The sequence below is a fragment of the Thermobia domestica genome, chromosome 15, assembly GCF_964235325.1.
Source record: "Thermobia domestica chromosome 15, izTheDome1.hap1.1, whole genome shotgun sequence".
In the NCBI taxonomy this organism is placed as follows: domain Eukaryota; kingdom Metazoa; phylum Arthropoda; class Insecta; order Zygentoma; family Lepismatidae; genus Thermobia; species Thermobia domestica.
In genome coordinates this window covers 82,771,574-82,843,662 of record NC_137468.1, presented here as the reverse complement: position 1 = coordinate 82,843,662, position 72,089 = coordinate 82,771,574, and the positions used below count along the sequence as shown (strand labels likewise).

The following is a 72,089-nucleotide window of genomic DNA, read 5'->3' as shown; positions in this document are numbered from 1 at the left end:
GTACCATGCCAACCATCTTTTCGCTGCCACTCAATTAAAATATAGATTCGATTACTACTACTACTACTGCTGGGACCATGTTTTGCAGAGATTCTATTTGGATCGATGCAGTTTACGGTGATGTACAGGCCAACCATCTTTCTGTTCCTACTCAATTAAAAACAGATGATTCGATTACTACTACTACTACTGCTGGGACCATGTTATGTGGAGATTCTTTTTCGATTGATCCAGTTTACGGTGATGTAGCAGGTCAAACATCTTGCTGCTGGGACCATGTCATGTGGAGATTCTATTTGAATCGATCCATTTTCGATGATGTACCAGGCCAAGCCTCTTCCTGCTCCTACTCAATTAAGAAACAGATGATTCGATTACAACTACTACTACTGCTTGGAACATGTTGTGTGGACATTCTTTTGGATCGATCCAGTTTACTGTGATGTACCAGGCCAACCATCTTTCTGCTCCTACTCAATTAAAAAACAGATGATTCGATTACTACTACTACTACTGCTGGGACCAAGTTATGTGGAGATTCTATTTCGATTGATTCAGTTTACGGTGATGTACCAGGTCAACCATCTTGCTGCTGGGACCATGTCATGTGGAGATTCTATTTGAATCGATTGAATTTACAATGATGTACCAGGCCAAGCATCTTTCTGCTCCTACCCAATTAAGAAGCAGATGATTCGATTACAACTACTACTACTGCTGGGACCATGTTATGTGGAGATTCTCTTTGGATCGACCCAGTTTAGGGTAATGTACCAGGCAAACCACCATTCTGCTGGCACCACGTTATGTGGAGATTCTCTTTTTATCTATTCAGTTTACGGTGATGTACCAGGCCAACCATCTCTCTGCTGGGATCATGTTATGTGGAGATTCTATTTGGATCGATCCAGATTACTGTGATGTACCATGCCAACCTTTTTTCTGCTCCTACTTAATACAATACAGATGATTCGATTACTACTACTACTATTGCCTGGACCATGTTATGTGGAGATTTTATTTCGATCAATCCAGTTTACGGTGATGTACCGGGCCAACCATCCTTCTGGTGGGACCGTGTTATGTGGAGATTATCTTTGGATCGATCCAGTATACGGTGATGTACAAGGTCAACCATCTTTCTGCTGGGATCATGTTATGTAGAGATTTTATTTGGATCAATCCAGTTTACGTTGATGTACCAGGCCTACTATCTCTCTGCTCCTACTCAATTGAAAAACAAATGATTCGATTACTACTACTAGCACTGCTGGGACCATGTTATCTGGAGATTCTATTCGTATAAGTGCAGTTTACGGTGATGTACCAGGCCAACCATCTTTCTGCTGGGACCATGTTAAGTGGAGTTTCTATTTCGATTGATCCTGTTTATGGTGATTTACCAGGCCAACCATCTTTTTGCTGCTACTCAATTAAAAAACAAATTCGATTACTACTACTATTTGTGGTTTGACCATGTTATGTGGAGATTCTATTTCCATTGAAGGAGCTTACGGTAATGTACGAGACCAACCACCTTTCTGCTTCTATTCAATTAGAAAAGAGATGAATTGATTACTACTACTATTATTGCTGCGAACCATGTTATGTGGAGATTCTATATCGATTGATCCAGTTTACGGTGATGTACCAGACAAAATGTCTTTCTGCTGGGACCATGTAATGTGGAGATTATCTTTGTATGGAAGACTTTGCGGTGATGTACCAGGCAAACCATTGTTCTGCTTCTACTGAATTACAAAACAGAATATTGAATTACTACTACAGCTACTACCGGGACTATGTTATGTGCAGATTCTCTTTGGATCGATCCAGCTTACGGTGATGTACCAGGCCAACCATCTTTCTGTTGGGACCATGTTATGTGGAGATTCTATTTGGATCTATCCTGTTTAAGCTGATGTACCAGGCCGACTATCTTTCTGCTCCTACTCAATCAAAAAAATAGATGATTCGATTACTACTACTACTGCTGCTTGGACCATGCTATCTGGAGATTCTTTCGGATCGATCCAGTTTACGGTGATGTACCAGGCCAAAAATCTTTCTGCTCCTACTCAATTAAAAAACAGATGTTTCGATTACTACTACTACTAATGCTGGGACCATGTTACGTGGAGATTCTCTTTCAATTGATTAAGGTTACGGTGATGTACCAGGCCAACCATCTCTGTGCTAATACTCAATTAAAAAACAGATGATTCGATTACAACTATTGCTACTGCTGGGATCATGTTGTGTCGAGATTCTTTTTGAATCGATTCAGTTTACGGTGATGTAGGAGGCTCACCATCTTTTTGCTGGGACCATGTTATGTGGAGATTCTATTTCGATTGATCCAGTTTATGGTGATTTACCAGGCCAACCATCTTTTTGCTGCTACTCAATTAAAAAACAGATTCGATTACTACTACTACTTGTGCTTTGACCATGTTATGTGGAGATTCTATTTCCATTGAAGGAGCTTACGGTAATGTACGAGACCAACCACCTTTCTGCTTCTATTCAATTGGAAAATGGATGAATTGATTACTACTACTATTACTGCTGCGAACCATGTTATGTGGAGATTCTATATCGATTGATCCAGTTTACGGTGATGTACCAGGTCAAATGTCTTTCTGCTGGGACTATGTAATGTGGATATTATCTTTGTATGGAAGACTTTGCGGTGATGTACCAGGCAAACCATTGCTCTGCTTCTACTGAATTACAAAACAGAATATTGAATTACTACTACTACTACTACCGGGACTATGTTATGTGCAGATTCTCTTTGGATCGATCCAGTTTACGGTGATGTACCAAGCCAACCATCTTTCTGCTGTTACTATGTTATGTGGAGATTCTATTTGGATCGATCCAGATTACGGTGATGTACCAGGCCGACTATCTTTCTGCTCCTACTAAGTAAAAAGCAGATGATTCGAATACTACTACTACTACTGCCGTGACAATGTTATGTGGAGATTCTATTTTGATTGATCCAGTTTACGGTGATGTACCAGGCCAACCATCTTTCTGCTGTTACCATGTAATGTGGAGGCTCTGTTTGGATCGATCCAGTTTACGGTGATGTACCAGGCCAATCATCTTTCTGCTTCTACTCAATTGAAAAACAGGTGATTGGAGTACGACTACTACTACTGCTGGGACCATGTTATGTGGAGATTCTCTTTGGATCGATCCAGTTTACGGTGATGTACCAATCGAACCATCTTTCTGCTGTTACCATGTTATGTGGAGATACTATTTGGATCGATCCAGATTACGGTGATGGACCAGGCCGACTATCTTTCTGCTCCTACTCAATTAAAAAATAGATGATTCGAAGACTACTACTACTACTGTTTAGACTATATAATTGTGGAAATTCTTTTGGATCGATCCAGTTTACAGTGATGTACCAGGCCAATCATCTTTCTGCTCCTACTCAATTAAAAAACAGATGATTCGAGTACGACTACTACTACTGCTGGGACCATGTTATGTGGAGATTCTCTTTGGATCGATCCAGTTTACTGTGATGTACCAAGCCAACCAAGTTTGTGCTGGGACTATGTTATGTAAAGATTGTATTTCGATTGAATGAGTAATGTACCAGGCCAACCATCTTTATGCTCCTACTCAAGTAAAAAACATGATTCGAATACTACTACTACTACTGCCGTGACCATGTTATGTAGAAAATCTATTTCGATTGATCCAGTTTACGGTGATGTACCAGGCCAAGAGTCCTTCTGCTGGGACCATGTTATCTGGAGAGTCTGTTCTATAAATGCAGTTTACGGTGATGTACCAGGCCAACCATCTTTCTGCTGGGACCATGTTATGTGGAGTTTCTATTTCCAATGATCCAGTTTATGGTGATTTACCAGGCCAACCATCTTTTTGCTGCTACTCAATTAAAAAACAGATTCGATTACTACTACTACTTGTGCTTTGACCATGTTATGTGGAGATTCTATATCGATTGATCCAGTTTACGGTGATGTACCAGGTCAAATGTCTTTCCGCTGGGACCATGTAATGTGGAGATTATCTTTGGATGGAACACTTTGCGGTGATGTACCAGGCAAACCATCGTTCTGCTTCTACTGAATTACAAAACAGAATATTTAATTACTACTACTACTACTAACGGGACTATGTTATGTGCAGATTTTCTTTGGATCGATCCAGTTTACGGTGATGTACCAGGCCAACCATCTTTCTGCTGGGACCATGTTATGTGGAGATTCTATTTGGATCGATCCTGTTTAAGCTGATGTACCAGGCCGACTATCTTTTTGCTCCTACTCAATTAAAAAATAGATGATTCGATTCCTATTACTGCTGCTGCTTGGACCATGCTATCTGGGGATTCTTTCAGATCGATCCAGTTTACGGTGATGTACCAGGCCAAAAATCTTTCTGCTCCTACTCAATTAAAAAATAGATGATTCGATTACTACTACTACTAATGCTGGGACCATGTTATGTGGAGATTCTCTTTCAATTGATTAAGGTTACGGTGATGTACCAGGCCAACCATCTCTGTGCTCCTACTCAATTAAAAAACAGATGATTCGATTACAACTATTGCTACTGCTGGGACCATGTTATGTCGAGATTCTTTTAGGATCGATCCAGTTTACGGTGATGTAAGAGGCTCACCATCTTTCTGCTGGGACCATGTTATGTGGAGATTCTATTTGGATCGATCGAGTTTACGGTGATGTACCAGGCCAACCATCATTCTGCTCCTACTCAATTAAAAAACATGATTCGATTACTACTACTACTACTGCTGGGACCATGTTGTCTAGAGGTTCTATTTGGACCGATCCAGTTTTCGGTGATGTACCAGGCCAACCAACTTTCTGCTCCTACTCAATTAAAAAACAAATGTTTCGATTACCAGGCCAACCATCTTTGTGCTCCTACTCTATTAAAAACAGATGATTCGATTACTGATACTACTACTGCTGGGACGATAATATGCGGAAAGTCTATTTGGGTCGATGCAGTTTACGGTGGTGTACCAGGCCAACCATCTTTCTGTTCCTACTGACTTACAAAACAGATGATTCGATTACTACTACTACTACTGCTGGGACCATGTTATGTGGAGATTCTATATCGATTGATCCAGTTTACGGTCATGTACCAGGCCAACTATCTTTTTGCTGTTACCATGTAATGTGGAGTCTCTCTTTGGATCGATTCAGTTTACGGTAATGTACAAGACCAACTATGTTTGTGCTCCTACTCAATTAAAAAACAAATGATTCGATTACTACTACTACTACTGCTGGGACCATGGTATCTGGAAATTCTACTTGAATCGGTACAGTTTGCGGTGATGTACCAGGGCAATCATTTTTCTGTTAATACTCAATTGAAAAACAGATGATTGGAGTACCACTACTACTACTGCTGGGACCATGTTATGTGGAGACTCTCTTTGGATCGATCCAGTTTACGGTGATGTACCAAGCCAACCATCTTTCTGCTGTTACTATGTTATGTGGAGATTCTATTTGGATCGATCCAGATTACGGTGATGTACCAGGCCGACTATCTTTCTGCTCCTACTAAGTAAAAAGCAGATGATTCGAATACTACTACTACTACTGCCGTGACAATGTTATGTGGAGATTCTATTTTGATTGATCCAGTTTACGGTGATGTACCAGGCCAACCATCTTTCTGCTGTTACCATGTAATGTGGAGGCTCTGTTTGGATCGATCCAGTTTACGGTGATGTACCAGGCCAATCATCTTTCTGCTTCTACTCAATTGAAAAACAGGTGATTGGAGTACGACTACTACTACTGCTGGGACCATGTTATGTGGAAATTCTCTTTGGATCGATCCAGTTTACGGTGATGTACGAATCGAACCATCTTTCTGCTGTTACCATGTTATGTGGAGATACTATTTGGATCGATCAAGATTACGGTGATGGACCAGGCCGACTATCTTTCTGCTCCTACTCAATTAAAAAATAGATGATTCGATGACTACTACTATTACTGTTTGGACTATATAATTGTGGAAATTCTTTTGGATCGATCCAGTTTACAGTGATGTACCAGGCCAATCATCTTTCTGCTCCTACTCAATTAAAAAACAGATGATTCGAGTACGACTACTACTACTGCTGGGACCATGTTATGTGGAGATTCTCTTTGGATCGATCCAGTTTACTGTGATGTACCAAGACAACCAAGTTTGTGCTGGGACTATGTTATGTAAAGATTCTATTTCGATTGAATGAGTAATGTACCAGGCCAACAATCTTTCTGCTCCTACTCAAGTAAAAAACATGATTCGAATACTACTACTACTACTGCCGTGACCATGTTATGTGGAAAATCTATTTCGATTGATCCAGTTTACCGTGATGTACCAGGCCAACCATCTTTCTGCTCTTACCATGTGATGTGGAGGCTCTCTTTGGAACAATCCAGTTTACGGTGATGTACCAGGCCAATCATCTTTCTGCTCCTACTCAATTGAAAAACACATGATTTTAGTACGATTACTACTACTGCTGGGACCATGTTATGTGGAGATTCTCTTTGGATCGATCCAGTTTACGGTGATGTACCAAGCCAACCATCTTTCTGCTGGGACCATGTTATGTGGAGATTCAATTTGGATCAATCCAATTTACGCTGATGTACGAGGCAGACTATCTTTCTGCTCCTACTCAATGAAAAAATAGGTGATTCAGTGACTACTGCTACTACTGATTGTACCATGTTATTGTCGAGATTCTTTTGGATCGATCGAGTTTACGTTGATGTACCAGGCCAACTATCTCTCTGTCCTACTCAATTGAAAAACAAATGATTCGATTACTACTACTACTACTGCTGGGACCATATTATCTGGAGATTCTATTTGGATCAATGCTGTTTACGTGATGTACCAGGCCAACCATCTTTCCGCTGCCACTCAATTAAAATTTAGATTCGTTTACTACTACTACTACTGCTGGGGCCATGTTATGCAGAGATTCTATCTGGATCGATGCAGTTTACGGTGATGTACCAGGCCAACCATCTTTCTGTTCCTACTCAATTAAAAACAGATAATTCGATTACTACTCCTACCACTGCTGCTGGGACCATGTTATACGGAGATTCTCCTTGGACAGATCCAGTATACGGTGATGTACCAGGCCAACAATCTTTCTACTGGGACCATGTTATGTGGAGATTCTATTTGGATCGATGCAGTTTACGGTGATGTAACACGCCACCCATCTTTCTCCTCCTACTCAATTAAAAACAGGAGATTCGATTACTACTACTACTACTGCTGGGACCATGTTATGTGGAGATTCTTTTTCGATTGATCCAGTTTACGGTGATGTACCAGGTCATCCATCTTGCTGCAGGGACCATGTCACGTGGAGACTCTATTTGAATCGATCCATTTTACGATGATGTACCAGGCCAAGCCTCATTCTGCTTCTACTCAATTAAGAAACAGATGATTCGATTACAACTACTACTACTGCTTGGAACATGTTATGTGAACATTCTTTTGGATCGATCCAGTTTACTGTGATGTACCAGGCCAACCATCTTTCTGCTCCTACTCAATTAAAAAACAGATGATTCGATTACTACTACTACTACTGCTGGGACCATGTTATGTGAAGATTCTATTTCGATTGATTCATTTTACGGTGATGTACCAGGTCAACCATCTTGCTGCTGGGACCATGTCATGTGGAGATTCTATTTGAATCGATTCATTTTACGATGATGTACCAGGCCAAGCATCTTTCTGCTCCTACCCAATTAAGAAACAGATGATTCGATTACAACTACTACTACTGCTGGGACCATGTTATGTGGAGATTCTTTTTGGATCGACCAAGTTTAGGGTAATGTACCAGGCCAACCACCATTCTGCTGGCACCACGTTATGTGGAGATTCTCTTTTTATCGATCCAGTTTACGGTGATGTACCAGGTCAACCATCTCTCTGCTCGGATCATGTTATGTGGGGATTCTATTTGGATCGATCCAGATTACTGTGATGTACCATGCCAACCTTTTTTCTGCTCCTACTCAATAAAATACAGATGATTCGATTACTACTACTACTATTGACTGACCATATTATGTGGAGATTGTGTTTCGATCAATCCAGTTTACGGTGATGTACCAGGCCAAGAATCCTTCTGGTGGGACCGTGTTATGTGGAGATTATCTTTGGATCGATCCAGTATACGGTGATGTACAAGGTCAACCATCTTTCTGCTGGGATCATGTTATGTAGAGACTCTATTTGGATCGATCCAGTTTACGTTGATGTACCAGGCCAACTATCTCTCTGCTCCTACTCAATTGAAAAACAAATGATTCGATTACTACTACTAGCACTGCTGGGACCATGTTATCTGGAGAGTCTGTTCCTATAAATGCAATTTACGGTGATGTACCAGGCCAACCATCTTTCTGCTGGGACCATGTTATGTGGAGTTTCTATTTCGATTGATCCAGTTTATGGTGATTTACCAGGCCAACCATCTTTTTGCTGCTACTCAATTAAAAAACAGATTCGATTACTACTACTACTTGTGCTTTGACCATGTTATGTGGAGATTCTATATCGATTGATCCAGTTTACGGTGATGTACCAGGCCAAATGTCTTTCTGCTGGGACCATGTAATGTGGAGATTATCTTTGGATGGAACACTTTGCGGTGATGTACCAGGCAAACCATCGTTCTGCTTCTACTGAATTACAAAACAGAATATTGAATTACTACTACTACTACTAACGGGACTATGTTATGTGCAGATTCTCTTTGGATCGATCCAGTTTACGGTGATGTACCAGGCCAACCATATTTCTGTTGGGACCATGTTATGTGGAGATTCTATTTGGATCGATCCTGTTTAAGCTGATGTACCAGGCCGACTATCTTTTTGCTCCTACTCAATTAAAAAATAGATGATTCGATTACTATTACTGCTGCTGCTTGGACCATGCTATGTGGAGATTCTTTCGGATCGATCCAGTTTACGGTGATGTACCAGGCCAAAAATCTTTCTGCTCCTACTCAATTAAAAAATAGATGATTCGATTACTACTACTACTAATGCTGGGACCATGTTATGTGGAGATTCTCTTTCAATTGATTAAGGTTACGGTGATGTACCAGGCCAACCATCTCTGTGCTCCTACTCAATTAAAAAACAGATGATTCGATTACAACTATTACTACTGCTGGGACCATGTTATGTCGAGATTCTTTTAGGATCGATCCAGTTTACGGTGATGTAAGAGGCTCACCATCTTTCTGCTGGGACCATGTTATGTGGAGGTTCTATTTGGATCGATCGAGTTTACTGTGATGTACCAGGCCAACCATCATTCTGCTCCTACTCAATTAAAAAACATGATTCGATTACTACTACTACTACTGCTGGGACCATGTTGTCTAGAGGTTCTATTTGGTCCGATCCAGTTTACGGTGATGTACCAGGCCAACCAACTTTCTGCTCCTACTCAATTAAAAAACAAATGTTTCGATTACCAGGTCAACCATCTTTGTGCTCCTACTCTATTAAAAACAGATGATTCGATTACTGCTACTACTACTGCTGGGACCATGTTATCTGGAGATTCTCTTTGGGACGACCCACTATAGGGTGATGTACAAGGTCAACCATCTTTCTGCTCCTACTCAAGTAAAAGCAGATGATTCGAATACTACTACTACTACTGCCGGGAACATGTTATGTGGAGATTCTATTTCGATTGATCCAGTTTACGATGATGTACCAGGCCAACCACATTTCTGCTCCTACTCAATTAAAAAACAGATAATTCGATTACTACTACTACTGCTGCTGGGACCATGTTATCTGGAGATTCTATTTGGATCGATGCAATTTACGGTGATGTACCAGGACAACCATCTTTCTGCTGGGACCATGTTATGTGGAGATTTTCTTTGGATCGATCCAGTTTACGGTGATGTACCAGGCCAGTCATCTTTCTACTGGAACCATGTTATGTGCAGATTCTATTTGGATCGATCCAGATTTCTGTGATGTACCATGCCAACCTTTTTTCTGCTCTTACTCAATAAAATACATATGATTCGATTACTACTACTACTATTGCTTGGACCATGTTATGTGGAGATTCTATTTCGATCGATCCAGATTACGTTGATGTACCAAACCAACCATCTTTCTGCTGGTACCATGTTATGTGGAGATTCTCTTTGGGACGACCCACTATACGGTGATGTACAAGGTCAACCATCTTTCTGCTGGGATCAAGTTATGTTGAGATTCTATTTGGATCGATCCAGTTTACGTTGATGTACCAGGCCATTATCTCTCTGCTCCTACTCAATTGAAAAACAAATGATTCGATTACTACTACAAGCACTGCTGGGACCATGTTATCGGGAGATTCTATTCTTGTAAATGCAATTTACGATGATGATCCAGGCCAACCATCTTTCTGCTGGGAACATGTTATGTTGAGATTCTATTTGGATTGATCCAGTTTATGGTGATTTACCAGCCCAACCGTCTTTCTGCTGCTACTCAATTAAAAAACAGATTCGATTACTACTACTACTTGTGCTGGGACCATGTTATATGGAGATTATATTTCGATTGAAGGAGTTTACGTTAATGTACCAGACCAATCACCTTTGTGTTCCTATTCAATTAGAGAAGGGATGAATTGATTACTACTACTACTTCTGCTGGGACAATGTTATGTGGAGATTCTATTTGGGTCAATCCAACTTACGGTGGTGTACCAGTCCAACTATCTTTGTGCTCCTTCTTAATTAAAAAACAAATGATTCCATTACTAGTACCACTGCGGCTGGGCCATGGTATCTGGAGATTCTATTTGGATCGATGCAATTTACGGTGATGTACCAGGCCAACCACCTTCCTGCTCCTACTCAATTAAAAAGCAGATTATTCGATTACTACTACTACTACTACTGCTTGGACCAAGTTATGTGGAGATTCTATTTCGATCGATCCAGTTTACGCTGATGTACCAGGCAAACCACCTTTCTCTTAGGACCATGTTATGTGGAGATTCTCTTTGGATCGATCCAGTTTACGGTCATGTACCAGGCAACCATCTTTCTGCTCGGATCATGTTATGTGGTGATTGTATTTGGATCGATCCAGATTACTGTGATGTACCACGCCAACCTTTTTCTGCTTTTACTCAATAAAATACAGATGATTCGATTACTATTACTACTACTGCTTGGACCATGTTATGTTGAGATTCTATTTCGATCGATACAGTTTACGGTGATGTACCAGACCAACCATCTTTCAGCTGGGACCATGTTATGTGCAGATTCTCTTTGGATCGATCTAGTATACGATGATGTACAAGGTCAACCATCTTTCTGCTGGGATCATATTATGTCGAGATTCTATTTGGATCGATCCAGTTTACGTTGATGTACCAGGACAACTATCTCTCTGCTCCCACCTAATTGAAAAACAAATGATTCGATTACTACTACTACCACTGCTGGGACCATGTTATCTGGAGATTCAGTTCGGATAAATGCAGTTTACGGTGATGTACCAGGCCAACCATCTTTCGTCTCATACTATATTAAAAAAAGATTATTCGACTACTACTAACTACTTCTGGGACCATGTTATGTTGAGATTCTATTTCGATTGATCCTATTTATGGTGACTTACCAGGCCAACCATCTTTCTGCTGCTACTGAATTAAAAAAAAGAATCGAATACTACTACTATTTGTGCTGGGACCATGTTATGTGGAGATTCTATTTCTATTAAAGTAGTTTACGGTAATGTGCCAGACCAACCACCTTTATGCTCCTATTCAATTAGAAAAGAGATGAATTTACTACTACTACTACTAGTACTACTGGGACCATGTTATGTGGAAATTTTATTTCGATCGATCCAGTTTACGGTGATGTACCAGACCAACCATCTTTCTGCTGGGACCATGTTATGTGCAGATTCTCTTTGGATCGATCTAGTATACGGTGATGTACAAGGTCAACCATCTTTCTGCTGTTACCATGTAATGTGGAGACTCTCTTTGGATCGATCCAGTTTACGGTAATGTACCAGACCAACTACCTTTCTGGTCCTATTCAATTAGAAAACAGATGATTTGATTACTACTACTACTACTGCTGGGACCATGTGATGTGGAGATTCTATTTCGATTGATCCAGTTTACGGTAATGTACCAAAGCAACCATTTTTCTGCTGGGACCATGTTATTTGGAGATTCTCTTTGGATCGATCTAGTTTACGGTGATGTACCAGACCAATCATCTTTCTACTGTTACCATGTTATGTGGAGACTCTCTTTGGATCGATCCAGTTTACGGTGATGTACCAGGCCAACCATCTTTCTGCTCCCACTCAATTAAAAAACATGGTTCGATTAATACTACTACTACTGCTTGGACCATGTTATTTGGAGATTCTACTTCGATCGATCTAGTTTACGGTGATGTACCAGGCCAACCATCTTTCTGCTGGTACCATGTAATGCAGAGATTCTCTTTGGATCGATCCAGTTTAAGATGATTTACCAGGAAAACCATCTATCTGCTGGGATCATGTAATGTGGAGATTTTATTTGGATCTATCCAGATTACTGTGATGTACCAGGCCAACCTTTTATCTGGTCCTACTCAATTAGAAAACATGATTCGATTACTTCTTCTACTACTGCTGTGACCATGTTATGTTGAGATTCTATCTCGATTGATGCAGTTTACGGTGATGTACCAAACCAACTATCTTTCTGCTGGTACGCAATTAAAAAAAGATTCGATTACTACTACTACTTGTGCTGGGGCCATGTTATGTGGAAATTCTATTTCGGTTGGAGGAGATTACGGTAATGTACCAGACAAACCCCCTTTCTGCTCCTACTCAATTAGAAAACAGATGAATTGATTATTACTACTACTACTGCTGGGACATGTTATGTGGAGATTCTTTTGGATCGATCCAGTTTACAGTGATGTACCAGGCCAATCATCTTTCTGCTCCTACTCAATTAAAAAACAGATGATTCGAGTACGACTACTAGTACTGCTGGGACCATGTTATGTGGAGATTCTCTTGGAATCGATCCAGTTTACGGTGATGTACCAAGCCAACCAAGTTTGTGCTGGGACCATGTTATGTAAAGATTCTATTTCGATTCAATGAGTAATGTACCAGGCCAACCATCTTTCTGCTCCTACTCAAGTAAAAAACAGATGATTCGAATACTACTACTACTACTGCCGTGACCATGTTATGTGGAGATTCTATTTCGATTGATCCAGTTTACGGTGATGTACCAGGCCAACCATCTTTCTGCTGTTACCATGTAATGTGGAGGCTCTCTTTGGATCGACGCAGTTTACGGTGATGTACCAAGCCAATCAACTTTCTGCTCTTACTCAATTGAAAAAGAGATGATTTTAGTACGACTACTACTACTGCTGGGACCATGTTATATGGAGATTCTCTTTGGATCGATCCAGTTTACGGTGATGTACCAAGCCAACCATCGTTCTGCTGGGTCCATGTTATCTGGAGATTCTATTTGGATCAATCCAGTTTACGGTGATGTACCAGGCCGAATATCTTTCTGCTTCTACTCAATGAAAAATAGATGATTCAATGACTACTACTACTACTGCTTGTACCATGTTATTGTGGAGATTCTTTTGGATCGATCGAGTTTACGTTGATGTACCACGTCAACCTTTTTTCTGCTCCTACTGAATTAGAAAACATGATTCGATTACTACTACTACTACTGCTGTGACCATGTTATGTGGAGATTTTATTTCGATTGATCGAATTTATGGTGATGTACCAAGCCAACTATCTTTCTGCTGGTACTCAATTAAAAAACAGATTCCATTACTACTACTTGTGCTGGGGCCATGTTACGTGGAGATTCTATTTCGATTGAAGGAGATTACGGAAATTTACCAGACCAACCACCTTTCTCCTCCTACTCAATTAGAAAACAGATGAATTGATTACTACTACTTCTAGTGCTGGGACCATGTTATGTGGAGATTCTATTTCGATAGATCCAGTTTACTGTGGCGTACCAGGCCAACCACTTTCCTGCTCCTACTCAATTAAAAGACAGATGATTCGATTACTACTACTACTACTGCTTGGACCATGTTATGTACAGATTCTATTTCGATCGATCCAGTTTGCGGTGATGTACCAGGCCAACCATCTTTCTGCTGGTACCATTTAAAGTGGAGATTCTCTTTGGATCGATCCAGTTTACGGTGATGTACTAGACCAAACATCTATATGCTGGGACCATGTGATGTGGAGATTTTATTTGGATCGATCCAGATTACTGTGATGTAAAAGGCCAACCTTTTTTCTGCTCCTACTCAATTAGAAAACATGATTCGATTACTACTACTACTACTACTGTGACTATATTAAGTGGAGATTCTATTTCGATTGATCCAGTTTACGGTGATGTACCAGGTCAACAATGTTTCTGCTGCTACTCAATTAAAAACAGATTCGATTACTACTAATACTTGTGCCGGGGCCATGTTATGTGGAGATTCTATTTCGATTGAAGGAGTTTACGTTAATGTACCAGACCAACCACCTTTCTGCTCCTAATCAATTAGAAAACAGATGAATTGATTACTACTACTACTACTGCTGGGACAATGTTATGTGGAGATTCTATTTCGATTGACCCAGTTTACGGTGATGTACCAGGCCAACCATCTTTCTCCTGTTACCATGTAGTGTGGAGACTCTCTTTGGATCGACCCAGCTTACGGTGATGTACCAGGCCAACCATCTTTCTGCTCCTAATCAATTGAAAAACAAATGATTTTTTTACTACTACTGATACTGCTGGGACTATGGTATCTGCAGATTCTATTTGGATCAATGCAGTTTACGGTGATGTACCAGGTCAACAGTCTTTCGGCTTCTATTCAATTAAAAAAATGATTCGACTAGTACTAATACGAGTGCTGGGACCATGTTATGTGGGGATTCTATTAAGATTGATTGAGTTTACGGTGATGTACCAGTCGAACCACATTTCTGCTCCTACTCAAGTAAAAACAGATGATTTGATTACTACTACTACTACTGCTGCTGGGACCATGTTATATGAAGATTCCATTTCGATTGATCCAGTTTATGGTGATGTAATAGGAAAACCACCCTTCTGCTCCTACTCAATTAAAAAACAGATTACATTAATACTACTACTTGTGCTGGGACCATGTTATATGGAGATTCTATTTCGATTGAACGAATAATGTACCAGGCCAACCATCTTTCTGCTCCTACTCAAGTAAAAACAGATGATTCGAATACTACTACTACTACTGCCTGGAACATGTTATGTGGAGATTCTATTTGGATTGATCCAGTTTACGGTGATGTACCAGGCCAACCACATTTCTGCTCCTACTCAACTAAAAAACAGATAATTCGATTACTACTACTACTACTGCTGGGACCATGTTATCTGGAGATTCTCTTTGGGACGACCCACTATACGGTGATGTACAAGGTCAACCATCTTTCTGCTCTGATCAAGTTATGTTGAGATTCTATTTGGATCGATCCAGTTTACGTTGATGTACCAGGCCAATTATCTCTCTGCTCCTACTCAATTGAAAAACAAATGATTCGATTACTACTACAAGCACTGCTGGGACCATGTTATCGGGAGATTCTATTCTTGTAAATGCAATTTACGATGATGTTCCAGGCCAACCATCTTTCTACTGGGAACATGTTATGTTGAGATTCTATTTGGATTGATCCAGTTTATGGTGATTTACCAGCCCAACCATCTTTCTGCTGCTACTCAATTAAAAAACAGATTCGATTACTACTACTACTTGTGCTGGGACCATGTTATATGGAGATTATATTTCGATTGAAGGAGTTTACGTTAATGTACCAGACCAACCACCTTTGTGTTCCTATTCAATTAGAGAAGAGATGAATTGATTACTACTACTGTTACTGCTGGGACAATGTTATGTGGAGATTCTATTTGGATCAATCCAGCTTACGGGCGGTGGTGTACCAGTCCAACTATCTTTGTGCTCCTACTTAATTAAAAAACAAATGATTCCATTACTAGTACCACTGCGGCTGGGACCATGGTATCTGGAGATTCTATTTGGATCGATGCAATTTACGGTGATGTACCAGGCCAACCACCTTCCTGCTCCTACTCAATTAAAAAACAGATTATTCGATTACTACTACTACTACTACTGCTTGGACCAAGTTATGTGGAGATTCTATTTCGATCGATCCAGTTTACGCTGATGTACCAGGCAAACCATCTTTCTGCTAGGACCATGTTATGTGGAGACTCTCTTTGGATCGATCCAGTTTACGGTCATGTACCAGGCAACCATCTTTCTGCTCGGACCATGTTATGTGGTGATTGTATTTGGATCGATCCAGATTACTGTGATGTACCACGCCAACCTTTTTCTGCTTTTACTCAATAAAATACAGATGATTCGATTACTACTACTACTACTGCTTGGACCATGTTATGTTGAGATTCTATTTCGATCGATCCAGTTTACGGTGATGTACCAGACCAACCATCTTTCTGCTGCGACCATGATATGTGCAGATTCTCTTTGGATCGATCTAGTATACGATGATGTAGAAGGTCAACCATCTTTCTGCTGGGATCATGTTATGTGGAGATTCTATTTGGATCGATCCAGTTTACGTTGATGTACCAGGACAACTACCTCTCTGCTCCTACTCAATTGAAAAACAAATGATTCGATTACTACTAATACCACTGCTGGGACCATGTTATCTGGAGATTCAGTTCGGATAAATGCAGTTTACGGTGATGTACCAGGCCAACCATCTTTCGGCTCATACTCAATTAAAAAAAGATTATTCGACTACTACTAACTACTCCTTAGACCATGTTATGTTGAGATTCTATTTCGATTGATCCTATTTATGGTGACTTACCAGGCCAACCATCTTTCTGCTGCTACTGAATTAAAAAACAGAATCGATTACTACTACTATTTGTGCTGGGACCATGTTATATGGAGATTCTATTTCGATTAAAGTAGTTTACGGTAATGTGCCAGACCAACCACCATTATGCTCCTATTCAATTAGAAAAGAGATGAATTTACTACTACTACTACTAGTACTACTGGGACCATGTTACGTGGAAATTCTATTTCGATCGATTCAGTTTACGGTGATGTACCAGACCAACCATCTTTCTGCTGGGACCATGTTATGTGCAGATTCTCTTTGGATCGATCTAGTATACGGTGATGTACAAGGTCAACCATCTTTCTGCTGTTACCATGTAATGTGGAGACTCTCTTTGGATCGATCCAGTTTACGGTAATGTACCAGACCAACTACCTTTCTGGTCCTATTCAATTAGAAAATAGATGATTTGATTACTACTACTACTACTGCTGGGAGCATGTGATGTGGAGATTCTATTTCGATTGATCCAGTTTACTTTAATGTACCAAAGCAACCATTTTTCTGCTGGGACCATGTTATGTGGAGATTCTCTTTGGATCGATCCAGTTTACGGTGATGAACCAGGCCAATCATCATTCTGCTGTTACCATGTTATGCGGAGATTCTCTTTGGATCGATCTAGTTTACGGTGATGTACCAGGCCAATCATCTTTCTACTGTTACCATGTTATGTGGAGACTCTCTTTGGATCGATCCAGTTTACGGTGATGTACCAGGCCAACCATCTTTCTGCTCCCACTCAATTAAAAAACATGATTCGATTAATACTACTACTACTGCTTGGACCATGTTATTTGGAGATTCTACTTCGATCGATCTAGTTTACGGTGATGTACCAGGCCAACCATCTTTCTGCTGGTACCATGTAATGTGGAGATTCTCTTTGGATCGATCCAGTTTACGGTGATGTACCAGACCAACCATCTATATGCTGGGACCATGTGATGTGGAGATTTTATTTGGATCGATCCAGATTACTGTGATGTACCAGGCCAACCTTTTTTCTGCTCCTACTCAATTAGAAAACATGATTCGATTACTACTACTACTACTGCTGTGACTATATTATGTGGAGATTCTATTTCGATTGATCCAGTTTACGGTGATGTACCAGGCCAACAATGTTTCTGCTGCTACTCAATTAAAAACAGATTCGATTACTACTAATACTTGTGCCGGGGCCATGTTATGTGGAGATTCTGTTTCGATTGAAGGAGTTTACGTTAATGTACCAGACCAACCACCTTTCTGCTCCTACTCAAGTAGAAAACAGATGAATTGATTACTACTACTACTACTGCTGGGACAATGTTATGTGGAGATTCTATTTCGATTGACCCAGTTTACGGTGATGTACCAGGCCAACCATCTTTCTCCTGTTACCATGTAGTGTGGAGACTCTCTTTGGATCGATCCAGTTTACGGTGATGTACCAGGCCAACCATCTTTCTGCTCCTAATCAATTGAAAAACAAATGATTTTTTTACTACTACTGATACTGCTGGGACTATGGTATCTGCAGATTCTATTTGGATCAATGCAGTTTACGGTGATGTACCAGGTCAACAGTCTTTCGGCTTCTATTCAATTAAAAAAATGATTCGACTAGTACTAATACGAGTGCTGGGACCATGTTATGTGGGGATTCTATTTCGATTGATTGAGTTTACGGTGATGTACCAGTCCAACCACATTTCTGCTCCTACTCAAGTAAAAACAGATGATTTGATTACTGCTACTACTACTGCTGCTGGGACCATGTTATATGAAGATTCCATTTCGATTGATCCAGTTTATGGTGATGTAATCGGAAAACCACCCTTCTGCTCCTACTCAATTAAAAAACAGATTACATTACTACTACTACTTGCGCCGGGGCCATGTTATATGGAGATTCTATTTCGATTGAACGAGTAATGTACCAGGCCAACCATCTTTCTGCTCCTACTCAAGTAAAAACAGATGATTCGAATACTACTACTACTACTGCCGGGAACATGTTATGTGGAGATTATATTTCGATTGATCCAGTTTACGGTGATGTACCAGGCCAACCACATTTCTGCTCCTACTCAATTAAAAAACAGATAATTCGATTACCACTACTACTACTGCTTGGACCATGTTATCTGGAGATTCTATTTTTATCGATGCAATTTACGGTGATGTACCAGGACAACCATCTTTCTGCTGGGACCATGTTATGTGGAGATTTTCTTTGGATCGATCCAGTTTACGGTGATGTACCAGGCCAGCCATCTTTCTACTGGAACCTTGTTATGTGCAGATTCTATTTGGATCGATCCAGATTTCTGTGATGTACCATGCCAACCTTTTTTCTGCTCTTACTCAATAAAATACAGATGATTCGATTACTACTAGTACTATTGCTTGGACCATGTTATGTGGAGATTCTATTTCGATCGATCCAGATTACGGTGATTTACCAAACCAACCATCTTTCTGCTGGGACCATGTTATGTGCAGATTCTCTTTGGGACGACCCACTATACGGTGATGTACAAGGTCAACCATCTTTCTGCTGGGATCAAGTTATGTTGAGATTCTATTTGGATCGATCCAGTTTACGTTGATGTACCAGGCCAATTATCTCTCTGCTCCTACTCAATTGAAAAACAAATGATTCGATTACTACTACAAGCACTGCTGGGACCATGTTATCGGGAGATTCTATTCTTGTAAATGCAATTTACGATGATGTTCCAGGCCAACCATCTTTCTGCTGGGAACATGTTATGTTGAGATTCTATTTGGATTGATCCAGTGTATGGTATTTTACCAGCCCAACCATCTTTCTGCTGCTACTCAATTAAAAAACAGATTCGATTACTACTACTACTTGTGCTGGGACCATGTTATATGGAGATTATATTTTGATTGAAGGAGTTTACGTTAATGTACCAGACCAATCACCTTTGTGTTCCTATTCAATTAGAGAAGAGATGAATTGATTACTACTACTACTACTGCTGGGACAATGTAATGTGGAGATTCTATTTGGATCAATCCAGCTTACGGTGGTGTACCAGTCCAACTATCTTTGTGCTCCTTCTTAATTAAAAAACAAATGATTCCATTACTAGTACCACTGCGGCTGGGACCATGGTATCTGGAGATTCTATTTGGATCGATGCAATTTACGGTGATGTAACAGGCCAACCACCTTCCTGCTCCTACTCAATTAAAAAACAGATTATTCGATTACTACTACTACTACTACTGCTTGGACCAAGTTATGTGGAGATTCTTTTTCGATCGATCCAGTTTACGTTGATGTACCAGGCAAACCATCTTTCTGCTAGGACCATGTTATGTGGAGATTCTCTTTGGATCGATCCAGTTTACGGTCATGTACCAGGCAACCATCTTTCTGCTCGGACCATGTTATGTGGTGATTCTATTTGGATCGATCCAGATTACTGTGATGTACCATGCCAACCTTTTTCTGCTCCTACTCAATAAAATACAGATGATTCGATTACTACTACTACTACTGCTTGGACCATGTTATGTGGAGATTCTATTTCGATCGATCCAGTTTACGGTGATGTACCAGACCAACCATCTTTCTGCTGGGACCATGTTATGTGCAGAGTCTCTTTGGATCGATCTAGTATACGATGATGTGCAAGGTCAACCATCTTTCTGCTGGGATCATGTTATGTGGAGATTCTATTTGGATCGATCCAGTTTACGTTGATGTACCAGGACAACTATCTCTCTGCTCCTACTCAATTGAAAAACAAATGATTCGATTACTACTAATACCACTGCTGGGACCATGTTATCTGTAGATTCAGTTCGGATAAATGCAGTTTACGGTGGTGTACCAGGCCAACCATCTTTCGGCTCCTACTCAATTAAAAAAAGATTATTCGACTACTACTAACTACTCCTGGGACCATGTTATGTTGAGATTCTGTTTCGATTGACCCTATTTATGATGACTTACCAGGCAAACCATCTTTCTGCTGCTACTGAATTAAAAAACAGAATCGATTACTACTACTATTTGTGCTGGGACCATGTTATGTGGAGATTCTATTTCGATTAAAGTAGTTTACGGTAATGTGCCAGACCAACCACCTTTATGCTCCTATTCAATTAGAAAAGAGATGAATTTACTACTACTACTACTACTACTACTGGGATCATGTTATGTGGAAATTCTATTTCGATCGATCCAGTTGACGGTGATGTACCAGACCAACCATCTTTCTGCTGGGACCATGTTATGTGCAGATTCTCTTTCGATCGATCTAGTATACGGTGATGTACAAGGTCAACCATCTTTCTGCTGTTACCATGTAATGTGGAGACTCTCTTTGGATCGATCCAGTTTACGGTAATTTACCAGGCCAACTACCTTTCTGGTCCTATTCAATTAGAAAACAGATGATTTGATTACTATTACTACTACTGCTGGGACCATGTGATGTGGAGATTCTATTTCGATTGATCCAGTTTACGGTAATGTACCGAAGGAACCATTTTTCTGCTGGGATCATGTTATGTGGAGATTCTCTTTGGATCGATCCAGTTTACGGTGATGAACCAGGCCAATCATCTTTCTGCTGTTACCATGTTATGCGGAGATTCTCTTTGGATCGATCTAGTTTACGGTGATGTACCAGGCCAATCATCTTTCTACTGTTACCATGTTATGTGGAGACTCTCTTTGGATCGATCCAGTTTACGGTGATGTACCAGGCCAACCATCTTTCTGCTCCCACTCAATTAAAAAACATGATTCGATTAATACTACTACTACTGCTTGGACGATGTTATTTGGAGATTCTACTTCGATCGATCTAGTTTACGGTGATGTACCAGGCCAACCATCTTTCTGCTGGTACCATGTAATGCGGAGATTCTCTTTGGATCGATCCAGTTTAAGATGATTTACCAGGCCAACCATCTATCTGCTGGGATCATGTAATGTGGAGATTTTATTTGGATCGATCCAGATTACTGTGATGTACCAGGCCAACCTTTTATCTGCTCCTACTCAATTAGAAAACATGATTCGATTACTTCTTCTACTACTGCTGTGACCATGTTATGTTGAGATTCTATCTCGGTTGATCCAGTTTATGGTAATGTACCAAACCAACTATCTTTCTGCTGGTACGCAATTAAAAAAAGATTCGATTACTACTACTACTTGTGCTGGGGCCATGTTATGTGGAAATTCTATTTCGGTTGGAGGAGATTACGGTAATGTACCAGACCAACCACTTTTCTGCTCCTACTCAATTAAAAAACAGATGATTCGATTACTACTACTACTACTGCTTGGACCATCTTATGTGGAGATTCTATTTCGATCGATCCAGTTTACGGTGATGTACCAGGCCAACCATCATTCTGCTGGGTCCATGTAATGTGGAGATTCTCTTTCGATCGATCCAGTTTACAGTGATGTACCAGGCCAACCATCTTTCTGCTCTGACCATGTTATGTGGAGATTCTATTTGGATCGATCCAGATTACTGTGATGTACCAGGCCAACCTTTTTTTAGCTCCTACTCAGTTAGAAAATATGATTCGATTACTACTACTACTACTGCTGTGACCATGTTATGTGGAGATTCTATTTCGATTGATCCAGTTTACGGTGATATAGCAGGCCAACTATCTTTCTGATGCTACTCAATTAAAAACAGATTCGATTACTACTACTACTACTGCTGAGACCATGTTATGTGGAGATTGTTTTTCGATTGATCCAGTTGACGGTGATGTACCAGGCCAACCATCTTCCTCCTGTTACCATGTAATGTGAAGACTCTCTTTAGATTGATCTAGTATACGGTGATGTACAAGGTCAACCATCTTTCTGCTGGGATCATGTTATGTGGAGATTCTATTTGGATCGATCCAGTTTACGTTGATGTACCAGGACAACTATCTCTCTGCTCCTACTCAATTGAAAACAAATGATTCCATTAGTACTACTACCACTGCTGGGACCATGTTATCTGGAGATTCTATTCGGATAAATGCAGTTTACGGTGACGTACGAGGCCAACCATCTTTCGGCTCCTACTCAATTAAGAAAAGATTATTCGACTACTACTAACTACTTCTAGGACCATGTTATGTTGAGATTCTATTTCGTTTGATACTGTTTATGGTGATTTACCAGGCCAACCATATTTCTCCTGTTACCTTGTAATGTGGAGACTCTCTTTGGATCGATCTAGTATACGGTGGTGTACAATGTCAACCATCTTTCTGCTGGGAACATGTTATGTGGAGATTCTATTTGGATTCATAGAGTTTACGTTGATGTACCAGGACAACTACCTCTTTGCACCTACTCAATTGAATAACAAATGATTCGATTACTACTACTACTTGTGCTGGGGCCATGTTATGTGGAGATTCTATTTCGATTGAAGTAGTTTACGGTAATGTACCAGACCAACCACCTTTATGCACCTATTCAATTAGAAAAGAGATGAATTTATTACTACTACTACTACTGCTGGGACCATGTTATGCTTAGATTCTATTTTGATTCATCCAGTTTGCGGTGATATTCCAGGGCAACTATCTTTCTGCTGTTAGCACGTAATGTGGAGACTCTCTTTGGATCGATCCAGTTTACGGTAATGTACCAAACCAACCACCTTTCTGCTCTTATTCAATTACAAAACAGATGATTTGATTACTACTACTACTACTGCTGGGACCATGTTATGTGGTGATTCTATTTCGATTGATCCAGTTTACGGTGATTTACCAGGTCAACCATCTTTCTGCTGGGACCACGTTATGTGGAGATTCTATTTGGATCGATCCGTTTTACCATGATGTACCAGGCCATCTATGTTTCTGCTCCTACTCAATTGAAAAACAAATGATTCGATTACTACTACTACTACTGCTTGGAACATGCTATGTGGAGATTCTATTTCGATTTATCCAGTTTACGGTGATGTACCAGGCCAACCATCTTTCTGCTGTTAGCATGTAATGTGGGGACTCTCTTTGGATTGATCCAGTTTACGGTGATGTACCAGGTCAATCATCTTTCTGCTCTTATTCAATTAAAAAACAGATGATTCGAGAACTACTACTACCAGTGCTGGGACCATGTTATGTGGAGATTCTCTTTGGACCGATCCAGTTTACGGTGATGTACCAAGCCAACCATTTTTCTAGGGGGTCCATGTTATGTGGAGATTCTATTTGGATCGGTCCAGTTTACGGTAATGTACCAGGCCGACTATGTTTCTGCTGCTACTCAAATAAAAAATAAATGATTCGATTACTACTAGTACTACGGCTTGGACCATGTTATGTGGAGATTGTTTTGGATCGATTCTGTTTACGGTGATGTACCAGGCCAACCATCTTTCTGTTGGGACCATAATATGAGGAGATCTATTTGGGTCGTTCCAGATTACTGTGTTGTACCAAGCCAACTTTTTTCTGCTCCTACTCAATAAAATACAGATGATTCGATTACTACTACTACTGCTGTGACTATGTTATATGGAGATTCTATTTCGATTGATCCACTTTCCGGTGATGTACCAGGCCAACCATCTTTCTGCTGGGACCACGTTCTTTGGAGATTCTATTTGAATCGATCCATTTTACAGTGATGTAAAAAGCCAACCATATTTCTGATGCTACTCAATAAAAAAACAGATAATTCTATTACTACTACTACTACTGCTGTGTCTAGGTTATGTGGAGATTCTTTTTCGTTCGATCCAGTTTACGCTGATGTACCATTCCAACTATCTTTCTGCTTCTACTCAATTGGGAAACAAATGATTCGATTACTACTACTAGCACTGCTAGTACCATGTTATATGGAGATTCTATTTGGATAAATTCAGTTTACGGCGATGTACCAGGCCAAGCATCTTTCGGCTCCTACTCAATTAAAAAAAGATTATTCGACTAGTACTAACTACTCTTGGGACCATGTTATGCTGAGATTCTATTTCGATTGATCCAGTTTATGGCGATTTTCCAACCCAACCATCTTTCTGCTGCTACTCAATTAAAAAACAGATTGTATTACTACTACTACTTGTGCTGGGACCATGTTATGTGGAGATTCTATTTCCATTGAAGGAGTTTACAGTAATGTACCAGACCAACCACCTTTCTGCTCCTATTCAATTAGAAAAGAGATGAAGTGATTACTAGTACTACTACTACTAGGAACATGTTATGTGGAGATTCTATTTCGATTGATCCAGTTTACGGTGATGTACCAGGCGAACCATCTTTCTGCTGTTACCATGTAATGTGAAAACTCTCTTTGGATCGATCCAGTTTACGGTAATGTACCAGACCAACTACCTTTGTGCTCCTATTCAATTAGAAAACAGATGATTTGATTACTACTACTACTACTGCTGGGACCATGTGATGTGGAGATTCTATTTCGATTGATGCAGTTTACGGTGATGAACCAGGTCAACCATCTTTCTGCTGGGACCATGTTATGTGGAGATTCTATTTGGATCGATCTAGTTTACGGTGATGTACCAGGCCAACTATCTTTCCGCTCCTACTCAATTAAAAAACAAATGATTCGATTACTACTACTACTACTGCTGGGACAATGGTATCTGGAGATTTTATTTTAATCGATGCAGTTTACGGTGATGTACGAAGGCAACAATCTTTCGGCTTCTATTCAATTAAAAAAATGATTCGACTACTACTAATAATAGCGCTGGGACCATGTTATGTGGGGATTCTATTTCGATTGAATGAGTAATGTACTAGGCCAACCATCTTTGTGCTCCTACTCAAGTAAAAAACAGATGATTCGAATACTACTACTGCTAATGCCGTGACCATGTTATGTAGACATTCTATTTCGATTGATCCAGTTTACGGTGAATTACCAGACCAACCATCTTATTGCTGTAACCATGTAATGTGGAAGCTCTCTTTGGATCGATCCAATTTACGGTGATGTACCAGGCCAATGATCTTTCTGCTCCTACTCAATTAAAAAACAGATGATTCGAGTACGACTACTACTACTGCTGGGAGCATGTTATGTGGACATTCTCTTTAAATCGATCCAGTTTACGGTGATGTACCAAGCCAACCATCTTTCTGGTCCTACTCAATTAAAAAATAGATGATTCGATGACTACTACTACTACTGCTTGGACCATGATATTGTGGAGATTCTTTTGGATCGATCCAGTTTACGGTGATGTACCAGGCCAACCATCTTTCTCCTCCTACTCAATTAAGAAACAGATGATTCGATTACTACTACTACTACTGCTGGGACCAAGTTATGTGGAGATTCTATTTCGATTGATCCAGTATACGGTGATGTACCAGGTCAACCATCTTTCTGCTGGGACCTGTTATGTGGAGATTCTATTTAAATCGATCCATTTTACGGTGATGTACCAGGCCGACTATCTTAGTTCTCTTACTAAATTAAAAAACAGATGATTCGATTACTACTACTACTACTGTTGGGAGCATGTTATGTGGAGATTCTCTTTGGATCGACCCAGTTTACTGTAATGTACCAAACAAACCATCTTTTTGCTGGCACCATGTTATGTGGATATTCTCTTTGGATCTATCCAGTTTACGTTGATCTACCAGGTTAACCATTTTTCTGCTAGGACCATGTTAAGTGGAGATTCTATTTGGATCGATCCAGATTACGGTGATGTACCAGGCCAACAATCTTTCTGCTCCTACTAAATTAAAAAACAGATGATTCGATTAGTACTACTACTTCTGCTGGGACCATGTTATGTGGAGATTCTATTTCGATTGATCCAGTTTACGGTGATGTACCAGGCCAACCATCTTTCTGCTGTTAGCATGTAATGTGGGGACTCTCTTTGGATTGATCCAGTTTACGGTGATGTACCAGGTCAATCATCTTTCTGCTCTTATTCAATTAAAAAACAGATGATTCGAGAACTACTACTACCAGTGCTGGGACCATGTTATGAGGAGATTCTCTTTGGACCGATCCAGTTTACGGTGATGTACCAAGCCAACCATTTTTCTAGGGGGTCCATGTTATGTGGAGATTCTATTTGGATCGGTCCAGTTTACGGTAATGTACCAGGCCGACTATGTTTCTGCTGCTACTCAAATAAAAAATAAATGATTCGATTACTACTAGTACTACGGCTTGGACCATGTTATGTGGAGATTGTTTTGGATCGATTCTGTTTACGGTGATGTACCAGGCCAACCATCTTTCTGTTGGGACCATAATATGTGGAGATCTATTTGGGTCGTTCCAGATTACTGTGTTGTACCAAGCCAACTTTTTTCTGCTCCTACTCAATAAAATACAGATGATTCGATTACTACTACTACTGCTGTGACTATGTTATATGGAGATTCTATTTCGATTGATCCACTTTCCGGTGATGTACCAGGCCAACCATCTTTCTGCTGGGACCACGTTCTTTGGAGATTCTATTTGAATCGATCCATTTTACAGTGATGTAAAAAGCCAACCATATTTCTGATGCTACTCAATAAAAAAACAGATAATTCTATTACTACTACTACTACTGCTGTGTCTAGGTTATGTGGAGATTCTTTTTCGTTCGATCCAGTTTACGCTGATGTACCATTCCAACTATCTTTCTGCTTCTACTCAATTGGGAAACAAATGATTCGATTACTACTACTAGCACTGCTAGTACCATGTTATATGGAGATTCTATTTGGATAAATTCAGTTTACGGCGATGTACCAGGCCAAGCATCTTTCGGCTCCTACTCAATTAAAAAAAGATTATTCGACTAGTACTAACTACTCTTGGGACCATGTTATGCTGAGATTCTATTTCGATTGATCCAGTTTATGGCGATTTTCCAACCCAACCATCTTTCTGCTGCTACTCAATTAAAAAACAGATTGTATTACTACTACTACTTGTGCTGGGACCATGTTATGTGGAGATTCTATTTCCATTGAAGGAGTTTACAGTAATGTACCAGACCAACCACCTTTCTGCTCCTATTCAATTAGAAAAGAGATGAAGTGATTACTAGTACTACTACTACTGGGAACATGTTATGTGGAGATTCTATTTCGATTGATCCAGTTTACGGTGATGTACCAGGCGAACCATCTTTCTGCTGTTACCATGTAATGTGAAAACTCTCTTTGGATCGATCCAGTTTACGGTAATGTACCAGACCAACTACCTTTGTGCTCCTATTCAATTAGAAAACAGATGATTTGATTACTACTACTACTACTGCTGGGACCATGTGATGTGGAGATTCTATTTCGATTGATGCAGTTTACGGTGATGAACCAGGTCAACCATCTTTCTGCTGGGACCATGTTATGTGGAGATTCTATTTGGATCGATCTAGTTTACGGTGATGTACCAGGCCAACTATCTTTCCGCTCCTACTCAATTAAAAAACAAATGATTCGATTACTACTACTACTACTGCTGGGACAATGGTATCTGGAGATTTTATTTTAATCGATGCAGTTTACGGTGATGTACGAAGGCAACAATCTTTCGGCTTCTATTCAATTAAAAAAATGATTCGACTACTACTAATAATAGCGCTGGGACCATGTTATGTGGGGATTCTATTTCGATTGAATGAGTAATGTACTAGGCCAACCATCTTTGTGCTCCTACTCAAGTAAAAAACAGATGATTCGAATACTACTACTGCTAATGCCGTGACCATGTTATGTAGACATTCTATTTCGATTGATCCAGTTTACGGTGAATTACCAGACCAACCATCTTATTGCTGTAACCATGTAATGTGGAAGCTCTCTTTGGATCGATCCAATTTACGGTGATGTACCAGGCCAATGATCTTTCTGCTCCTACTCAATTAAAAAACAGATGATTCGAGTACGACTACTACTACTGCTGGGAGCATGTTATGTGGACATTCTCTTTAAATCGATCCAGTTTACGGTGATGTACCAAGCCAACCATCTTTCTGGTCCTACTCAATTAAAAAATAGATGATTCGATGACTACTACTACTACTGCTTGGACCATGATATTGTGGAGATTCTTTTGGATCGATCCAGTTTACGGTGATGTACCAGGCCAACCATCTTTCTCCTCCTACTCAATTAAGAAACAGATGATTCGATTACTACTACTACTACTGCTGGGACCAAGTTATGTGGAGATTCTATTTCGATTGATCCAGTATACGGTGATGTACCAGGTCAACCATCTTTCTGCTGGGACCTGTTATGTGGAGATTCTATTTAAATCGATCCATTTTACGGTGATGTACCAGGCCGACTATCTTAGTTCTCTTACTAAATTAAAAAACAGATGATTCGATTACTACTACTACTACTGTTGGGAGCATGTTATGTGGAGATTCTCTTTGGATCGACCCAGTTTACTGTAATGTACCAAACAAACCATCTTTTTGCTGGCACCATGTTATGTGGATATTCTCTTTGGATCTATCCAGTTTACGTTGATCTACCAGGTTAACCATTTTTCTGCTAGGACCATGTTAAGTGGAGATTCTATTTGGATCGATCCAGATTACGGTGATGTACCAGGCCAACAATCTTTCTGCTCCTACTAAATTAAAAAACAGATGATTCGATTAGTACTACTACTTCTGCTGTGACCATGTTATGTGGAGATTCTATTTCGATTGATCCAGTTTACGGTGATGTACCAGGTCAACCATCTATCTGCTGAAACCATGTTATGTGGAGATTCTATCTGGATCGATCCAGTTTACGTTGATGTATCAGGACAACTATCTCTCTGTTCCTACTCAATTGAAAAACAACTGATTCGATTACTACTACTACCACTGCTGGGACCATGTTATCTTTAGATTCTATTCGGATAAATGCAGTTTACGGTGATGTACCAGGCCAACCATCTTTCGGCTCCTACTCAATTAAAAAAAGATTATTCGACTACTACTAACTACTCCTGGGAATATGTTATGTTGAGATTCTATTTCGATTGATCCTGTTTATGGTGATTTTCCAGGCCAACCATCTTTCTGCTGCTACTGAATTAAAAAACTGATTCGATTACTACTACTACTTGTGCTGGGACCATGTTAAGTGGAGATTCTATTTCGATTTAAGTAGTTAACGGTAATGTACCAGACCAACCACCTTTATGCTCTTATTCAATTATAAAAGAGATAAATTTATTACTACTACTACTACTGCTGGGACCATATTATGTGGAGATTCTATTTTGATTCATCCAGTTTGCGGTGATATTAAAGGGCAACCATCTTTCTGCTAATACCATGTAATGTGGGGACTCTCTTTGGATCGCTCCAGTTTACGGTAATGTACCAATCAACCACCTTTCTGCTCGTATTCAATTACAAAACAGATGATTTGATTACTACTACAACTACTGATGGGACCATGTTATGCGGAGATTCTATTTCGATTGATCCAGTTTACGGTGATGTACGAGGTAAACCATCTTTCTGCTGGGACCACGTTATGTGGTGATTATATTTGGATCGATCCAGTTTTCGGTGATGTACCAGGCCATCTATCCTTCTGCTCCAACTGAATTGAAAAACAAATGATTAGATTGCTACTACTACTACTCCTGGGACCATGTTATATGAAGATTCCATTTCGATTGATACAGTTTATGGTGATGTAATATGCCAACCATCCTTCTGCTCCTACTCAATGAAAAAGGAGATGATTCGATTACTACTACTACTTGTGCTGGGACCATGTTATGTGGAGATTCTATTTCGATTGGACGAGTAATGTACCATTCCAATCATTTTCTGCTCCTACTCAAGTAAAAAACAGATGATTCGAATACTACATCTACTACTGCCGGGAACATGTTATGTGGAGATTCTATTTCGATTGATCGAGTTTACAGTGATGTACGAGGCCAACCATCTTTGTGCTGTTACCATGTAATGTGGAGACTCTCTTTGGATTGATCCAGTTTACAGTGATGTACCAGGCCAATCATCTTTCTGCTCTTACTCAATTAAAAAACAGATGATTCGAGAACTACTACTACCACTGCTGGGACCATGTTATGTGGAGATTCTCTTTGGACCGATCCAGTTTACGATGACTTACCAAGCCAACCATTTTTCTACTGGGCCCATGTAATGTGGAAATTGTATTTGCATCATTCCAGTTTACGGTAATGTACCAGGCCGACTATGTTTATGCTCCTACTCAAATAAAAAACAGATGGTTCGATTACTACTGCTACTACTGCTGGGACCATGTTATGTGGAGATTCTCTTTGGATCGAGCAAGTTTACGGTGATGTACCAGGCCAACCATCTTTCTGCTGGCACCACGCTATGTGGAGATTCTCTTTGGATCGATCCAGTTTTCGGTGATGTACCAGGCCAATCATCTTTTTGCTGTTACCATGTTATGTGGAGAATCTCTTTGGGTGGATCCAGTTTACGGTGATGTAGCAGGCCAAGCACATTTCTGCTCCTACTTAATTAAAAAACAGATGATTCGATTACTAATACTACTACTTCTTGGACCTCTTTATGTGGAGATTCTTTTTCGATCGATCCAGTTTACGGTGATGTACCAGGCCAACCATCTTTCTGCTGGGACTATGTTATGTGGAGATTCTCTTTGGATCGATCCAGTTTACGGTGATGTACCAGGCTAACCATCTTTATGCTGGGACCATGATATGTGGAAATTCTATTTCGATCGTTCCAAATTACTGTGATGTACCAGGCCAACCTTTTTCTGCTCCTACTCAATAATATACAGATGATTCGATTACTACTACAACTACTGCTGTGACAATGTTATGTGGAGATTCTATTTCGATTGATCCAGTTTCCGGTGATGGACCAGGCCAACCATCTTTCTGCTGGGACCACGTTCTTTGGATATTCTATTTGAATCGATCCATTTTACGGTGATGTACCAGGCCATCCATCCTTCTGTTGCTACTCAATTAGAAAACATATAATTCGATTACTACTACTACTACTGCTGGAACCATGTTATCTGGATATTCTATTTGGATCGATGCAATTTACGGTGATGTACCAGGCCAACCACCTTTCTGCTCCTACTCAATAAAATACAGATGATTCGATTAATACTACTACTACTGCTTGGAACATGTTAACTGGAGATTCTATTTCGATCGACCCAGTTTACTTTGATGTACCAGGCCAACCATCTTTCTGCTGGGACCATGTTATGTGGATATTCTCTTTGCATCGATCCAGTATACGGTGATGTGCAAGGTCAACCATCTTTCTGCTGGGATCATGTTATGTTGAGATTCTATTTTTATCGATCCTGTTTACGTTGATGTACCAGGCCAACTATCTCTCTGGTTCTACTCAATTGAGAAACAAATGATTCGATTATTACTACTAGCACTGCTGGGACCATGTTATGTGGAGATTCCATTTGGATAAATGCAGTTTACGGTGATGTACCAGGTCAAGCATCTTTCGGCTCCTACTCAATTAAAAAAAGATTATTGGACTAGTACTAACTATTCCTGGGACCATGTTATGCTGAGATTCTATTTCCATTGAAGGAGTTTACGGTAATGTACCAGACCAACCACTTTTTTCTCCTATTCAATTAGAAAAGAGATGAATTGTTTACTAGTACTACTACTGTTGGGACCATGTTATGTGGAAATTCTATTTCGATTGATCCAGTTTACGGTGATGTACCAGGCGAACCATCTTTCTGCTGTTACCATGTAATGTGGAGACTCTCTTTGGATCGATCCAGTTTACGGTAATGTACCAGACCAACTACCTTTGTGCTCCTATTCAATTAGAAAACAGATGACTTGATAACTACTACTACTACTGCTTTGACCATGTGATGTGAAGATTCTATTTCGATTGATCCAGTTTACGGTGATGAACCAGGTCAACCATCTTTCTGCTGGGACCATGTTATGTGGAGACTATTTCGATTGATTCAGTTTACATTGAAGTACCAGGTAAACCATCTTTCTGCTGGGACCATGTTATGTAGAGATTCTATTTCGGTCGATCCAGATTACGGTGATGTACCGGGCCAACATTTTTTCTGCTTCTACTCAATTAAACAACAGATGATTCGATTACTAGTACTACTACTGCTGATGGGACAATGTAATGTTGAGATTCTCTTTGGATCGTTCCAGTATACAATGATGTACCAGGTCAAGCATCTTTTTTGCTGTAAGCATGTTATGTGGAGATTCTATTTGGATCGATCCAATTTTCGTTGATGTACCAGGACAACTATCTCTCTGCTCCTACTCAATAGAAAAGCAAATGATTCGATTACTACTACTACCACTGCTGGGACCGTTATCTGGAGATTCTATTCGGATAAATGCAGTTTACGGTGATGTGCCAGGCTAACCATCTTTCGGCTCCTACTCAATTAAAAAAAGATTATTCGACTACTAGTAGTAGTACCCCTGGGAACATGTCATGTTGAGATTCTATTTCGATTGATCCTGTTTATGGTGATTTACCAGGACAACCATCTATCTGCTGCTACTGAATTAAAAAACAGATTCGATTACTACTACTACTTGTGCTGTGACCATTTTATGTGGAGATTCTATTTCGATTGAAGTAGTTTACGGTAATGTACCAGACCAACCACATTTATGCACCTATTCAATTACAAAAGAGATGAATTTATTACTATTACTACTACTGCTGGGACCATGTTATGTGGAGATTATATTTTGATTCATCCAATTTGCGGTGATATTCCAGGCCAACCATCTTTCTGCTGTTACCATGTAAAGTGGAGACTCTCTTTGGTTCGATCCAGTTTACGGTAATATACCAAACCAACCAGCTTTCTGCTCCTATTCAATTACGAAACAGATGATTTGACTACTACTACTACTACTGCTTGGACCACGTTATGTTTAGATTCTATTTCGATTTATACAGCTTACGGTGATGTACCAGGTCAACCATCTTTCTGCTGGGACCATGTTATGTGGAGATTCTATTTCGATTGAACCTGTTTGCGGTCATATACCAGGTCAACCATCTTTCTGCTAGGACCATGTTATGTGAGATTCTATTTGGATCGATCCAGATTACGGTGATGTACCAGGCCAACCATCCTTCTGCTCCTACTCAATTAAAAATAAGATGATTCGATTACTACTACTACTTCTGCTGGGACCATGTTATGTGGAGATTCTATTTCGATTGATCCAGTTTACGGTGATGTACCAGGTCAACCATCTTACTGTTGGGACCATGTTATGTAGAGATTCTATTTGGGTCGACCCAGATTACGGTGATGTACCGGGCCAACCTTTTTTCTGCTTCTACTCAATTAAACAACAGATGATTAGATTACTACTACTACTACTACTGTGACCACGTTATGTGGAGATTTTATTTCGATTGATCCAGTTCAAGGTGATGTTCCATGCCAACCATCTTTCTGCTGGGACCATGTTCCGTGGAGATTTTATTTGAATCGATCCATTTTACGGGGATATACCAGGCCAACAATCTTTCTATTCCTACTCAGTTAAAAACAGATAATTCAATTACTAGTACTACTACTGCTGGGACCATGTTATCTGGAGATTCTATTTGGATGGATGCAGTTTACGGTGATGTACCAGGCCATCCACTTTTCTGCTCCTACTCAATTAAAAAACAGATGATTCGATTATTACTACTACTAATGCTGATGGGACAATGTAATGTGGAGATTCTCTTTGGATCGATCCAGTATACAATGATGTATCAGGTCAAGCATCTTTCTGCTGTAAACATGTTATGTGGAGATTCTATTTGGATCGATCCAATTTACGTTGATGTACCAGGACAACTATCTCATTGCTCCTACTCAATTGAAAAACAAATGATTCGACTACTACTACTACCACTGCTGGGACCGTTATCTGGAGATTCTATTCGGATAAACGCAGTTTACGGTGATGTACCAGGAAAACCATCTTTCGGCTCCTACTCAATTAAAAAAAAGATTATTCGACTACTACTAACTAGTCCTATGAACATGTTATGTTGAGATTCTATTTCGATTGATCCTGTTTATGGTGATTTACCAGGCCAACCATCTATCTGCTGCTACTGAATTAAAAAACAGATTCGATTACTACTACTACTTGTGCTGGGACCATGTTATGTGGAGATTCTATTTCGATTGAAGTAGTTTGCTGTAATATACCAGACCAACCACCTTTATGCTCCTATTCAATTAAAAAAGAGATGAATTTATTACTATTACTACTACTGCTGGGACCATGTTATGTGGAGATTCTATTTTGATTCACCCAGTTTGCGGTGATATTCCAGGCCAACTATCTTTCTGCTGTTACCATGTAATGTGGAGACTCTCTTTGGATCGATCCAGTTTACGGTAATGTACCAAACCAACCAGCTTTCTGCTCCTATTCAATTACAAAACAGATGATTTGATTGCTACTACAACTACTGCTGGGACCATGTTATGTGGAGATTCTATCTCGATTGATCCAGTTTACGGTGATGTACCAGGTCAACCATCTTTCTGCTGCGACCACGTTATGTGGAGATTCTATTTGGATCGATCCAGTTTACGGTGATGTACCAGGTTATCTATCTTTCCGCTCCTACTCAATTGAAAAACAAATGATTTCATTACTACTACTACTATTGCTGGGACCATGTTGTATGAAAATTCCATTTCCATTGATCCAGTTTATGGTGATGTAATGGGCCAACTATCCTTCTGCTCCTACTCAATTAAAAAGCAGATTACATAACTACTACTAGTTTTGCTTGGACCTTGTTACGTGGAGATTATATTTCGATTGAACGAGTAATGTACCAGGCCAACCACCTTTCCGCTCCTACTCAAGTAAAAAACAGATGATTCGAATACTACTATTACTACTACCGGGAACATGTTATGTGGAGATTCTATTTCGAACTATCCAGTTTACAGTGATGTATGAGGCCAACCATCTTTCTGCTGTTACCATGTAATGTGGGGACTCTCTTTGGATCGATCCAGTTTACGGTGATTTACCAGGGCAATCATCTCTCTGCTCTTACTCAATTAAAAAACAGATGCTTCGTGAACTACTACTACCACTGCTGGGACCATGTTATGTGGTGATTCTCTTTAGACCGATCTAGTTTACGGTGATGTACCAAGACAACCATTTTTCTACTGGGTCCATGTTATGTGGAGATTCTATTTGGATCGGTGCAGTTTACGGTAATGCACTAGGCCGACTATGTTTCTGCTCCTACTCAAATAAAAAATAGATGATTCGATTACTACTACTACTACGGCTTGGACCATGTTATGTGGAGATTCTTTTGGATCGATTCTGTTTACGGTGATGTATCAGGGCAACCATCTTTCATCTCCTACTCAATTAAAAGACAGATGATTCAATTACTACTACTACTACTGCTGGGACCATGTTATGTGTAGATTCTCTTTGGATCGACCCAGTTTACGGTGATGTACCATTCCAACCTTCTTTCTGCTGGCAGAACGTTATGTGGAGATTCTCTTTGGATCGATCCAGTTTTCGGTGATGTACCAGGCCAATCATCTTTTTGCTATTACCATGTTATGTGGAGAATCTCTTTGGGTGGATCCAGTTTACGGTGATGTATGAGGCCAAGCACATTTCTGCTCCTACTCAATTAAAAAACAGATGATTCGATTACTACTACTACTACTACTTCTTGGACCATGTTATGTTGAGATTCTTTTTCGATTGATCCAGTTTACGGTGATGTACCAGGCCAACCATCTTTCAGGTGGGACTAAGTTATGTGGAGACTCTCTTTGGATCGATCCAGTTTACGGTGATGTACCAGGGCAACCATCTTTCTGCTGGGACCATGATATGTGGAGATTCTATTTGGATTGTTCCAGATTACTGTGATGTACCAGGCCAACCTTTTTTCCGCTCCTACTCAATAAAAAACAGATGATTCGATTACTACTACTACTACTGCTGTGACTACGTTATGTGGAGATTTTATTTGGATGGATGCAGTTTACGGTGATGTACCAGGCCAACCACTTTTCTGCTCCTACTCAATTAAAAAACAGATGATTCGATTACTACTACTACTAATGCTGATGGGACAATGTAATTTGGAGATTTTCTTTGGATCGATCCAGTATAGAATGATGTATCAGGTGAAGCATCTTTCTGCTGTAAACATGTTATGTGGAGATTCTATTTGGATCGATCCAATTTACGTTGATGTACCAGGACAACTATCTCTCTGCTCCTACTCAATTGAAAAACAAATGATTCGATTACTACTACTACCACTGCTGGGACCATGTTATCTGGAGATTCTATTCGGATAAATGCAGTTTACGGTGATGTACCAGGCCAACCATCTTTCGGCTCCTACTCAATTAAAAAAAGATTATTCGACTACTAGCAAGTAGTCCTGGGAACATGTTATGTTGAGATTGTATTTTGATTGATCCTGTTTATGGTGATTTACCAGGCCAACCATCTATCTGCTGCTACTGAATTGAAAAACAGATTCGATTACTACGACTACTTGTGCTGGGACCATGTTATGTGGAGATTCTATTTCGATTGAAGTAGTTTGCGGTAATATACCAGACCAACCACTTTATGCTCCTATTCAATTAAAAAAGAGATGAATTTATTACTATTACTACTACTGCTGGGACCATGTTATTTGGAGATTCTATTTTGATTCATCCAGTTTGCGGTGATATTCCAGGCCAACCATCTTTCTGCTGTTACCATGTAATGTGGAGACTCTCTTTGGATCCATCCAGTTTACGGTAATGTACCAAACCAACCAGCTTTCTGCTCCTATTCAATTACAAAACAGATGATATGATTGCTACTACAACTACTGCTGGGACCATGTTATGTGGAGATTCTATTTCGATTGATCCAGTTTACGGTGATGTACCAGGTCAACCATCTTTCTGCTGGGACCACGTTATGTTGAGATTCTATTTGGATCGATCCAGTTTACGGTGATGTACCAGGCCATCTATCTTTCTGCTCCTACTCAATTGAAAAACAAATGATTTCATTACTACTACTACTATTGCTGGGACCATGTTATATGAAAATTCCATTTCGATTGATCCAGTTTATGATGATGTAATAGGCCAACCATCCTTCTGCTCCTACTCAATTAAAAAGCAGATTACATAACTGCTACTAGTTGTGCTTGGACCTTGTTACGTGGAGATTCTATTTCGATTGAAGGAGTAATGTACCAGGCCAACCATCTTTCTGCTCCTACTCAAGTAAAAAACATATGATTCGAATACTACTACTACTACTGCCGGGAACATGTTATGTGCAGATTCTATTTCGATTGATCCAGTTTACGGTGATGTATGAGGCCACCCATCTTTCTGCGGTTACCATGTAATGTGGGGACTCTCTTTAGATTGATCTAGTATACGGTGATGTACAAGGTCAACCATCTTTCTGCTGGGATCATGTTATGTGGAGATTCTATTTGGATCGATCCAGTTTACGTTGATGTACCAGGACAACTATCTCTCTGCTCCTACTCAATTGAAAACAAATGATTCCATTAGTACTACTACCACTGCTGGGACCATGTTATCTGGAGATTCTATTCGGATAAATGCAGTTTACGGTGACGTACCAGGCCAACCATCTTTCGGCTCCTACTCAATTAAGAAAAGATTATTCGACTACTACTAACTACTTCTAGGACCATGTTATGTTGAGATTCTATTTCGTTTGATCCTGTTTATGGTGATTTACCAGGCCAACCATATTTCTCCTGTTACCTTGTAATGTGGAGACTCTCTTTGGATCGATCTAGTATACGGTGGTGTACAATGTCAACCATCTTTCTGCTGGGATCATGTTATGTGGAGATTCTATTTGGATTCATAGAGTTTACGTTGATGTACCAGGACAACTACCTCTTTGCACCTACTCAATTGAATAACAAATGATTCGATTACTACTACTACTTGTGCTGGGGCCATGTTATGTGGAGATTCTATTTCGATTGAAGTAGTTTACGGTAATGTACCAGACCAACCACCTTTATGCACCTATTCAATTAGAAAAGAGATGAATTTATTACTACTACTACTACTGCTGGGACCATGTTATGCTTAGATTCTATTTTGATTCATCCAGTTTGCGGTGATATTCCAGGGCAACTATCTTTCTGCTGTTAGCACGTAATGTGGAGACTCTCTTTGGATCGATCCAGTTTACGGTAATGTACCAAACCAACCACCTTTCTGCTCTTATTCAATTACAAAACAGATGATTTGATTACTACTACTACTACTGCTGGGACCATGTTATGTGGTGATTCTATTTCGATTGATCCAGTTTACGGTGATTTACCAGGTCAACCATCTTTCTGCTGGGACCACGTTATGTGGAGATTCTATTTGGATCGATCCGTTTTACCATGATGTACCAGGCCATCTATGTTTCTGCTCCTACTCAATTGAAAAACAAATGATTCGATTACTACTACTACTACTGCTTGGAACATGCTATGTGGAGATTCTATTTCGATTTATCCAGTTTACGGTGATGTACCAGGCCAACCATCTTTCTGCTGTTAGCATGTAATGTGGGGACTCTCTTTGGATTGATCCAGTTTACGGTGATGTACCAGGTCAATCATCTTTCTGCTCTTATTCAATTAAAAAACAGATGATTCGAGAACTACTACTACCAGTGCTGGGACCATGTTATGTGGAGATTCTCTTTGGACCGATCCAGTTTACGGTGATGTACCAAGCCAACCATTTTTCTAGGGGGTCCATGTTATGTGGAGATTCTATTTGGATCGGTCCAGTTTACGGTAATGTACCAGGCCGACTATGTTTCTGCTGCTACTCAAATAAAAAATAAATGATTCGATTACTACTAGTACTACGGCTTGGACCATGTTATGTGGAGATTGTTTTGGATCGATTCTGTTTACGGTGATGTACCAGGCCAACCATCTTTCTGTTGGGACCATAATATGTGGAGATCTATTTGGGTCGTTCCTGATTACTGTGTTGTACCAAGCCAACTTTTTTCTGCTCCTACTCAATAAAATACAGATGATTCGATTACTACTACTGCTGTGACTATGTTATATGGAGATTCTATTTCGATTGATCCAGTTTCCGGTGATGTACCAGGCCAACCATCTTTCTGCTGGGACCACGTTCTTTGGAGATTCTATTTGAATCGATCCATTTTACAGTGATGTAAAAAGCCAACCATATTTCTGATGCTACTCAATAAAAAACAGATAATTCTATTACTACTACTACTACTGCTGTGTCTAGGTTATGTGGAGATTCTTTTTCGTTCGATCCAGTTTACGCTGATGTACCATTCCAACTATCTTTCTGCTTCTACTCAATTGGGAAACAAATGATTCGATTACTACTACTAGCACTGCTAGTACCATGTTATATGGAGATTCTATTTGGATAAATTCAGTTTACGGTGATGTACCAGGCCAAGCATCTTTCGGCTCCTACTCAATTAAAAAAAGATTATTCGACTAGTACTAACTACTCTTGGGACCATGTTATGCTGAGATTCTATTTCGATTGATCCAGTTTATGGCGATTTTCCAACCCAACCATCTTTCTGCTGCTACTCAATTAAAAAACAGATTGTATTACTACTACTACTTGTGCTGGGACCATGTTATGTGGAGATTCTATTTCCATTGAAGGAGTTTACAGTAATGTACCAGAGCAACCACCTTTCCGCTCCTATTCAATTAGAAAAGAGATGAAGTGATTACTAGTACTACTACTACTGGGAACATGTTATGTGGAGATTCTATTTCGATTGATCCAGTTTACGGTGATGTACCAGGCGAACCATCTTTCTGCTGTTACCATGTAATGTGGAAACTCTCTTTGGATCGATCTAGTTTACGGTGATGTACCAGGCCAACTATCTTTCCGCTCCTACTCAATTAAAAAACAAATGATTCGATTACTACTACTACTACTGCTGGGACAATGGTATCTGGAGATTTTATTTTAATCGATGCAGTTTACGGTGATGTACGAAGGCAACAATCTTTCGGCTTCTATTCAATTAAAAAAATGATTCGACTACTACTAATAATAGCGCTGGGACCATGTTATGTGGGGATTCTATTTCGATTGAATGAGTAATGTACTAGGCCAACCATCTTTGTGCTCCTACTCAAGTAAAAAACAGATGATTCGAATACTACTACTGCTAATGCCGTGACCATGTTATGTAGACATTCTATTTCGATTGATCCAGTTTACGGTGAATTACCAGACCAACCATCTTATTGCTGTAACCATGTAATGTGGAAGCTCTCTTTGGATCGATCCAATTTACGGTGATGTACCAGGCCAATGATCTTTCTGCTCCTACTCAATTAAAAAACAGATGATTCGAGTACGACTACTACTACTGCTGGGAGCATGTTATGTGGACATTCTCTTTAAATCGATCCAGTTTACGGTGATGTACCAAGCCAACCATCTTTCTGGTCCTACTCAATTAAAAAATAGATGATTCGATGACTACTACTACTACTGCTTGGACCATGATATTGTGGAGATTCTTTTGGATCGATCCAGTTTACGGTGATGTACCAGGCCAACCTTCTTTCTCCTCCTACTCAATTAAGAAACAGATGATTCGATTATTACTACTACTACTGCTGGGACCATGTTATGTGGAGATTCTATTTCGATTGATCCAGTATACGGTGATGTACCAGGTCAACCATCTTTCTGCTGGGACCTGTCATGTGGAGATTCTATTTAAATCGATCCATTTTACGGTGATGTACCAGGCCGACTATCTTAGTTCTCTTACTAAATTAAAAAACAGATGATTCAATTACTACTACTACTACTGTTGGGAGCATGTTATGTGGAGATTCTCTTTGGATCGACCCAGTTTACTGTAATGTACCAAACAAACCATCTTTTTGCTGGCACCATGTTATGTGGATATTCTCTTTGGATCTATCCAGTTTACGTTGATCTACCAGGTTAACCATTTTTCTGCTAGGACCATGTTAAGTGGAGATTCTATTTGGATCGATCCAGATTACGGTGATGTACCAGGCCAACAATCTTTCTGCTCCTACTAAATTAAAAAACAGATGATTCGATTAGTACTACTACTTCTGCTGGGACCATGTTATGTGGAGATTCTATTTCGATTGATCCAGTTTACGGTGATGTACCAGGTCAACCATCTATCTGCTGAAACCATGTTATGTGGAGATTCTATCTGGATCGATCCAGTTTACGTTGATGTATCAGGACATCTATCTCTCTGTTCCTACTCAATTGAAAAACAACTGATTCGATTACTACTACTACCACTGCTGGGACCATGTTATCTTTAGATTCTATTCGGATAAATGCAGTTTACGGTGATGTACGAGGCCAACCATCTTTCGGCTCCTACTCAATTAAAAAAAGATTATTCGACTACTACTAACTACTCCTGGGAATATGTTATGTTGAGATTCTATTTCGATTGATCCTGTTTATGGTGATTTTCCAGGCCAACCATCTTTCTGCTGCTACTGAATTAAAAAACTGATTCGATTACTACTGCTACTTGTGCTGGGACCATGTTAAGTGGAGATTCTATTTCGATTTAAGTAGTTAACGGTAATGTACCAGACCAACCACCTTTATGCTCTTATTCAATTATAAAAGAGATAAATTTATTACTACTACTACTACTGCTGGGACCATATTATGTGGAGATTCTATTTTGATTCATCCAGTTTGCGGTGATATTAAAGGGCAACCATCATTCTGCTAATACCATGTAATGTGGGGACTCTCTTTGGATCGCTCCAGTTTACGGTAATGTACCAATCAACCACCTTTCTGCTCGTATTCAATTACAAAACAGATGATTTGATTACTACTACAACTACTGATGGGACCATGTTATGCGGAGATTCTATTTCGATTGATCCAGTTTACGGTGATGTACCAGGTAAACCATCTTTCTGCTGGGACCACGTTATGTGGTGATTATATTTGGATCGATCCAGTTTTCGGTGATGTACCAGGCCATCTATCCTTCTGCTCCTACTGAATTGAAAAACAAATGATTAGATTGCTACTACCACTACTCCTGGGACCATGTTATATGAAGATTCCATTTCGATTGATCCAGTTTATGGTGATGTAATATGCCAACCATCCTTCTGCTCCTACTCAATGAAAAAGGAGATGATTCGATTACTACTACTACTTGTGCTGGGACCATGTTATGTGGAGATTCTATTTCGATTGGACGAGTAATGTACCATTCCAATCATCTTTCTGCTCCTACTCAAGTAAAAAACAGATGATTCGAATACTACATCTACTACTGCCGGGAACATGTTATGTGGAGATTCTATTTCGATTGATCGAGTTTACAGTGATGTACGAGGCCAACCATCTTTGTGCTGTTACCATGTAATGTGGAGACTCTCTTTGGATTGATCCAGTTTACAGTGATGTACCAGGCCAATCATCTTTCTGCTCTTACTCAATTAAAAAACAGATGATTCGAGAACTACTACTACCACTGCTGGGACCATGTTATGTGGAGATTCTCTTTGGACCGATCCAGTTTACGATGACTTACCAAGCCAACCATTTTTCTACTGGGCCCATGTAATGTGGAAATTCTATTTGCATCATTCCAGTTTACGGTAATGTACCAGGCCGACTATGTTTATGCTCCTACTCAAATAAAAAACAGATGGTTCGATTACTACTGCTACTACTGCTGGGACCATGTTATGTGGAGATTCTCTTTGGATCGAGCAAGTTTACGGTGATGTACCAGGCCAACCATCTTTCTGCTGGCACCACGCTATGTGGAGATTCTCTTTGGATCGATCCAGTTTTCGGTGATGTACCAGGCCAATCATCTTTTTGCTGTTACCATGTTATGTGGAGAATCTCTTTGGGTGGATCCAGTTTACGGTGATGTAGCAGGCCAAGCACATTTCTGCTCCTACTTAATTAAAAAACAGATGATTCGATTACTAATACTACTACTTCTTGGACCTCTTTATGTGGAGATTCTTTTTCGATCGATCCAGTTTACGGTGATGTACCAGGCCAACCATCTTTCTGCTGGGACTATGTTATGTGGAGATTCTCTTTGGATCGATCCAGTTTACGGTGATGTACCAGGCTAACCATCTTTATGCTGGGACCATGATATGTGGAAATTCTATTTCGATCGTTCCAAATTACTGTGATGTACCAGGCCAACCTTTTTCTGCTCCTACTCAATAATATACAGATGATTCGATTACTACTACAAGTACTGCTGTGACAATGTTATGTGGAGATTCTATTTCGATTGATCCAGTTTCCGGTGATGGACCAGGCCAACCATCTTTCTGCTGGGACCACGTTCTTTGGATATTCTATTTGAATCGATCCATTTTACGGTGATGTACCAGGCCATCCATCCTTCTGTTGCTACTCAATTAGAAAACATATAATTCGATTACTACTACTACTACTGCTGGAACCATGTTATCTGGATATTCTATTTGGATCGATGCAATTTACGGTGATGTACCAGGCCAACCACCTTTCTGCTCCTACTCAATAAAATACAGATGATTCGATTAATACTACTACTACTGCTTGGAACATGTTAACTGGAGATTCTATTTCGATCGACCCAGTTTACTTTGATGTACCAGGCCAACCATCTTTCTGCTGGGACCATGTTATGTGGATATTCTCTTTGCATCGATCTAGTATACGGTGATGTGCAAGGTCAACCATCTTTCTGCTGGGATCATGTTATGTTGAGATTCTATTTTCATCGATCCTGTTTACGTTGATGTACCAGGCCAACTATCTCTCTGGTTCTACTCAATTGAGAAACAAATGATTCGATTATTACTACTAGCACTGCTGGGACCATGTTATGTGGAGATTCCATTTGGATAAATGCAGTTTACGGTGATGTACCAGGTCAAGCATCTTTCGGCTCCTACTCAATTAAAAAAAGATTATTGGACTAGTACTAACTATTCCTGGGACCATGTTATGCTGAGATTCTATTTCCATTGAAGGAGTTTACGGTAATGTACCAGACCAACCACTTTTTTCTCCTATTCAATTAGAAAAGAGATGAATTGTTTACTAGTACTACTACTGTTGGGACCATGTTATGTGGAGATTCTATTTCGATTGATCCAGTTTAAGGTGATGTACCAGGCGAACCATCTTTCTGCTGTTACCATGTAATGTGGAGACTCTCTTTGGATCGATCCAGTTTACGGTAATGTACCAGACCAACTACCTTTGTGCTCCTATTCAATTAGAAAACAGATGACTTGATAACTACTACTACTACTGCTTTGACCATGTGATGTGAAGATTCTATTTCGATTGATCCAGTTTACGGTGATGAACCAGGTCAACCATCTTTCTGCTGGGACCATGTTATGTGGAGACTATTTCGATTGATTCAGTTTACATTGAAGTACCAGGTAAACCATCTTTCTGCTGGGACCATGTTATGTAGAGATTCTATTTCGGTCGATCCAGATTACGGTGATGTACCGGGCCAACATTTTTTCTGCTTCTACTCAATTAAACAACAGATGATTCGATTACTAGTACTACTACTGCTGATGGGACAATGTAATGTTGAGATTCTCTTTGGATCGTTCCAGTATACAATGATGTACCAGGTCAAGCATCTTTTTGCTGTAAGCATGTTATGTGGAGATTCTATTTGGATCGATCCAATTTTCGTTGATGTACCAGGACAACTATCTCTCTGCTCCTACTCAATAGAAAAACAAATGATTCGATTACTACTACTACCACTGCTGGGACCGTTATCTTGAGATTCTTTTCGGATAAATGCAGTTTACGGTGATGTGCCAGGCTAACCATCTTTCGGCTCCTACTCAATTAAAAAAAGATTATTCGACTACTAGTAGTAGTACCCCTGGGAACATGTCATGTTGAGATTCTATTTCGATTGATCCTGTTTATGGTGATTTACCAGGACAACCATCTATCTGCTGCTACTGAATTAAAAAACAGATTCGATTACTACTACTACTTGTGCTGTGACCATTTTATGTGGAGATTCTATTTCGATTGAAGTAGTTTACGGTAATGTACCAGACCAACCACATTTATGCTCCTATTCAATTACAAAAGAGATGAATTTATTACTATTACTACTACTGCTGGGACCATGTTATGTGGAGATTCTATTTTGATTCATCCAGTTTGCGGTGATATTCCAGGCCAACCATCTTTCTGCTGTTACCATGTAAAGTGGAGACTCTCTTTGGTTCGATCCAGTTTACGGTAATATACCAAACCAACCAGCTTTCTGCTCCTATTCAATTACGAAACAGATGATTTGACTACTACTACTACTACTGCTTGGACCATGTTATGTTGAGATTCTATTTCGATTTATACAGCTTACGGTGATGTACCAGGTCAACCATCTTTCTGCTGGGACCATGTTATGTGGAGATTCTATTTCGATTGAACCTGTTTGCGGTGATATACCAGGTCAACCATCTTTCTGCTAGGACCATGTTATGTGAGATTCTATTTGGATCGATCCAGATTACGGTGATGTACCAGGCCAACCATCCTTCTGCTCCTACTCAATTAAAAATAAGATGATTCGATTACTACTACTACTTCTGCTGGGACCATGTTATGTGGAGATTCTATTTCGATTGATCCAGTTTACGGTGATGTACCAGGTCAACCATCTTACTGTTGGGACCATGTTATGTAGAGATTCTATTTGGGTCGACCCAGATTACGGTGATGTACCGGGCCAACCTTTTTTCTCCTTCTACTCAATTAAACAACAGATGATTAGATTACTACTACTACTACTACTGTGACCACGTTATGTGGAGATTTTATTTCGATTGATCCAGTTCACGGTGATGTTCCATGCCAACCATCTTTCTGCTGGGACCATGTTCCGTGGAGATTTTATTTGAATCGATCCATTTTACGGGGATATACCAGGCCAACAATCTTTCTATTCCTACTCAGTTAAAAACAGATAATTCAATTACTACTACTACTACTGCTGGGACCATGTTATCTGGAGATTCTATTTGGATGGATGCAGTTTACGGTGATGTACCAGGCCATCCACTTTTCTGCTCCTACTCAATTAAAAAACAGATGATTCGATTATTACTACTACTAATGCTGATGGGACAATGTAATGTGGAGATTCTCTTTGGATCGATCCAGTATACAATGATGTATCAGGTCAAGCATCTTTCTGCTGTAAACATGTTATGTGGAGATTCTATTTGGATCGATCCAATTTACGTTGATGTACCAGGACAACTATCTCATTGCTCCTACTCAATTGAAAAACAAATGATTCGACTACTACTACTACCACTGCTGGGACCGTTATCTGGAGATTCTATTTGGATAAACGCAGTTTACGGTGATGTACCAGGAAAACCATCTTTCGGCTCCTACTCAATTAAAAAAAGATTATTCGACTACTACTAACTAGTCCTAGGAACATGTTATGTTGAGATTCTATTTCGATTGATCCTGTTTATGGTGATTTACCAGGCCAACCATCTATCTGCTGCTACTGAATTAAAAAAAAGATTCGATTACTACTACTACTTGTGCTGGGACCATGTTATGTGGAGATTCTATTTCGATTGAAGTAGTTTGCTGTAATATACCAGACCAACCACCTTTATGCTCCTATTCAATTAAAAAAGAGATGAATTTATTACTATTACTACTACTGCTGGGACCATGTTATGTGGAGATTCTATTTTGATTCACCCAGTTTGCGGTGATATTCCAGGCCAACTATCTTTCTGCTGTTACCATGTAATGTGGAGACTCTCTTTGGATCGATCCAGTTTACGGTAATGTACCAAACCAACCAGCTTTCTGCTCCTATTCAATTACAAAACAGATGATTTGATTGCTACTACAACTACTGCTGGGACCATGTTATGTGGAGATTCTATCTCGATTGATCCAGTTTACGGTGATGTACCAGGTCAACCATCTTTCTGCTGCGACCACGTTATGTGGAGATTCTATTTGGATCGATCCAGTTTACGGTGATGTACCAGGCCATCTATCTTTCCGCTCCTACTCAATTGAAAAACAAATGATTTCATTACTACTACTACTATTGCTGGGACCATGTTGTATGAAAATTCCATTTCCATTGATCCAGTTTATGGTGATGTAATGGGCCAACTATCCTTCTGCTCCTACTCAATTAAAAAGCAGATTACATAACTACTACTAGTTTTGCTTGGACCTTGTTACGTGGAGATTATATTTCGATTGAACGAGTAATGTACCAGGCCAACCATCTTTCCGCTCCTACTCAAGTAAAAAACAGATGATTCGAATACTACTATTACTACTGCCGGGAACATGTTATGTGGAGATTCTATTTCGAACTATCCAGTTTACAGTGATGTATGAGGCCAACCATCTTTCTGCTGTTACCATGTAATGTGGGGACTCTCTTTGGATCGATCCAGTTTACGGTGATTTACCAGGGCAATCATCTCTCTGCTCTTACTCAATTAAAAAACAGATGCTTCGTGAACTACTACTACCACTGCTGGGACCATGTTATGTGGTGATTCTCTTTAGACCGATCTAGTTTACGGTGATGTACCAAGACAACCATTTTTCTACTGGGTCCATGTTATGTGGAGATTCTATTTGGATCGGAGCAGTTTACGGTAATGCACCAGGCCGACTATGTTTCTGCTCCTACTCAAATAAAAAATAGATGATTCGATTACTACTACTACTACGGCTTGGACCATGTTATGTGGAGATTCTTTTGGATCGATTCTGTTTACGGTGATGTATCAGGGCAACCATCTTTCATCTCCTACTCAATTAAAAGACAGATGATTCAATTACTACTACTACTACTGCTGGGACCATGTTATGTGTAGATTCTCTTTGGATCGACCCAGTTTACGGTGATGTACCATTCCAACCTTCTTTCTGCTGGCAGAACGTTATGTGGAGATTCTCTTTGGATCGATCCAGTTTTCGGTGATGTACCAGGCCAATCATCTTTTTGCTATTACCATGTTATGTGGAGAATCTCTTTGGGTGGATCCAGTTTACGGTGATGTATGAGGCCAAGCACATTTCTGCTCCTACTCAATTAAAAAACAGATGATTCGATTACTACTACTACTACTTCTTGGACCATGTTATGTTGAGATTCTTTTTCGATTGATCCAGTTTACGGTGATGTACCAGGCCAACCATCTTTCAGGTGGGACTATGTTATGTGGAGACTCTCTTTGGATCGATCCAGTTTACGGTGATGTACCAGGGCAACCATCTTTCTGCTGGGACCATGATATGTGGAGATTCTATTTGGATTGTTCCAGATTACTGTGATGTACCAGGCCAACCTTTTTTCCGCTCCTACTCAATAAAAAACAGATGATTCGATTACTACTACTACTACTGCTGTGACTACGTTATGTGGAGATTTTATTTGGATGGATGCAGTTTACGGTGATGTACCAGGCCAACCACTTTTCTGCTCCTACTCAATTAAAAAACAGATGATTCGATTACTACTACTACTAATGCTGATGGGACAATGTAATGTGGAGATTTTCTTTGGATCGATCCAGTATAGAATGATGTATCAGGTGAAGCATCTTTCTGCTGTAAACATGTTATGTGGAGATTCTATTTGGATCGATCCAATTTACGTTGATGTACCAGGACAACTATCTCTCTGCTCCTACTCAATTGAAAAACAAATGATTCGATTACTACTACTACCACTGCTGGGACCATGTTATCTGGAGATTCTATTCGGATAAATGCAGTTTACGGTGATGTACCAGGCCAACCATCTTTCGGCTCCTACTCAATTAAAAAAAGATTATTCGACTACTACCAAGTAGTCCTGGGAACATGTTATGTTGAGATTGTATTTTGATTGATCCTGTTTATGGTGATTTACCAGGCCAACCATCTATCTGCTGCTACTGAATTGAAAAACAGATTCGATTACTACGACTACTTGTGCTGGGACCATGTTATGTGGAGATTCTATTTCGATTGAAGTAGTTTGCGGTAATATACCAGACCAACCACTTTATGCTCCTATTCAATTAAAAAAGAGATGAATTTATTACTATTACTACTACTGCTGGGACCATGTTATTTGGAGATTCTATTTTGATTCATCCAGTTTGCGGTGATATTCCAGGCCAACCATCTTTCTGCTGTTACCATGTAATGTGGAGACTCTCTTTGGATCCATCCAGTTTACGGTAATGTACCAAACCACCCAGCTTTCTGCTCCTATTCAATTACAAAACGGATGATATGATTGCTACTACAACTACTGCTGGGACCATGTTATGTGGAGATTCTATTTCGATTGATCCAGTTTACGGTGATGTACCAGGTCAACCATCTTTCTGCTGGGACCACGTTATGTTGAGATTCTATTTGGATCGATCCAGTTTACGGTGATGTACCAGGCCATCTATCTTTCTGCTCCTACTCAATTGAAAAACAAATGATTTCATTACTACTACTACTATTGCTGGGACCATGTTATATGAAAATTCCATTTCGATTGATCCAGTTTATGATGATGTAATAGGCCAACCATCCTTCTGCTCCTACTCAATTAAAAAGCAGATTACATAACTGCTACTAGTTGTGCTTGGACCTTGTTACGTGGAGATTCTATTTCGATTGAAGGAGTAATGTACCAGGCCAACCATCTTTCTGCTCCTACTCAAGTAAAAAACATATGATTCGAATACTACTACTACTACTGCCGGGAACATGTTATGTGCAGATTCTATTTCGATTGATCCAGTTTACGGTGATGTATGAGGCCACCCATCTTTCTGCGGTTACCATGTAATGTGGGGACTCTCTTTGGATTGATCCAGTTTACGGTGATGTACCAGGCCAATCATCTCTCTGCTCTTACTCAATTAAAAAACAGATGATTCGTGAACTACTACTACCACTGCTGTTACCATGTTATGTGGAGAATCTCTTTGGGTGGATCCAGTTTTCGGTGATGTATGAGGCAGAGCACATTTCTGCTCCTACTCAATTTCAAAACAGATGATTCGATTACTACTACTACTATTTCTTGGACCATGTTATGTTGAGATTCTTTTTCGATTGATCCAGTTTACAGTGATGTACCAGGCCAACCATCTTTCAGGTGGGACTATGTTATGTGGAGATTCTCTTTGGATCGATCCAGTTTACGGTGATGTACCAGGCCAACCATCTTTCTGCTGGGACCATGATATGTGGAGATTCTATTTGGATTGTTCCAGATTACTGTGATGTACCAGGCCAACCTTTTCTCTGCTCCTACTCAATAAAATACAGATGATTCGATTACTACTACTACAACTGCTGTGACTACGTTATGTGTAGATTGCATTTCGATTGATCCAGTTTCCGGTGATGTACCAGGCCAACCATCTTTCTGCTGGGACCACGTTCTTTTGAGATTCTATTTGAATCGATCCAATTTACAGAGATGTACCAGGCCAACCATCTTTCTGTTCCTACTCAATTAAAAATCAGATAATTCGATTACTACTACTACTACTGCTGGGACCATGTTATCTGGAGATTTTTTTGGATCGATGCAATTTACTGTGATGTATCAGGCCAACCACCTTTCTGCTCCTACCCAAGTAAAAAACAGATGATTCGATTACTACTACTACTACTTCTTGGACCATGTTATGTGGAGATTCTATTTCGATCTATCCAGTTTACGGTGATGCACCAGGCCAACCATCTTTCTGCTGGGACCATGTTATCTGGAGATTCTCTTTGGATCGATCCAGTTTACGTTGATGTACCACGCCAACCTTCTTTCTGCTGGGACCATGTTATATGGAGATTCTATTTGGATCGATCCAGATTACTGTGATGTACCATGCCAACTTTTTTCTGCTCCTATTGAATAAAAAACAGATGATTCGATTGCTAGTACTACTACTGCTTGGACCATGTTATGTGGAAATTCTATTCCGATCGATTCAGTTTACGGTGAAGTACCAGGCCAACTATCTTTCTGCTGGGATCATGTTATGTTGAGATTCTATTTGGATCGATCCATTTTACCATGATGTACCAGGCCAACTATCTCTCTGCTCCTACTCAATTGAAAAACAAATGATTCGATTACTACTACTAGCTCTGGTGGGACCATGTTATCTGGAGATTCTATTTGGATAAATGCAGTTTTCGGTGATGTACCAAGCCAAGCAACTTTCGGCTCCTACTCAATTAAAAAGATTTATCGACTAGTACTAACTACTCCTGGGACCATGTTATGCTGAGATTCTATTTCGATTGATCCAGTTTATGGTGATTTACCAACCCAACCATCTTTCTGCTGCTACTCAATTAAAAAAATGATTCGACTACTACTAATAATAGTACTGGGACCATGTTATGTGTTGATTCTATTTCGATTGATTGAGTTTACGGTGATGTACTAGGCCAACCATCTTTCTGCTCCTACTCAAGTAAAAAATAAATGATTTGATTACTACTACTACTACTGCTGGGACCATGTTATATGAAGATTCTATTTCGATTGATCCAGTTTCTGGTGATGTAAAAGGCTAAACATCTTTCTGCTCCTACTCAATTGAAAAACAGAATAGAATACTACTACTATCTGTGCTGGGACCATGTTATGTGGAGATTCTATTTCGATTGAATGAGTAATGTACCAGGCCAACCATCTTTGTGCTCCTATTCAATTACAAAACAGATGATTCGAATACTACTACTACTACTGCCGTGACCATGTTTTGTGGAGATTCTATTTCGATTGATCCAGTTTACGGTGATGTACCAAGCCTACCATCTTTCTGCTGGGACCATGTTATGTGGAGATTCTATTTGGATCGATTCAGTTTACGGTGATGTACCAGACCGACTACCTTTCTGGTCCTACTCAATTAAAAAAATACACGATTCGATGACTACTTCTACTACTGCTTGGACCATGATTTGTGGAGATTCTTTGTGATCCATCCAGTTTACGGTGATGTACGAGGCCAGCCATCTTTCTCCTCCTACTCAATTAAAAAACAGATGATTCGATTACTACTACTACTACTGCTGGGACCATCTTATGTGGAGATTCTATTTCGATTGATCAAGTTTACGGTGATGTACCAGGTCATCCATCTTTCTGCTGGGACCATGTTATGTGGAGATTCTATTAGAATCGATCCATTTTTACGGTGATGTACCAGGCCAACTATCTTACTTCTCTTACTAAATTAAAAAACAGATGATTCGATTACTACTACTACTACTGTCGGGACCATGTTATGTGGAGATTCTCTTTGGATCGACCCAGTTTACGATAATGTACCAAACAATCTTTCTGCTGGCACCATGTTATGTGGATATTCTCTTTGAATCGATCCAGTTTACGGTGATGTACCAGGCCAACCATCTTTCTGCTGGAACCATGTTTTGTGGAGATTCTATTTCGATTGATCCAGTTTACGGTGATGTACCAGGTCAACCATCTTTCTGCTAGGACCATGTTATGTGGAGATTCTATTTGGATCGATCCAGATTACGGTGATGTACTAGGCCAACCATCTTTCTGCTCCTACTCAATTATAAAACAGATTATTCGATTACTACTACTACTTCTGCTGGGACCATGTTATGTGGAGATTCTATTTCGATTGATCCAGTTTACGGTGATGTACCAGGTCAACCATCTTTCTGCTGGGACCATGTTATGTGGAGATTCTAGTTGAATCGATCCAGATTACGGTGATGTACCGGGCCAACCTTTTTTCTGCTTTCACTCAATTAAACAACAGATGATTCGATTACTACTACTACTACTGCTGTGACCACGTTATGTGAAGATTCTATTTCGATTGTTCGAGTTTACGGTGATGTACCAGGCGAACCATCTCTCTGCTGGGACCATATTCTGTGGAGATTCTATTTGAATCGATGCATTTTACGGTGATGTACCAGGCCAACCATATTTATGTTCCTACTCAGTTAAAAAAAAGATAATTCAATTACTACTACTACTACTGCTGGGACCATGTTATCTGGAGATTCTATTTGGATCGATGCAGTTTGCGGTGATGTACCAGGCCAACCACTTGTCTGCTCCTACTCAATTAAAAACAGGTGATTCGATTACTACTACTACTACCTCTGATGGGACAATGTAATGTGGAGTTTCTCTTTGGATCGATTCTTATGGTTGTAGTTGCTTGAGTAGTTTAGAATAAAATTTTAGTTTGTGGAACTAAAGAAAGTTTAATTGCTCTTAGGCCATGGTTTGACCTTTTTCAATTTGTATGACTAGATTTGCCTTTTTAAATAGAATAAGTATTCTTTTATTCATAATAGACTTGAGTTTTTTAATCAATAGATATAGTGTATTTATTGAGTGAGAAGTTTTTTCTTTTAATAGAAATAAAATTATTATAACTCTTCTATTTGACTGAATATCATTTATGTTTATAAGATTTGTACTTTATGTTTCTAGAATAGTAATTTTTTGCAGTGAACAATATATAGGATCCGAGCGATACCTTAATAGGTTTATTATGCTCGTATTAATATTTGTTCTTTCAATAGTTTTATTAATTGTTTCTCCTAATTTAATTAGAATCTTACTTGGTTGGGACGGGTTAGGATTAGTATCATACTGTTTAGTTATTTACTATGAAAATGTGCTGTCTTATAATGCAGGCATGTTGACTGACCTTTCTAATCGTATTGGAGACGTAGCAATTTTATTAGCTATTGCTTGAATATTGAATTATGGAAGTTGAAATTATGTCTTTTATTTGCATAGAGTTTTAAATAAAAATGAGATAGTAATTATTTCTAGCTTTATTATTTTAGCAGCAATAACGAAAAGTGCACAAATTCTTTTTTCTGCGTGACTGCCAGCAGCAATAGCTGCTCCTACACCAGTATCAGCATTAGTTCACTCTTCTACGCTTGTAACTGCTGGAGTTTATTTGTTAATTCGTTTTAGAGACGTTTTATTGAGTGTTTATATGGGAGATGTATTGCTTTTATTATCAGGATTGACAATATTAATAGCCGGCATCGGTGCTAATTACGAATATGACTTAAAGAAGATTATTGCTTTATCTACTTTAAGCCAGCTTGGTCTTATAATAATAATTTTGTCTATGGGATTTCCTGTATTAGCTTTTTTTCATTTATTGACACATGCTTTATTTAAGGCATTACTTTTTTTATGTGCAGGAGCAATTATTCATGGTGTGGGTGATACACAAGATATTCGTAGAATAGGAGCACTTGTAAGTCAGATGCCACTCACTTTATCTTGTTTAAATGTAGCTAATTTGGCTTTATGTGGAATACCATTTTTAGCTGGATTTTATTCTAAGGACTTAATTTTGGAAATTTCTTCTTTGTCTTTAATTAATGTAGTCAGCTTTTTCTTATTGTTTTTTTTACAGGCCTAACTGTATGCTATTCAGTACGTTTAAGATTTTATTTGACGAGTAAGGGCTTTGGGGGTGATAATATTCATTCTATTAGTGATAATGAAGGTTGAGTTATATGTAAGGGAATATTAGGATTGGTAGTAATGGCAATTTTAGGAGGTGCGACATTGAGTTGACTGATTTTTCCTACTGTTAATTGTGTTGTTCTACCTTTACATCTAAAAATAGGTGCCCTACTTGTGAGTGTAGTAGGTTTGTGGGTTGGTATTTTATTATCAAGCTATTCTATTGGACAGTCTTTAGTGTGTATGAAATTTTATTTTAGTTCTACAATAATAGGAAGCATGTGATTTTTACCTTATTTATCAGCAAATTATATTATTAAATTACCTTTATATGTAGGGGGGGGTATATTATAATAACATTGATCAAGGGTGGAGAGAATGTCTTGGTGCTCAAAGCATGTATAGTAGTTTTAAGGACGGTTCAATATTAATTCAACATTCACAAGATAATCTATTTAAAATGTATTTATTAATTTTTTTAATCTTTACAATTTTCCTCTGCTTCTTTATATTTGTGTATTTAGGTAGCTTATACCGAAAGCATAGTATTGAAGATACTAAGAAGAATTATGTTCCCTAAGTATACTCCCTGAGCAGAGCACTCTCTTTTTTACCCTGAAAAGGTAATGTAATATTTATACTAAGGGGGTTATAATTATTTTATATTAAGAGATGTTAACGGTACAATCCGCTAAAGATAAAGTTAGCAGCTTCTTCTTGATTATTCACATCTCCTTAGTTGGGGTGTAGGAATACCCAGTACTATCATTAACAGTGAAATGCCTCTTTTTGGCTTCAACTAACAAGCAGGGGTCAAGAGACCAAAGGTTCAGGTCGAAACTGAGTGCAATTGTTTGCTTCCTACTTATGAGATAAGTTGACAGCAACACCTTTTGGATGCAAACCAAATATTATATTTAACTATTATCCCATCTTATTAGTCGGCTCATGTTAGAGATCCTTGATTTCATTCATGATAAAGGCCCACTAGGAGAATTACTAAGAATGTTAATCTAACAAGACATCAGGATAACGTATTAGTGCTGTTAATAGTAATTGTTATTGGGAGTAGAAGGGCAATTTCTACATCGAAGATGAGGAAGATTACAGCAATAAGGAAGAATCGTAATGAGAAAGGAATTCGAGCTGATGATTTAGGGTCGAATCCACATTCAAAGGGGGAATTTTTTTCTCGGTCATTAATAACTGTTTTGGAAAGAAGAGTTGAAATGGCTATAACGATTAAGCAAATAATAATAGTTAATAGACCAGTTGTTAAAACTGTATTAATTGCCTATTTCATTTAAATGATCCTTTTGATCCGAAGTCAAACATACATGTACGGTAATGTACCAAACCAACCAGCTTTCTGCTCCTATTCAAATACAAAACAGATGATTTGATTGCTACTACTACCACTGCTGGGACCATGTTATCTGGAGATTCTATTTCGATTGATCCAGTTTACGGTGATGTACCAGGCCAACTATCTCTCTGCTCCTACTCAAATGAGAAACAAATAATTCGATTACTAATACTAGCACTGCTGGGACCATGTTATCTGGGGATTCTATTTGGATAAATGCAGTTTACAGTGATGTACCAAGCCAAGCAACTTTCGGCTCCTACTCAATTAAAAAAAGATTATTCGACTAGTACTAACTACTCCTGGGACCATGTTATGCTGAGATTCTATTTGGATTGATCCAGTTTATGGTGATTTACCAACCCAACCATCTTGCTGCTGCTACTCAATTAAAAAACAAATTCTATTACTACTACTACTTGTGCTGGGACCATGTTATGTGGAGATTCTATTTCGATTGAAGGAGTTTATGGTAATGTAACAGACCAACCATCTTTCTGCTGGGACCATGATATGTGGAGATTCTATTTGGATTGTTCCAGATTACTGTGATGTACCAGGCCAACTTTTTTTCTGGAAATACTCAATAAAATACAGATGATTCGATTACTACTACTACTACTGCTGTGACTATGTTATGTGGAGATTCTATTTCGATTGATCCAGTTTCCGGTGATGTACCAGGCCAACCATCTTTCTGCTGGGACCACGTTCTTTGGAGATTCTATTTGAATCAATCCATTATACGGTGATGTACCAGGCCAACCATCTTTCTGTTCCTACTCAATTAAAAAACAGATAATTCGATTACTACTACTACTACTGCTGGGACAATGTTATCTGGAGATTCTTTTTAGATCGATGCAATTTACCGTGATGTACCACGCCAACCACCTTTCTGCTCCTACCCAATTAAAAAAAAGATGATTCGATTATTACTACTACTACTGCTTGGAACATGCTATGGGGAGATTCTATTTCGATCGATCCAGTTTACGGTAATGTACCAGGCCAACCATCTTTCTGCTGGGACCATGTTATGTGGAGATTCTCTTTGGATCGATCCAGTTTACGGTGATGTACCAGGCCAACCATCTTTCTGCTGGGACCATGTCATATGGAGATTCTATTTGGATCGATCCAGTTTACGTTGATGTACCAGGCCAACTATCTCTCTGCTCCTACTCAATTGAGAAACAAATGATTCGATTACTACTACTAGCACTGCTGGGACCATGTTATCTGGAGATTCTATTTGGATAAATGCAGTTTACGGTGATGTACCAAGCCAAACAACTTTCGGCTCCTACTCAATTAAAAAAAGATTATTCGACTAGTACTAACTACTCCTGGGACCATGTTATTCTGAGATTCTATTTGGATTGATCCAGTTTATGGTGATTTACCAACCCAACCATCTTTCTGCTGCTACTCAATTAAAAAACAGATTCGATTACTACTACTACTTGTGCTGGGACCATGTTATGTGGAGATTCTATTTCGATTGAAGGAGTTTATGGTGATGTACCAGGGCAACAATCTTTCGGCTTCTATTCAATTAAAAAAATGATTCGACTACTACTAATAATAGTACTGGAACCATGTTATGTGGGGATTCTATTTCGATTGATTGAGTTTACGGTGATGTACTAGGCCAACCATCTTTCTGCTCCTACTCAAGTAAAAAACAGATGATTCGAATACTAGTACTACTACTGCCGTGACCATGTTATGTGGAGATTCTATTTCGATTGATCCAGTTTACGGTGATGTACCAGGCCAACCATCTTTTTGCTCCTATTCAATTAGAAAAGAGATGAATTGATTACTAGTACTACTACTGCTGGGACCATGTTATGTGGAGATTCTATTTCGATTGATCCAGTTTACGGTGATGTACCAGGCCAACCATCTTTCTGCTGTTACCATGTAATGTGGAGACTCTCTTTCGATCGATCAAGTTTACGGTAATGTACCAGACCAACTACCTTTGTGCTCCTATTCAATTAGAAAACAGATGATTTGATTGCTACTACTACTACTGCTGGGACCATGTGATGTCGAGATTCTATTTCGATTGATCCAGTTTGCGGTGATGTACCAGGTCAACCATCTTTCTGCTGGGACCATGATATGTTGAGATTCTATTTGGATCGATCCAGTTTACGTTGATGTACAAGGCCAACTATCTCTCTGCTCCTACTCAATAAAAAACAAATGATTCGATTACTACTACTAGCACTGCTGGGACCATGTTGTCTGGAGATTCTATTTGGATAAATGCAGTTTACGGTGATGTACCAAGCCAAGCAACTTTCGGCTCCTACTCAATTAAAAAAAGATTATTCGACTAGTACTAACTACTCCTGGGACCATGTTATGCTGAGATTCTATTTGGATTGATACAGTTTATGGTGATTTACCAACCCAACCATCTTTCTGCTGCTACTCAATTAAAAAACAGATTCCATTACTACTACTACTTGTGCTGGGACCATGTTATGTGGAAATTCTATTTTGATTGAATGAGTTTATGGTAATGTAACAGACCAATCACCTTTCTGCTCCTATTCAATTAGAAAAGAGATGAATAGATTACTAGTACTACTACTTCTTGGACCATGTTATGTGGAGATTCTTTTTCGATCGATCCAGTTTACGGTGATGTACGAGGCCAACCATCTTTCCGCTGGGACTATGTTATGTGGAGATTCTCTTTGGATCGATGCAGTTTACGGTGATGTACCAGGCCAACCATCTTTCTGCTGGGACCATGATATGTGGAGATTCTATTTGGATCGTTCCAGATTACTGTGATGTACGAGGCCAAACTTTTTTCTGCTCCTACTCAATAAAATACAGATGATTCGATTACTACTACTACTACTGCTTGGAACATGTTATGTGGAGATTCTATTTCGATTGATCCAGTTTCCGGTGATGTACCAGACCAACCACCTTTCTGCTGGGACCACGTTATGTGGAGATTCTATTTGGATCGATCCATTTTACCATGATGTACCAGGCCATCTATGTTTCTGCTCCTACTCAATTGAAAAACAAATGATTCGATTATTACTACTACTACTGCTTGGAACATGCTATGTGGAGATTCTATTTCGATTTATCCAGTTTACGGTGATGTACCAGGCCAACCATCTTTCTGCTGTTACCATGTAATGTGGGGACTCTCTTTGGATTGATCCAGTTTACGGTGATGTACCCGGTCAATCATCTTTCTGCTCTTACTCAATTAAAAAACAGATGATTCGAGAACTACTACTACCAGTGCTGGGACCATGTTATGTGGAGATCCTCTTTGGACCGATCCAGTTTACGGTGATGTACCAAGCCAACCATTTTTCTAGGGGGTCCATGTTATGTGGAGATTCTATTTGGATCGGTCCAGTTTACGGTAATGTACCAGGCCGACTATGTTTCTGCTGCTACTCAAATAAAAAATAAATGATTCGATTACTACTAGTACTACGGCTTGGACCATGTTATGTGGAGATTGTTTTGGATCGATTCTGTTTACGGTGATGTACCAGGCCAACCATCTTTCTGTTGGACCATAATATGTGGAGATCTATTTGGGTCGTTCCAGGTTACTGTGTTGTACCAGGCCAACTTTTTTCTGCTCCTACTCAATAAAATACAGATGATTCGATTACTACTACTACTGCTGTGACTATGTTATATGGAAATTCTATTTCGATTGATCCACTTTCCGGTGATGTACCAGGCCAACCATCTTTCTGCTGGGACCACGTTCTTTGGAGATTCTATTTGAATCGATCCATTTTACAGTGATGTAAAAAGCCAACCATATTTCTGTTGCTACTCAATTAAAAAACAGATAATTCTATTACTACTACTACTACTGCTGTGTCTAGGTTATGTGGAGATTCTTTTTCGTTGGATCCAGTTTACGCTGATGTACCATTCCAACTATCTTTCTGCTTCTACTCAATTGGGAAACAAATGATTCGATTACTACTACTAGCACTGCTAGTACCATGTTATATGGAGATTCTATTTGGATAAATTCAGTTTACGGTGATGTACCAGGCCAAGCATCTTTCGGCTCCTACTCAATTAAAAAAAGATTATTCGAATAGTACTAACTACTCTTGGGACCATGTTATGCTGAGATTCTATTTCGATTGATCCAGTTTATGGCGATTTTCCAACCCAACCATCTTTCTGCTGCTACTCAATGAAAAAACAGATTGTATTACTACTACTACTTGTGCTGGGACCATGTTATGTGGAGATTCTATTTCCATTGAAGGAGTTTACAGTAATGTACCAGACCAACCACCTTTCTGCTCCTATTCAATTAGAAAAGAGATGAAGTGATTACTAGTACTACTACTACTGGGAACATGTTATGTGGAGATTCTATTTCGATTGATCCAGTTTACGGTGATGTACCAGGCGAACCATCTTTCTGCTGTTACCATGTAATGTGGAGACTCTCTTTGGATCGATCCAGTTTACGGTAATGTACCAGACCAACTACCTTTGTGCTCGTATTCAATTAGAAAACAGATGATTTGATTACTACTACTACTACTGCTGGGACCATGTGATGTGGAGATTCTATTTCGATTGATGCAGTTTACGGTGATGAACCAGGTCAACCATCTTTCTGCTGGGACCATGTTATGTGGAGATTCTATTTGGATCGATCTAGTTTACGGTGATGTACCAGGCCAACTATCTTTCCGCTCCTACTCAATTAAAAAACAAATGATTCGATTACTACTACTACTACTGCTGGGACAATGGTATCTGGAGATTTTATTTTAATCGATGCAGTTTACGGTGATGTACGAAGGCAACAATCTTTCGGCTTCTATTCAATTAAAAAAATGATTCGACTACTACTAATAATAGCGCTGGGACCATGTTATGTGGGGATTCTATTTCGATTGAATGAGTAATGTACTAGGCCAACCATCTTTGTGCTCCTACTCAAGTAAAAAACAGATGATTCGAATACTACTACTGCTAATGCCGTGACCATGTTATGTAGACATTCTATTTCGATTGATCCAGTTTACGGTGAATTACCAGACCAACCATCTTATTGCTGTAACCATGTAATGTGGAAGCTCTCTTTGGATCGATCCAATTTACGGTGATGTACCAGGCCAATGATCTTTCTGCTCCTACTCAATTAAAAAACAGATGATTCGAGTACGACTACTACTACTGCTGGGAGCATGTTATGTGGACATTCTCTTTAAATCGATCCAGTTTACGGTGATGTACCAAGCCAACCATCTTTCTGGTCCTACTCAATTAAAAAATAGATGATTCGATGACTACTACTACTACTGCTTGGACCATGATATTGTGGAGATTCTTTTGGATCGATCCAGTTTACTGTGATGTACCAGGCCAACAATCTTTCTCCTCCTACTCAATTAAGAAACAGATGATTCGATTACTACTACTACTACTGCTGGGACCATGTTATGTGGAGATTCTATTTCGATTGATCCAGTATACGGTGATGTACCAGGTCAACCATCTTTCTGCTGGGACCTGTTATGTGGAGATTCTATTTAAATCGATCCATTTTACGGTGATGTACCAGGCCGACTATCTTAGTTCTCTTACTAAATTAAAAAACAGATGATTCGGTTACTACTACTACTACTGTTGGGAGCATGTTATGTGGAGATTCTCTTTGGATCGACCCAGTTTACTGCAATGTACCAAACAAACCATCTTTTTGCTGGCACCATATTATGTGGATATTCTCTTTGGATCTATCCAGTTTACGTTGATCTACCAGGTTAACCATCTTTCTGTTATTACCATGTTAAGTGGAGATTCTATTTGGATCGATCCAGATTACGGTGATGTACCAGGTCAACCATCTATCTGCTGAAACCATGTTATGTGGAGATTCTATCTGGATCGATCCAGTTTACGTTGATGTATCAGGACAACTATCTCTCTGTTCCTACTCAATTGAAAAACAAATGATTCGATTACTACTACTACCACTGCTGGGACCATGTTATCTTTAGATTCTATTCGGATAAATGCAGTTTACGGTGATGTACCAGGCCAACCATCTTTCGGCTCCTACTCAATTAAAAAAAGATTATTCAACTACTACTAACTACTCCTGGGAATATGTTATGTTGAGATTCTATTTCGATTGATCCTGTTTATGGTGATTTTCCAGGCCAACCATCTTTCTGCTGCTACTGAATTAAAAAACTGATTCGATTACTACTACTACTTGTGCTGGGACCATGTTAAGTGGAGATTCTATTTCGATTTAAGTAGTTAACGGTAATGTACCAGACCAACCACCTTTATGCTCTTATTCAATTATAAAAGAGATAAATTTATTACTACTACTACTACTGCTGGGACCATATTATGTGGAGATTCTATTTTGATTCATCCAGTTTGCGGTGATATTAAAGGGCAACCATCTTTCTGCTGTTACCATGTAATGTGGGGACTCTCTTTGGATCGATCCAGTTTACGGTAATGTACCAATCAACCACCTTTTTGCTCGTATTCAATTACAAAACAGATGATTTGATTACTACTACAACTACTGATGGGACCATGTTATGCGGAGATTCTATTTCGATTGATCCAGTTTACGGTGATGTACGAGGTAAACCATCTTTCTGCTGGGACCACGTTATGTGGTGATTATATTTTGATCGATCCAGTTTTCGGTGATGTACCAGGCCATCTATCCTTCTGCTCCTACTGAATTGAAAAACAAATGATTAGATTGCTACTACTACTACTCCTGGGACCATGTTATATGAAGATTCCATTTCGATTGATCCAGTTTATGGTGATGTAATATGCCAACCATCCTTCTGCTCCTACTCAATGAAAAAGGAGATGATTCGATTACTACTACTACTTGTGCTGGGACCATGTTATGTGGAGATTCTATTTCGATTGAACGAGTAATGTGCCATTCCCATCATCTTTCTGCTCCTACTCAAGTAAAAAACAGATGATTCGAATACTACAACTACTACTGCCGGGAACATGTTATGTGGAGATTCTATTTCGATTGATCGAGTTTACGGTGATGTACGAGGCCAACCATCTTTGTGCTGTTACCATGTAATGTGGAGACTCTCTTTGGATTGATCCAGTTTACAGTGATGTACCAGGCCAATCACCTTTTTGCTCTTACTCAGTTAAAAAGCAGATGATTCGAGAACTACTACTACCACTGCTGGTACCATGTTATGTGGAGATTCTCTTTGGACCGATCCAGTTTACGATGACGTACCAAGCCAACCATTTTTCTACTGGGCCCATGGAATGTGGAAATTCTATTTGCATCATTCCAGTTTACGGTAATGTACCAGGCCGACTATGTTTATGCTCCTACTCAAAAAAAAAAAAAAAAAACAGATGGTTCGATTACTACTGCTACTACTGCTGGGACCATGTTATGTGGAGATTCTCTTTGGATCGAGCAAGTTTACGGTGATGTACCAGGCCAACCATCTTTCTGCTGGCACCACGCTATGTGGAGATTCTTTTTGGACTGATCCAGTTTTCGGTGATGTACCAAGCCAATCATCTTTTTGCTGTTACCATGTTATGTGGAGAATCTCTTTGGGTGGATCCAGTTTACGGTGATGTAGCAGGCCAAGCACATTTCTCCTTCTACTTAATTAAAAAACAGATGATTCGATTACTACTACTACTACTTCTTGGACCTCTTTATGTGGAGATTCTTTTTCAATCGATCCAGTTTACGGTGATGTACCAGGCCAACAATCTTTCTGCTGGGACTATGTTATGTGGAGATTCTCTTTGGATCGATCCAGTTTACGGTGATGTACCAGGCCAACCATCTTTCTGCTGGGACCATCATATGTGGAAATTCTATTTCGATCGTTCCAAATTACTGTGATGTACCAGGCCAACCTTTTTCTGCTCCTACTCAATAATATACAGATGATTCGATTACTACTACAACTACTGCTGTGACAATGTTATGTGGAGATTCTATTTCGATTGATCCAGTGTCCGGTGATGGACCAGGCCAACCATCTTTCTGCTGGGACCACGTTCTTTGGATATTCTATTTGAATCGATCCATTTTACGGTGATGTACCAGGCCATCCATCCTTCTGTTGCTACTCAATTAGAAAACATATAATTCGATTACTACTACTACTACTGCTGGAACCATGTTATCTGGATATTCTATTTGGATCGATGCAATTTACGGTGATGTACCAGGCCAACCACCTTTCTGCTCCTACTCAATAAAATACAGATGATTCGATTAATACTACTCTTACTGCTTGGAACATGTTAAGTGGAGATTCTATTTCGATCGACCCAGTTTACTTTGATGTACCAGGCCAACCATCTTTCTGCTGGGACCATGTTATGTGGATATTCTCTTTGCATCGATCCAGTATACGGTGATGTGCAAGGTCAACCATCTTTCTGCTGGGATCATGTTATGTTGAGATTCTATTTTTATCGATCCTGTTTACGTTGATGTACCAGGCCAACTATCTCTCTGGTTCTACTCAATTGAGAAACAAATGATTCGATTATTACTACTAGCACTGCTGGGACCATGTTATGTGGAGATTCCATTTGGATAAATGCAGTTTACGGTGATGTACCAGGTCAAGCATCTTTCGGCTCCTACTCAATTAAAAAAAGATTATTGGACTAGTACTAACTATTCCTGGGACCATGTTATGCTGAGATTCTATTTCCATTGAAGGAGTTTACGGTAATGTACCAGACCAACCACTTTTTTCTCCTATTCAATTAGAAAAGAGATGAATTGATTACTAGCACTACTACTGTTGGGACCATGTTATGTGGAGATTCTATTTCGATTGATCCAGTTTACGGTGATGTACCAGGCCAACCATCTTTCTGCTGTTACCATGTAATGTGGAGACTCTCTTTGGATCGATCCAGTTTACGGTAATGTACCAGACCAACTACCTTTGTGCTCCTATTCAATTAGAAAACAGATGACTTGATTACTACTACTACTACTGCTGGGACCATGTGATGTGAAGATTCTATTTCGATTGATCCAGTTTACGGTGATGAACCAGGTCAACCATCTTTCTGCCGGGACCATGTTATGTGGAGACTATTTCGATTGATTCAGTTTACATTGAAGTACCAGGTAAACCATCTTTCTGCTGGGACCATGTTATGTAGAGATTCTATTTCGGTCGATCCAGATTACGGTGATGTACCGGGCCAACATTTTTTCTGCTTCTACTCAATTAAACAACACATGATTCAATTACTAGTACTACTACTGCTGATGGGACAATGTAATGTTGAGATTCTCTTTGGATCGTTCCAGTATACAATGATGTACCAGGTCAAGCATCTTTCTGCTGTAAGCATGTTATGTGGAGATTCTATTTGGATCGATCCAATTTTCGTTGATGTACCAGGACAACTATCTCTCTGCTCCTACTCAATAGAAAAACAAATGATTCGATTACTACTACTACCACTGCTGGGACGGTTATCTGGAGATTCTATTCGGATAAATGCAGTTTACGGTGATGTGCCAGGCTAACCATCTTTCGGCTCCTACTCAATTAAAAAAAGATTATTCGACTACTAGTAGTAGTACCCCTGGGAACATGTCATGTTGAGATTCTATTTCGATTGATCCTGTTTATGGTGATTTACCAGGACAACCATCTATCTGCTGCTACTGAATTAAAAAACAGATTCGATTACTACTACTACTTGTGCTGTGACCATGTTATGTGGAGATTCTATTTCGATTGAAGTAGTTTACGGTAATGTACCAGACCAACCACATTTATGCTCCTATTCAATTACAAAAGAGATGAATTTATTACTATTACTACTACTGCTGGGACCATGTTATGTGGAGATTCTATTTTGATTCATCCAGTTTGCGGTGATATTCCAGGCCAACCATCTTTCTGCTGTTACCATGTAAAGTGGAGACTCTCTTTGGTTCGATCCAGTTTACGGTAATATACCAAACCAACCAGCTTTCTGCTCCTATTCAATTACGAAACAGATGATTTGACTGCTACTACTACTACTGCTTGGACCATGTTATGTTGAGATTCTATTTCGATTTATACAGCTTACGGTGATGTACCAGGTCAACCATCTTTCTGCTGGGACCACGTTATGTGGAGATTCTATTGGGATCGATCCAGTTTACGGTGATGTACCAGGCCATCTATCTTTGTGCTCCTACTCAATTGAAAAACAAATGATTTGATTACTACTACTACTACTGCTGGGACCATGTTATATGAAGATTCCATTTCGATTGATCCAGTTTATGGTTATGTAATAGGCCAGCCATCCTTCTGCTCCTACTGAATTAAAAAGCAGATTACATTACTACTATTACTTGTGCTGGGACCATGTTATGTGGAGATTCTATTTCGATTGAACCTGTTTGCGGTGATATACCAGGTCAACCATCTTTCTGCTAGGACGATGTTATGTGAGATTCTATTTGGATCGATCCAGATTACGGTGATGTACCAGGCCAACCATCTTTCTGCTCCTACTCAATTAAAAATCAGATGATTCGATTACTACTACTACTTCTGCTGGGACCATGTTATGTGGAGATTCTATTTCGATTGATCCAGTTTACGGTGATGTACCAGGTCAACCATCTTACTGTTGGGACCATGTTATGTAGAGATTCTATTTGGGTCGACCCAGATTACGGTGATGTACCGGGCCAACCTTTTTTCTGCTTCTACTCAATTAAACAACAGATGATTAGATTACTACTACTACTACTACTGCTGTGACCACGTTATGTGGAGATTTTATTTCGATTGTTCCAGTTCACGGTGATGTTCCATGCCAACCATCTTTCTGCTGGGACCATGTTCCGTGGAGATTTTATTTGAATCGATCCATTTTACGGGGATATACCAGGCCAACAATCTTTCTATTCCTACTCAGTTAAAAACAGATAATTCAATTACTACTACTACTACTGCTGGGACCATGTTATCTGGAGATTCTATTTGGATGGATGCAGTTTACGGTGATGTACCAGGCCATCCACTTTTCTGCTCCTACTCAATTAAAAAACAGATGATTCGATTACTACTACTACTAATGCTGATGGGACAATGTAATGTGGAGATTCTCTTTGGATCGATCCAGTATAGAATGATGTATCAGGTCAAGCATCTTTCTGCTGTAAACATGTTATGTGGAGATTCTATTTGGATCGATCCAATTTACGTTGATGTACCAGGACAACTATCTCTCTGCTCCTACTCAATTGAAAAACAAATGATTCGACTACTACTACTACCACTGCTGGGACCGTTATCTGGAGATTCTATTCGGATAAACGCAGTTTACGGTGATGTACCAGGAAAACCATCTTTCGGCTCCTACTCAATTAAAAAAAGATTATTCGACTACTACTAACTAGTCCTAGGAACATGTTGTGTTGAGATTCTATTTCGATTGATCCGGTTTATGGTGATTTACCAGGCCAACCATCTATCTGCTGCTACTGAATTAAAAAACAGATTCGATTACTACTACTACTTGTGCTGGGACCATGTTATGTGGAGATTCTATTTCGATTGAAGTAGTTTGCTGTAATATACCAGACCAACCACCTTTATGCTCCTATCCAATTAAAAAAGAGATGAATTTATTACTATTACTACTACTGCTGGGACCATGTTATGTGGAGATTCTATTTTGATTCACCCAGTTTGCGGTGATATTCCAGGCCAATATCTTTCTGCTGTTACCATGTAATGTGGAGACTCTCTTTGGATCGATCCAGTTTACGGCAATGTACCAAACCAACCAGCTTTCTACTCCTATTCAATTACAAAACAGATGATTTGATTGCTACTACAACTACTGCTGGGACCATGTTATGTGGAGATTCTATCTCGATTGATCCAGTTTACGGTGATGTACCAGGTCAACCATCTTTCTGCTGGGACCACGTTATGTGGAGATTCTATTTGGATCGATCCAGTTTACGGTGATGTACCAGGCCATCTATCTTTCCGCTCCTACTCAATTGAAAAACAAATGATTTCATTACTACTACTACTATTGCTGGGACCAGGTTGTATGAAAATTCCATTTCCATTGATCCAGTTTATGGTGATGTAATGGGCCAACTATCCTTCTGCTCCTACTCAATTAAAAAGCAGATTACATAACTACTACTAGTTTAGCTTGGACCTTGTTACGTGGAGATTATATTTCGATTGAACGAGTAATGTACCAGGCCAACCATCTTTCCGCTCCTACTCAAGTAAAAAACAGATGATTCGAATACTACTACTACTACTGCCGGGAACATGTTATGTGGAGATTCTATTGCGAACTATCCAGTTTACAGTGATGTATGAGGCCAACCATCTTTCTGCTGTTACCATGTAATGTGGGGACTCTCTTTGGATCGATCCAGTTTACGGTGATTTACCAGGGCAATTATCTCTCTGCTCTTACTCAATTAAAAAACAGATGCTTCGTGAACTACTACTACCACTGCTGGGACCATGTTATGTGGTGATTCTCTTTAGACCGATCTAGTTTACGGTGATGTACCAAGACAACCATTTTTCTACTGGGTCCATGTTATGTGGAGATTCTATTTGGATCGGTGCAGTTTACGGTAATGCACCAGGCCGACTATGTTTCTGCTCCTACTCAAATAAAAAATAGATGATTCGATTACTACTACTACTACGGCTTGGACCATGTTATTTGGATATTCTTTTGGATCGATTCTGTTTACGGTGATGTATCAGGGCAACCATCTTTCATCTCCTACTCAATTAAAGGACAGATGATTCAATTACTACTACTACTACTGCTGGGACCATGTTATGTGTAGATTCTCTTTGGATCGACCCAGTTTACGGTGATGTACCAGGCCAACCATCTTTCTGCTGGCAGAACGTTATGTGGAGATTCTCTTTGGATCGATCCAGTTTTCGGTGATGTACCAGGCCAATCATCTTTTTGCTATTACCATGTTATGTGGAGAATCTCTTTGGGTGGATCCAGTTTACGGTGATGTATGAGGCCAAGCACATTTCTGCTCCTACTCAATTAAAAACAGATGATTCGATTACTACTACTACTACTTCTTGGACCATGTTATGTTGAGATTCTTTTTCGATTGATCCAGTTTACGGTGATGTACCAGGCAAACCATCTTTCAGGTGGGACTATGTTATGTGGAGACTCTCTTTGGATCGATCCAGTTTACGGTGATGTACCAGGCCAACAATCTTTCTGCTGGGACCATGATATGTGGAGATTCTATTTGGATTGTTCCAGATTACTGTGATGTACCAGGCCAACCTTTTTTCTGCTCCTACTCAATAAAAAACAGATGATTCGATTACTACTACTACTACTGCTGTGACTACGTTATGTGGAGATTTTATTTGGATGGATGCAGTTTACGGTGATGTACCAGGCCAACCACTTTTCTGCTCCTACTCAATTAAAAAACAGATGATTCGATTACTACTACTACTAATGCTGATGGGACAATGTAATGTGGAGATTTTCTTTGGATCGATCCAGTATACAATGATGTATCAGGTGAAGCATCTTTCTGCTGTAAACATGTTATGTGGACATTCTATTTGGATCGATCCAATTTACGTTGATGTACCAGGACAACTATCTCTCTGCTCCTACTCAATTGAAAAACAAATGATTCGATTACTACTACTACCACTGCTGGGACCATGTTATCTGGAGATTCTATTCGGATAAATGCAGTTTACGGTGATGTACCAGGCCAACCATCTTTCGGCTCCTACTCAATTAAAAAAAGATTATTCGACTACTACCAAGTAGTCCTGGGAACATGTTATGTTGAGATTCTATTTCGATTGATCCTCTTTATGGTGATTTACCAGGCCAACCATCTATCTGCTGCTACTGAATTGAAAAACAGATTCGATTACTACGACTACTTGTGCTGGGACCATGTTATGTGGAGATTCTATTTCGATTGAAGTAGTTTGCGGTAATATACCAGACCAACCACTTTATGCTCCTATTCAATTAAAAAAGAGATGAATTTATTACTATTACTACTACTGCTGGGACCATGTTATGTGGAGATTCTATTTTGATTCATCCAGTTTGCGGTGATATTCCAGGCCAACCATCTTTCTGCTGTTACCATGTAATGTGGAGACTCTCTTTGGATCCATCCAGTTTACGGTAATGTACCAAACCACCCAGCTTTCTGCTCCTATTCAATTACAAAACAGATGATATGATTGCTACTACAACTACTGCTGGGACCATGTTATGTGGAGATTCTATTTCGATTGATCCAGTTTACGGTGATGTACCAGGTCAACCATCTTTCTGCTGGGACCACGTTATGTTGAGATTCTATTTGGATCGATCCAGTTTACGGTGATGTACCAGGCCATCTATCTTTCCGCTCCTACTCAATTGAAAAACAAATGATTTCATTACAACTACTACTATTGCTGGGACCATGTTATATGAAAATTCCATTTCGATTGATCCAGTTTATGATGATGTAATAGGCCAACCATCCTTCTGCTCCTTCTCAATTAAAAAGCAGATTACATAACTGCTACTAGTTGTGCTTGGACCTTGTTACGTGGAGATTCTATTTCGATTGAAGGAGTAATGTACCAGGCCAACCATCTTTTTGCTCCTACTCAAGTAAAAAACATATGATTCGAATACTACTGCTACTACTACTGCCGGGAACATGTTATGTGGAGATTCTATTTCGATTGATCCAGTTTACGGTGATGTATGAGGCCAACCATCTTTCTGCTGTTACCATGTAATGTGGGGACTCTCTTTGGATCGATCCAGTTTACGGTGATGTACCAGGCCAATCATCTCTCTGCTCTTACTCAATTAAAGAACAGATGATTCGTGA

General features: G+C 39.5%; 2 pseudogenes; both read left to right on the top strand.

Moving 5' to 3' along the window:
• Positions 1-55,164: 55,164 nt before the first annotated feature.
• On the top strand, positions 55,165-56,051 carry LOC145671866 (NADH-ubiquinone oxidoreductase chain 5 pseudogene; annotated as a pseudogene).
• A 7,592-nt stretch (positions 56,052-63,643) lies between these two features.
• LOC145671543 (NADH-ubiquinone oxidoreductase chain 5 pseudogene) overlaps positions 63,644-72,089 on the top strand; it is a 13,322-nt pseudogene continuing 4,876 nt past the window's right edge.